Source organism: Triticum urartu, chromosome 7A, assembly GCF_056163025.1.
Source record: "Triticum urartu cultivar PI428250 chromosome 7A, HENAU_Tu73, whole genome shotgun sequence".
Lineage (NCBI taxonomy): Eukaryota > Viridiplantae > Streptophyta > Magnoliopsida > Poales > Poaceae > Triticum > Triticum urartu.
Genome location: NC_141879.1, coordinates 566324636 through 566396724, shown reverse-complemented (window position 1 = coordinate 566396724; position 72089 = coordinate 566324636). Strand labels below are relative to the sequence as shown.

The 72089-nt window shown below is 44.8% G+C and overlaps 3 protein-coding genes and 1 pseudogene across 3 annotated transcripts; 2 read left to right on the top strand and 2 right to left on the bottom strand.

Moving 5' to 3' along the window:
- Nucleotides 1–36857: 36857 nt before the first annotated feature.
- Nucleotides 36858–41912, bottom strand: LOC125521999 (uncharacterized). Its single transcript, XM_048687061.2, has 8 exons — nucleotides 40970–41912; nucleotides 39898–40059; nucleotides 39458–39553; nucleotides 39270–39362; nucleotides 38308–38412; nucleotides 38098–38238; nucleotides 37727–38014; nucleotides 36858–37459 (listed from the first exon to the last, which is right to left on the bottom strand). The coding sequence occupies exons 1-8, from the start codon at nucleotides 41591–41593 to the stop codon at nucleotides 37169–37171; spliced, it is 1800 nt and encodes a 599-aa protein (XP_048543018.1). The 5' UTR covers nucleotides 41594–41912; the 3' UTR covers nucleotides 36858–37168.
- An 8465-nt stretch (nucleotides 41913–50377) lies between these two features.
- Nucleotides 50378–58189, top strand: LOC125519813 (uncharacterized). The gene is made up of 14 exons (XM_048684584.2): nucleotides 50378–50860; nucleotides 51506–51587; nucleotides 51710–51813; nucleotides 52033–52159; nucleotides 52240–52334; nucleotides 52592–52715; nucleotides 53173–53253; nucleotides 56080–56178; nucleotides 56277–56447; nucleotides 56561–56648; nucleotides 56730–56800; nucleotides 56880–56948; nucleotides 57199–57342; nucleotides 57605–58189. Exons 1-14 carry the CDS (start codon nucleotides 50820–50822, stop codon nucleotides 57800–57802), a joined length of 1494 nt encoding a protein of 497 aa, XP_048540541.1. The 5' UTR covers nucleotides 50378–50819; the 3' UTR covers nucleotides 57803–58189.
- Nucleotides 58190–66707: 8518 nt separating this feature from the next.
- LOC125525083 (uncharacterized) lies at nucleotides 66708–70185 on the bottom strand. The gene has a single exon (XM_048690110.2). The coding sequence runs from the start codon at nucleotides 69946–69948 to the stop codon at nucleotides 67210–67212; it is 2739 nt and encodes a 912-aa protein (XP_048546067.1). The 5' UTR covers nucleotides 69949–70185; the 3' UTR covers nucleotides 66708–67209.
- A 1678-nt stretch (nucleotides 70186–71863) lies between these two features.
- LOC125519061 (F-box protein At5g03100-like) overlaps nucleotides 71864–72089 on the top strand; it is a 3309-nt pseudogene continuing 3083 nt past the window's right edge.

Below are 72089 nucleotides of genomic sequence, written 5' to 3'. Positions count from 1 at the left end.
TCAGAAACTTTATGCCCCAAGACAATACCTTCATTAACCATAAAGTGGCACTTTTCCCAATTCAAGACAAGATTAGTTTCTTCACATCTCTGCAAAACTCGATCAAGGTTGCTCAAGCAACCATCAAAATAAGATCCATAGACGGAGAAATCGTCCATGAAAACCTCACAAATCGTTTCACAAAAGTCAGAGAATATAGCCATCATGCATCTTTGAAAGGTAGCAGGTGCATTACATAAACCAAAAGGCATACGTCTATAACCAAAAGTACCAAAAGGGCAAGTAAAAGTAGTCTTTGATTGATCCTTGGCTAACACAGGTATTTGAGAGAAACCAGAATAACCATCTAGAAAGCAAAAATGCGTATGTTTGGATAATCTTTCTAGCATTTGATTGATAAAAGGTAAGGGGTAATGATCCTTATTAGTGGCCTTATTTAATTTGCAGAAATCAATTACCATCCTATAACCTGTAATAATTCTTTAAGGAATTAATTCATCTTTATCATTAGGAACGATAGTAATACCTCCCTTCTTAGGGACACAATGGACAGGACTTACCCACTGACTATCAGCAATGGGATAGATTATACCTGCCTCAAGGAGCTTTAGTATTTCCTTTCTTACCACTTCTTTCATTTTAGGATTCAGCCGTCGTTGATGATCACGAACTGGTTTAGCATCTTCTTCCAAATTTATTTTATGTTGACATAGAGTGGGACTAATGCCCTTAAGATCATCAAGAGTATACCCAATAGCAGCATGGTGCTTTTTCAGAGTTTTCAATAATCTCTCTTCCTCATGCTCTGAAAGGTTAGCACTAATAATAATAGGATATATCTTTTTCTCATCAAGATAAGCATATTTAAGAGTATCAGGCAATGATTTAAGCTCAAACACGGGATCACCCTTGGGTGGAGGAGGATCCCCTAGGATTTCAATAGGCAAATTGTGTTTCAGAATAGGTTCCTGTTTAAAGAATACTTCATCTATTTCCCTTCTTTCATTCATAAACATATCATTTTCATGGTCTAGCAAATATTGTTCTAAAGGATCACTAGGAGGTATGTCAATAGAAGCAAGACCAATAATTTCATCCTTACTAGGTAATTCTTCTTCACGGTGTTGTCTACTAAATTTAGAGAAATTAAATTCATGAGACATATCATCTAAACCTATAGTGACAACATCCTTTTTGCAATCTATCTTAGCATTAACAGTGTTTAAGAAGGGTCTTCCGAATATAATGGGACAAAAGCTATCTTGTGGGGAACCAAGAACAAGAAAATCAGTAGGATATTTAGTTTTCCCACACAAGACTTCAACATCTCTAACAATTCCCATTGGTGAAATAGTATCTCTATTGGCAAGTTTAATTGTGACATCAATATCTTCTAACTCAACAGGTGCAATATCATGCATAATTTCTCTATATAGGTCAATAGGTATTGCACTAGCACTAGCACCCATATCACATAATCCATGATAACAATGATCTCCTATTTTAACAGAAATAACAGGCATGCCTACCACAGGTCTAGGTTTATCTTTAGCACAAGGTTTAGCAATTCTAGCAGTTTCATCACATAAATAAATAACATGCCCATCAATATTATCAGCCAAAAGATCTTTAACAATAGCAATATTAGGTTCAACTTTAACTTGCTCAGGAGGTGTATATGTTCTAATACTGCTTTTACGGACCACAGTTGAAGCTTTAACATGATCCTTTATCCTAACAGGGAAAGGTGGTTTCTCAACATAAGAAGTAGGAACAATAGGATCATTATAAGTGATAGTCTTTTCTTCAACTTTAATAGGTGCAGCTACTTTTACTTCTATGGGAGGATGATATTTAAACCACTTCTCCTTGGGGAGATCAACATAAGTAGAAAAAGATTCATAGAAAGAAGCTACTATCTCAGAGCCAAGTCCATATTTAGTGCTAAATTTACGGAAAACATCGGTATCCATAAAAGATTTAACACAATCAAACTTAGGTGTCATACCTGACTTCTTACCTTCGTCGAGGTCCCAATCTTCAGAGTTGCGTTTAATTCTTTTCAATAAATCCCATTTGAATTCAATAGTCTTCGTCATAAAAGAGCCAGCACAAGAAGTATCGAGCATGGTGCGATTGTTATCAGAAAGCCGAGCATATAATTTTGAATAATCATTTCTCTTGAGATCTCATGATTGGGGCATGAATATAACATTGATTTAAGCCTCTCCCAAGCTTGAGCGATGCTTTCTCCTTCGCGAGGCCAAAAATTATATATATAATTGCGATCACGATGAACAAGATGCATAGGATAAAACTTCTGATGAAATTCCAATTTCAATCGTTTGTAGTTCCATGACCCCGTATCATTACATAGCCTATACCATGTCAATGCATCTTCCTTCAAAGATAAAGTGAAGACCTTCTTCTTAATAACATCTCCGGGTACACCTGCAAGCTTAAATAATCCACAAACTTCATCAACATATATTAGGTGCTCATCAGGATGCATTGTTCCATCTCCTGCAAAAGGATTAGCTAGCAGTTTTTCTATCATACCCGAAGGAATTTCAAAGCAGACATTTTCATTTTCATTTTTATTTTCAGTAGGTTGAGGAGCAACTCTTTGCTCTACTGGTCGGGGTGAAGATACCCCGAACAAGCCCCTCGGAGGATTACTTTCCATAGTAACAAGTGACGGTAAATTTCAGCACACTATATAAATTTTCCTTACCCAATTCCACCTACCAAAGGCGCTTCACTCCCCGGCAACGGCGCCGGAAAAGAGTCTCGATGACCCACAAGTATAGGGGATCTATCGTAGTCCTTTCGATAAGTAAGAGTGTCGAACCCAACGAGGAGCAGAAGGAAATGATAAGCGGTTTCCAGCAAGGTATTCTCTGCAAGTACTGAAATAAGTGGTGACAGATAGTTTCGCGATAGGATAATTTGTAACGAGCAACAAGTAACAAAAGTAAATAAAGTGCAGCAAGGTGGCCCAATCCTTTTTGTAGCAAAGGACAAGCCTGGACAAACTCTTATATAGAGAAAAGCGCTCCTGAGGACACATGGGAATATCGTCAAGCTAGTTTTCATCATGTTCATATGATTCGCGTTCGGTACTTTGATAATTTGGTATGTGGGTGGACCGGTGCTTGGGTGCTGTCCTTACTTGGAAAAACATACCACTTATGATTAACCTCTATTGCAAGCATCCGCAACTACAACAAAAGTATTAAGGTAAACCTAACCATAGCATGAAACATATGGATCCAAATCAGCCCCTTACGAAGAAACACATAAACTAGGGTTTAAGCTTCTGTCACTCTAGCAACCCATCATCTACTTATTACTTCCCAATGCTTTCCTCTAGGCCCAAATAATGGTGAATTGTTATGTAGTCGACGTTCACATAACACCACTAGAGGAGAGACAACATACATCTCATCAAAATATCGAACGAATACCAAATTCACATGACTACTAATAGCAAGACTTCTCCCATGTCCTCAGGAACAAACGTAACTACTCACAAAGCATATTCATATTCATAATCAGAGGGGTATTAATATGCATAAAGGATCTGAACATATGATCTTCCACCAAATAAACCAACTAGCATCAACTACAAGGAGTAATTAACACTACTAGCAACCCACAGGTACCAATCCCAGACTTGGAGACAAGAATTGGATACAAGAGATGAACTAGGGTTTTGAGAGGAGATGGTGCTGGTGAAGATGTTGATGGAGATTGCCCTCTCCCAATGAGAGGACCGTTGGTGATGACGATGGCGATGATTTCCCCCTCCCAAAGGGAAGTTTCCCTGGCAGAACAGCTCTGCCGGAGCCCTAGATTGGATCCACCAAGGTTCCGCCTTGTGGCGGCGGAGTTTCGTCCAAGGAGATGGCTTATGATTTTTTTCTCATCGAAAGACTTCATATAGCAGAAGATGGCCATCGGAGGGCCACCAGGGGGCCCACGAGGTAGGGGGCGCGCCCAGGGGGTAGGGCGCGCCCCCACCCTCGTGGGTAGGGTGTGGCCCCCTGGTGAACTTCTTGTGCTCAGTATTTTTTATATATTCCGAAAACATCTTCCGTGAAGTTTTAGGACTTTTGGAGCTGTGCAGAATAGGTCTCTAATATTTGCTCCTTTTCCAGCCCAGAATCCCAGTTGTCAGCATTATCCCTCTTTATGTAAACCTTGTAAAATAAAAGAGAATAGGCATAAGTATTGTGACATAATGTGCAATAACATCCCATAATGCAATAAATACCTATATAAAAGCATGATGCAAAATGGACGTGTCAGATCTTTTGATCATGTTGCTTTTAACGAAAACTTTAGAAAGAAGGTTCCTACCGATGTTCTTGTTGATAGGATTTCTGAACTTAATGATAATTTTGCTATCCAAAAAAATGGGTTGTGTTTTCCCCTTGAACAAAGGCTCATGACTTTTTGCCAAAATAATTCTTATAATGATGAATTGGTTGTGCAATATGAGGGGCCAAAGGAGGAACCAATACCTCCCGAGCTTGATCTTGGGGACTTTTGTCCCATTAAATTTATCCCTTTTGATTACTTTTGCTTGCCACAAAGAAAGCTTTCTTCTTAACGTAGGGAGTGTGAGATGAGTTTTCGCAATTTACCTTATCATTATCATGACAATACCTAGATCTATTCTTGTTTTTATGCCTAGCTAGGGGCGTTAAACGATAGCGCTTGTTAGGAGGCAACTCAATTTTCTTTTTGTTTCTTACTTTTTGGTTATGTTTAGTAATAAATAATTCATCTAGCTTCTATTTAGATGTGGTTTTATGCTTTTAATTAGTGTTTCTGCCAAGTAGAACCTTTGGGAAGACTTGGGGGAAGTTTTTGCGATCTTGCTGTAAAACAGAAACTTTAGTGCTCACGAGATTTACTGCCATTTTTTACTGGAGAGCGCTATTAGGTTGATTCTGTTTGCAGATGATTAATACACAAATTACGCACGTCCACCAATTTATTTCAGAATTTTTAGAGTTATAAAAATATTCGAAACCTACTGATTACTACAGACTGTTCTGTTTCGACAGATTCTGTTTTTCGTGTGTTGTTTGCTTATTTTGATGAATCTATGGCTAGTATCGGGGGGTATGAACCATATAGAAGTTGGAATACAGTAGGTTTAACACTAATATAAATAAAGAATGAGTTAATTACAGTAACTTGAAGTGGTGGTTTGTTTTCATATACTAACGGAGCTCATGAGATTTTCTGTTGAAGTTTTGTGTTGTGAAGTTTTCAAGTTTTGGGTAAAGATTTGATGAATTTCGGAATAAAGAGTGGCAGGAGCCTAAGCTTGGGGATGCCCAAGGCACCCCAAGGTAAAATTCAAGGACAACCAAAAGCCTAAGCTTGGGGATGCCCTGGAAGGCATCCCCTCTTTCGTCTTCGTCTATCGGTAACTTTACTTGAGGCTATATTTTTATTCACCACATGATATGTATTTTGCTTGGAGCGTCTTGTATGATTTGATTATTTGATTTTTAGTTTACCACAATCATCCTTGCTGTACACACCTTTTGGAGAGACACACATTAATCGGAATTTATTAGAATACTCTATGTGCTTCACTTATATCTTTTTAGAGCATGGTGGTGATTTTATTTTATAGAAACTATTGATCTCTCATGCTTCACTTATATTATTTTGAGAGTATTTTAAAACAACATGGTAATTTTCTTTGGCTATAAAATTAGTCCTAATATGATAGGCATCCAGGATGAGTATAATAAAAACTATCATAAAAAGTGCATTGAATACTATGAGAAGTTTGATACTTGATGATTGTTTTGAGATATGAAGATGGTGATATTAGAGTCATGCTAGTTGAGTAGTTGTGATTTTGATAAATACTTGTGTTAAAGTTTGTGATTCCTGTAGCATGCATGTATGGTGAACCGTTATGTGATGAAGTCGGAGCATGATTTATTTATTGATTGTCTTCCTTATGAGTGGCGGTCGGGGACGAGTGTGAAGGAAATATGCCCTAGAGGCAATAATAAAGTTATTATTTATTTCCTTATATCATGATAAATTTTTATTATTCATGCTAGAATTGTATTAACCGGAAACTTAGTACATGCATGTGTGAATACATAGACAAACAGAGTGTCACTAGTACGCGTCTACTTGACTAGCTCGTTAATCAAAGATGGTTAAGTTTCCTAGCCATGGACAAGAGTTGACATTTGATGAATGGGATCACATCATTAGAGAATGATGTGATTGACTTGACCCATCCATTAGCTTAGCACGATGATTGTTTAGTTTGTTGCTATTGCTTTCTTCATAACTTATACATGTTCCTATGACTATGAGATTATGCAACTCCCGATTACCGGAGGAACACTTTGTGTGCTACCAAATGTCACAACGTAACTGGGTGATTATAAAGGTGCTCTACAGGTGTCTCCGATGGTACTTGTTGAGTTGGCATAGATCGAGATTAGGATTTGTCACTCCGATTGTCGGAGAGGTATCTCTGGGCCCTCTCGGTAATGCACATCACTATAAGCCTTGCAAGCAATGCAACTAATGAGTTAGTTTCGGGATGATGTATTACGGGACGAGTAAAGAGACTTGCCGGTAACGAGATTGACCTAGGTATTGAGATACCGATGATCGAATCTCGGGCAAGTAACATACCGATGACAAAAGGAACAATGCATGTTGTTATGCGGTTTGACCGATAAAGATGTTCGTAGAATATGTAGGAGCCAATATGAGCATCTAGGTTCCGCTATTGGTTATTGACCGGAGACATGTCTCGGCCATGTCTACATAGTTCTTGAACCCGTAGGGTCCGCACGCTTAACGTTCGGTGACGATCGGTAATATGAGTTTATGTGTTTTGATGTACCGAAGGTAGTTCAGAGTCCCGGATGAGATCGGGGACTTGACGAGGAGTCTCGGAATGGTCGAGACGTAAAGATCGATATATTGGACGACTATATTCGGACATCGGAAAGGTTCCGAGTGATTCAGGTATTTTTTGGGGTACCGGAGAGTTATGGGAATTCGCCAGGGAGTATATGGGCCTTATTGGGCTTTTGGAGAAAGAGAGAGGGGAGGCTGCGCCCCCTCCTTCCTTCTCTTCTCTTTTCCCTTTCATTCTCTCCTACTCCTACTACATGGAAGGGGGGAATCCTACTCCCGGTGAGAGTAGGACTCCCAAGGGAGCGCCATACTAGAGGGCCAGCCCTCCCCCTCCTCCACTCCTTTATATACGGAGGAGGGGGCACCCTAGGACACACAAGTTGATTGTTCCAAGCCATGTGCGGTGCCCCCCTCCACCATAATCCACCTCGATCATATCATAGCGGTGCTTAGGCGAAGCCCTGCGTCGGTAGCAACATCATCACCGTCATCACGCTGTCGTGCTGACGGAACTCTCCTGTGAAGCTCTGCTGGAACAGAGTTCGTGGGACGTCACCGAGCTGAACGTGTGCTAAACTCGGAGGTGTCGTGCGTTCGGTACTTGGATCGGTCGGATCGTGAAGACATAAGACTACATCAACCGCGTTCTCATAATGCCTCCGCTTACGGTCTACGAGGGTACGTAGACAATACTCTCCCCTCTCGTTGCTATGCATCACCATGATCTTGCGTGTGCGTATGAATTTTTTTGAAATTACTACGTTTCCCAACAGAGCCATCCAAGCCAGGTCTATGCGTAGATGTTATATGCACGAGTAGAACACAAAGGAGTTGTGGGCATGTGTATATACATATCGCTTGCCGTCACTAGTTGATTCTTGATTCAGCGGTATTGTTGGATGAAGCGGCTCAAACCGACATTGCGTGTACGCTTACGCGAGACTAGTTCTACTGACGTGCTTCGCACACAGGTGGCTAGTGGGTGTCTGTTTCTCCAACTTTAGTTGAATCGGATTCAATGAACATGGTTCTTTCTGAAGATCAAAAAGCAATCACTATACCGCGTTGTGGTTTTTGATGTGTAGGTAAGAACGGTTCTTGCTCAGCCCGTAGCAGCCATGTAAAACTTGCAACAACAAAGTAGAGGACGTCTAACTTGTTTTTGCAGGGCATGTTGTGATGTGATATGGTCAAGACGTGATGAGATATAAATTGTTGTATGAGATGAACATGTTTTGTTAAAGTTATCGGCAACTGGCAGGAGCCTTATGGTTGTCTCTTTATTGCGTAAGATGCAAGTGCCATGTAATTTCTTTACTTTTTCGCTATGCGATAGCAATAGTTGCAAAACCAATAGCTGGTGAGACGACCATGTGACGACACGTTGATAAAAGATCAAGATGATGGAGATCATGGTGTCATGCCGGTAACAATGGAGATCATGACAGTACTTTGGAGAGATCAAAGGCACAAGATGATGATGGCCATATCATGTCACATATTTTTGATTGCATGTGATGTTTATCTTTTATACATCTTATTTTGCTTAGTTCGGCGGTAGCTTTATAAGATGATCCCTTACTATAAATTTCAAGGTACAATTGTTCTCCCTGAGTATGCACCGTTGCCAAAGTTCGTCGTGCCGAGACACCACGTGATGATCGGATGTGATAAGCTCCACGTTCACATACAACGGGTGCAAGCCAGTTTTGCACACGCAGAAATACTTGCGTTAAACTTGACGAGCCTAGCATATGCAGATATGGCCTCGGAACACTGGAGACCGGAAGGTCGAGCGTGAATCATATAGTAGATATGATCAACATAATGATGTTCACCATTGAAAACTACTCCATCTCACGTGATGATCGGACATGGTTTAGTTGATTTGGATCACGTGATCATTTAGATGACTAGAGGTATGTCTATCTAACTGGGAGTTCTTAAGTAATATGATTAATTGAACTTAAATTTATCATGAACTTAGTCCTGATAGTATTTGCATATCTATGTTGTAGATCAATAGCTCGCACATAGCTTCCCCGTTTATTTTTGATATGTTCCTATACAAAAATAAATTGAAAGATGTTAGTAGCAATGATGCGGATTGGTTCTATGATCTGAGGATTATCCTCATTGCTGCACAGAAGAATTATGTCCTTGATGCACCGCTAGGTGACGGACCTATTGCAGGAGTATATGCAGACGTTATGAACGTTTGGCAAAGCTCGGTATGATGACTACCTGATAGTTTAGTGCACCATGCTTTACGGCTTAGAACCGGGACTTCAAAAATGTTTTGAACGCCACGGAGCATATAAGATGTTCCAAGAGTTGAAATTAGTATTTCAGACTCATGCCCATGTCGAAAGGTATGAGACCTTTAACAAGTACTTTGCCTACAAAATGGAGGAGAATAGCTCAGCTAGTGAGCATGTGCTCAGAATGTCTGAGTGCTACAATCACTTGAATCAAGTGGGATTTAATCTTCCAGATAAGATAGTGATTGACAAAATTCTCTAGTCACTATCACCGAGTTATTAGAACTTCGTGATGAACTATAATATGTAAGGGATAACGGAAACGATTCCCAAGCTCTTCGTGATAAGGAAATCAACGAAGGTAGAAATCAAGAAAAGCATCAAGTGTTGATGGTTGACAAGACCACTAGTTTCAAGAAAAGGGCAAAGGGAAGAAGGGGAACTTCAAGAAGAATGGCAAGCAAGTTGCTGCTCAAGTGAAGAAGCCCAAGTCTAGACCTAAGCCTGAGACTAAGTGCTTCTACTGCAAAGGGACTGGTCACTGGAAGCAGAACTGCCCCAAGTATTTGGCGGATAAGAAGGATGGAAAAGTGAACAAAGGTATATTTGATATACATGTTATTGATGTGTACTTTACTAGTGTTTATAGCAACCCCTCAGTATTTGATACTAGTTCAGTTTCTAAGATTAGTAACTCGAAACGGGAGTTGCAGAATGAACAGAGACTAGTTAAGGGTGAAGTGACGATGTGTGTTGTAAGTGGTTCCAAAGTTGATATGATCATCATCGCACACTCCCTATACTTTCAGGATTAGTGTTGAACCTAAAATAAATGTTATTTGGTGTTTGCGTTAAGCATGAATATGATTGGATCATGTTTATTGCAATATGGTTATTCATTTAAGTCAAAGAATAATTGTTGTTCTATTTACATGAATAAAACCTTCTATGGTCATACTCAATATAAATGGTTTATTGAATCTTGATCGTAGTGATACACATATTCATAATATTCAAGCCAAAAGATGCAATGTTAATAATGATAGTGCAATTTATTTGTGGCACTGCCGTTTAGGTCATATTGGTGTAAAGCGCATGAAGAAACTCCATGCTGATGGGTTTTTGGAATCACTTGATTATGAATCACTTGATGCTTGTGAACCATGCCTCATGGGCAAGATGACTAAGACTCCGTTCTCCGGAACAATGAAGCAAGCAACTGATTTATTGGAAATAATGCATACTGATGTATGCGGTCCGATGAGTGTTGAGGCTCGCGGTGGGTATCGTTATTTTCTGACCTTCACAAATGATTTGAGCAGATATGGGTATATCTACTTGATGTAACATAAGTCTGAAATATTTGAAAAGTTCAAAGAATTTCATAGTGAAGTGGAAAATCATCGTAACAAGAAAATAAAGTTTCTGTGATCTGATCGTGGAGGAGAATATTTGAGCTACAAGTTTGGTCTTCATTTGAAACAATGCGGAATAGTTTTGCAACTCATGCCACCCGGAACACCACAGCGCAATGGTGTGTCTGAACGTCATAACCGTACTTTATTAGATATGGTGCGATCTATGATGTCTCTTACTGATTTATCACTATCATGTTGGGGTTATGCATTAGAGACAGCTGCATTCACGTTAAATAGGGCACCATCTAAATCCGTTGAGACGACACCATATGAATTGTGGTTTGGCTAGAAACCTAAGCTGTCGTTTCTTAAAGTTTGGGGTTGCGATGCTTATGTGAAAAAGTTTCAACCTCGGTGAAGCTACTTACATATTGAGCATCAAGATATATAGAGATAGATCAAGACGCTTGATATATTTTCAATGAGTATATACCTTGACAAGATTTTGAAGTAGTTCAAAATGGAACAGTCAAAGAAGGAGTTCTTGCCTGTGTTGCAAGGTGTGAAGTTGAGTAAAGACTCAAAACCCGACCACGGCAGAAAATAGAAAGAGAATGAAAAGCCATTCCCTATGCCTCAGTCATAGGTTCTATAAAGTATGCTATGTTGTTTACCAGTCCTATTGTATACCTTAGCATGTTTCTGGCATGGGAGTACAATAGTGATCTAGGAGTAGATCACTGGACAGTGGTTAAAATTATCCTTAGAGGACTAAGGAAATGTTTCACGGTTATGGAGGTGGGTAATGCAACCAAACTTGTGCACCGAGGCCTAGCAGTATCACGATGGCTCCCACCCCTCTCCCCTCCCTCTCCACCACCACCACCACCGTCGGTGATCTACCTCTCCCACGGCGATCATGATCTCTGTGCTTGAATCATGGAGGGTTTACTCCATTGGGACTTTAACCCCGGCCTCAAGGTCGAGGACCAGGTTCGTAGGCACTTCAGATCCACAGTGCATTTCTCTCCATCCCCTACTTCCAAGTAATTCTTCTTGGTGGTCACCTTTTCCTCAGCTTCTTTCCCCCTCTCTTGTGCTTCGGTTGGATTGGCTTTACAATGTTGTATTGGCGGCCTTGCTTCTGGTTTCAATGTGACCCAGATTGGTGCCAAGAATTTTCATTTCTCAGTGGCCTCAAACAAAGTGGGACATTTTATCTATGCCCTAAGGGATAGAATTTGGCCAGACTTTGTCTGCCATTTTGGGTTATTTAAACAGCCATGGAATGCCCCATATGATGGGTCAGATCGATGGAGCACGTCACAGGAAATCAATGAGTTATGGACTCAGGATCCCAAAGCCATTCGTTCCAACCTGGGTTTTCTTGAGAAAAGTGCTTCAAAGGATTTTTCTTCTAGCAGCAAGTTGGCGAAATTTGGTTTCTCTAAATAGATTTCAACAAATTTTTTGAGTTCTTTTGAAGATGCTGCCAGCCATATTGTGGAGGACTGCCATGATCCTTACTCCGACGAACCACCAGCCAATGCAACGGTGCAATTCGGAAGTTTGGAAATTCCTTTTTCCACGATGGACAATAATTTCCTTTCCAAAAGTTTTATTGGAAAGGATCGCATAGAGAGTAATTGGAGGGACATTCCTTGTGTTGTTTTGGAGAGTATCTTGGATCTGCGGCAGGCTCATTATGAGGAGACGAACATCCAGCAAGTCTGCGATTTAAATGACTTGCCATCTTCGGAAGTCATCCACAATCTTCTGGGATGCTGCTCTAGGTGCTGGGCACCGAACCATAGGGTGGATCAATGTAATGCCAAGTTATGTGACTCTTGTCATAATTTTGAGAGGGCGTGTTTCTGCCTGAAAATACCCCTTGACCAGCCCAACCTGGCCTGCATGCAACAACCCGGCCCACCGTCGGGCTTCTTGCCCTGGACTCTTATGCTACACACGGTGCTCGTTCCTAGGCCATGACCACATTGCTGCTTGGATCGATTTTGCCTCCGTTTATTTTGGCGCAAGAAGAAGCTGGAGCGGCAGCATATCTCCACCACACATCCCAGGCGGAGGACACGTAAGCGGAATCCACACTTCCCAAAAGTTAAACAGATTTGGCGACCGAAAAAGAAACCAGAATCTGGGGCCCTTCCCCCAAATGCCATTGGCTTGACGACTCTGCTTCCGGCTCCTCGCCACTTCCCTATTCTGCCACCCCAGTCGACCAACGAGGAGCAAGGAAACACTTTTCCCTGCTCGTCATCTCCGACGACTGCAGAAGCGAGCGCAGTCGATCTCCCCATCGCCTTGGCCAACTTCCCGGCCTGCCCCTTCCAGTTCATGCCGATGGGAGCCCAGATCGAGCGGGGGCCAGACAACCGTCTTGCACGCAATATGATCGTTGTTGATGATCCGCCGCTCAGGCATGAAAGGTATGCCTTGGTCACTGCTACCCCTCTGGTTCCTGATCATCAGAAGCAGATGGTGCTGAATGAAGTAGTCCGCATCATGACTGAGGATTTTCACCTAGAGGTGCCTGATGCTTTTGTGTATCCCATTGGGGTTGGCTTGGTTGCATTTGCGGATGTAGCGCTCAGGGATCAGTTTATTCAGGAAAGCCCGCACCAGTTAGATCCTATAGATGATGAGATGACCTTCTCTTTTGTGCCCCATGATGAAGGAGAAAATATGCGTCAGTGCCCCTTTCAGTATGTTGCTTGGGTTCTGTTTCTAGCTTTCCCAATGGACTATCAGACGGACCACTACATCAACAAGGTTGTTTCTTTCTTTGGCAAATTAGATCTTTGGCATAGGCCGGGGCAGAATAAGGAGAGGATTCTTGTCAGAGTTCTTATCAGTAATATTGCGCAGGTGCCACACAGTCTGGTTGTCAAGCGTATCGGCACCTTACCGGGCATGGGCAGATCCTGGTCCGTTCTGGTGTATGTCCTCAATGGCAGAAATGTTCTCCCTGAACTGGTTGGTAATGAGGATGAGGCTCCTCCAATGAATGCATCAGCCCATCCATATGAGTTTCCCTATTTGACAACAGCACAGCAATGGCTGCTTGATCACCAGCAAATAATGTAGCAGCAGATCGATGTGGCGTGGGAACAGCAAGCTCCTCTTCAACAACAGCAAAATGATGGCTGGGGAGTTTGGCCTGTGGCACCCCTGCCGTACAGAGGATTTAGCTTTAGAACCTTGTTCCAATACACTGGCCCCTCGCTAATGGATGGAGTGGAGCAGGAAAGCAACATATCTGATGATCCACAGGATGAATGGTCTGTCTATTCTGAGGTTGAGGAAGCTGCTGATGCTCTCATTAATGGCAAGGAAGTGCCTGGAGCACATTTCTTCCGAGCTATGGGCACCTCTCACACGATGAGGGTGGGAGTTGAGAAAGATTTCTCTTTTCTGCAGTTTCTCTGGGTGTTTCTCTGGGCAGATTCACTCGCTGCATTGAGGGGCCTGAAGATTACTCTGCTTCATCACTGTGCCATGGGTGCCTGCCGTTAAACCCTCTCACTTTCTGTATTGTTGTTACTCAGGCAGTCACCAGAGGAAGATGTGATGTGAGCATTGCCCTTGGCTGCCCCTTGACTGTTAGTTTTGACATGCCTATAATCATCCCGCTGGAGATCTGGGAAAGGTATGCTACACAGCTCTCTCCTGCAACTGTTGGAGACGGCTTGGTGTCTGAAACATCTGTTGCAGCTCCTGATACTTTAGTGTTGGAATTACCTGCTGCCAAGCTAACCAATCAGTATCTTCGGAAGATGGTCGCGGCGGAAAAGGTCCCTATTGACACTGCTTCTCTGCGCTGCAGCTCTCGTTCCACAAAATACGACGGTTTCAGAGTTCCCCAGGTCACTGACATGAAGAAAGGGTAGTCCAGAGTCAAGCAGCGGGGTGCACCCTCTGTTGTATGTTCTTCCAAGGCAACGACTCCATGCACCAACCTGCTGATCAGTGTCCCTCCCGTGACAGACGACCAGGTGCCTCCCCCGATTCCTATCCAACAGCTTCAATTTGTTGGCACTACTCTCTGTGGGATTCCACCTGATGATCTGAGTTCCCAGAAGCTCCTAGAGGGCGATCACGGAGAGGCCGACCCGAAGCAGTACTAGGGGGGGTGTCGTAGAATAAGCAGTGGAACGTTCTCTACTGGAACGTTCGCGGGATCAACTCTGAAAAGAAGCAGTTGGCGATCCGTAATACTATCGATATTAGTGGATGTTCAGTGGTTTGTTTACAAGAAACTAAGAGCAATTCTTTTGATGCTTCGTTTGTTAAGCAGTTTTGTCCGAAGAAATTTGATATGTTTGAATATGTACCCTCTGTTGGGAATTCAGGTGGTCTTATTACTATATGGATGAGTTCAGTTTTCACTGGTGTTCCAATTTTCTCTGAAACCTTTGCGCTCGGCGTTAGGCTCACTTCGATGCAGTCTAACGATTCGTGGACGTTAGTTAATATTTATGGGCCATGTGTCGATCCTAATCGGACGATTTTCACCACTTGGTTGTTTGACCTCGATATCCCCAACAGTGAAGATTGGCTCGTTCTCAGTGATTTTAATTTTATTCGTGCACCAGACAACCGAAACAGGGGAGGGGGAGACGTTAACGATATGTTACTCTTTAATGAGTTCATTAGAAGGCAGTCACTAGTTGAATTGCCGATCAAGGGGCATGCAAATGGATCCATTGCTGGAGCAACTCGATTGGCATTTTACTTCTGTTAATTGGGCCGCGAAGTATCCTAACACTGTTGTTATGCCGTTGGGTAAACCCACGTCCGATCATGTACTCTGCTATGTCAGCATCCAATCCAAAATTCCCAAGTCCAAAATCTTTCGCTTTGAAGATTATTGGATCAAACTACCGGGTTTTTTTTATGTTGTCAAACGATCATGGGCCAAACGCTGCTATGCCTCGAACGCAGCCGCGGTGCTTTGCAAGAAGCTTAAAACACTTCGATATGACCTCAAGCAGTGGAGCAAGCGAAACTCTAAGCTCTCGATGCTCATTGATAATTGTAACAAGACCCTCTTGGAGATTGACGGCCTAGAGGACAGAAGAAGATTGTCTGTTCCTGAGACCAACTTCAGATTGATCCTGAGACAACATCTCCTTCATTTGTTGGACTACAAGAAAGCTTATGGAAGAAGCGTTGCACGGTCAGATATTTCAAATTTGGAGACGGCAACACGAAATTCTTTCACAGAGTGGCCATTGAGCGGTACCGTAGAAACAGTATTGCATCTCTCAGATTGCCCGATGACTCGGTCATACATGATCATGTAGGCAAGGAGGTTGTGCTTTTTCAGGCGTTTAAGGAAAGACTAGGGTGCTCCAACCAGACCGACATGAAATTTGACTTGCCTCGGATCATCAAAAATGTAGAAGGGCTACAATCTCTATCTGGTCCTTTCACCCACAAGGAAATTGGCGAGGTGATCAAAGAGATGCCGGCCGATCGTGCTCCAGGCCTAGATGGTTTCAGTGGTAGTTTCATCAAGTCGTGCTGGCACATCATTAAGGGAGATTTCTATTGACTTTGCTTAGAGTTTCATGCATGTACTCTGGACCTTGAGAGCCTGAACACGGGATTTATAACTCTTATCCCTAAAATCCAATCACCAGAAACTGCTAATGACTATCGACCAATCACCCTGCTGAACTGTTGCCTTAAGATTCTGACCAAGCTACTCGCTAACTGTTTACAATGGGTCGTCCTCAAGATTATACATCGAAATCAGTATGGATTTCTGAAAGGCCAATCGATTCAAGACTGTGTTGCGTGGGCGTATGAATTTATTCATCAGTGTCAAGCCTTGGGGCGTGAGATCGCGATCTTGAAGCTAGATTTCGCTAAAGCCTTCGACACGATCGAACATGCTCCGATGATGGAAATTATGAAGTGCATGGGATTTGAGGATCGGTGGCTTGGGTGGATCAATTACTTATTTTTGAAGGCCAAATCCTAGGTTCTACTCAATGGGACCCCAGGCAGACAATTCTTCTGCTTGCCTGGAGTGCGCCAAGGAGACCCGTTGTCTCCTCTAATTTTTGTGCTCGCAGCAGATCTGTTACAAGCTGCCATCAATGATGCTTATAGAGCGGGTAATCTCCAGCTGCCCATCCCCGCCCGGGAGGATGACTATACTGTGATACAGTATGCTGATGACACAATTCTTGTGTTGCCCGCAGAGGAGAGCCAAGCTGAAACCATCAAGTCCATGCTACAAGACTATGCATCGTCTGTGGGGCTGCACATAAATTTTCAGAAATCAACTCTGATTACAGTCAACACAGCCGCGGACACTACCTCTCGTTTGGCACAGGTTTTTGGCTGCTCCATTGGGTCCATGTCATTTACATACCTAGGGTTACCCATGGGAACGGCCAGGCCGACGGTCACAGACCTCATGCCGCTGGTGTCGTCTGTTGAGCGCAAACTCTCTACGGCAGCCTCTCTGCTCGACCTTGGTTCGAAACTTACTCTGGTGAACTCGGTGATTACCTCACTTGCAATCTATGTGATGTGTTCCATCAGGCTCCCACCGAAAATACTAGATCATCTGGATAAACTGCGGCGATATTGCCTTTGGGCAAAGAACACGGATGATGGTTTGAAAGCCGTCTCCATGGCAGCCTAGGAGTTGGTTTGCAGGCCCAAGCACAAGGGAGGACTCGGGGTGCTTGACCTGAAGATCCAAAACCAGGGCCTACTGCTCAAACAGCTACACAAATTCTATAACCGCATGGACATTTCGTGGGTTGATCTTGTTTGGAGCAAATACTATGAAGGCTTGGTCCTGCATGCTTCTGGTCCGTGTGGGTCGTTCTGGTGGAAGGACGTCATGAATCTGGCGCCAGCCTATAGAGCAATCACTTCGGTTGAAGTGGGGGATGGGGGTTCAACCTTGTTCTGGAAAGATGACTGGCATGGTGATATTCTGGCTGATAGTCACCCCCGTCTCTTCTCCTTCACCAAACACGAAGACATATCTATCAAAGTACTCCTGACGTCGCCTACGCTCGGCCAAAACTTCTACTTGTCGCTTTCGGTTCAAGCTAGAGAAGAGCTCGATGATCTACAAACCTCTCTGGCTTCCATGGAGCTCACAGAGGTGAATGATGCCTGGCGCCCGATCTGGGGATCGGAGGAGCTTGCCTCCAGCAAATTCTATCTGCACTGTTTTCGGGGCGTGGAAGCGGACGATGCGTTTAAGTGGATCTGGAAATCAAAATGCACCAACAAATAGAAGGTTTTTGCATGGCTGCTTCTTGCGGATAGGCTGAACACTCGAGGGCTGCTCAAGAGGAAGCACATGAAGCTGAGGGATAACAATTATGCATGCTTGCTGTGTCACCATCCACCCGACGAAATGGTGGAATATTTGTTCTTTCACTGTGAATTTAGTAAAACATGTTGGGGGAAGCTGGGGATCGCGTGGCCACTGCATGGAAACCGGGTGCATTTTTTTCATGCAGCTAAAACCACGTGGGGCAGGCCAATGTTCATGGATGTCTTCATCATAGCCTCCTCAAGCATATGGAAGGAACATAACAATAAACTGTTCAGAAGTGTGGCGCCGACCGTCGAGGGGTGGACCCCGATATTCAAAATGGACTTTGGCATGATGAGACACAGGATCAAACAGGCCTTGGTGCCATTTGTTGATCAGGTAGTTGACCTGATCTAGTTGCATAACCCTATACCTTTGATGTATAGGGATACCCCAACTCCTCCTGCCCCTATGTAATTTCCTTCCCATGTAATCTTGTGTCCTCAAATGTAATACAAAAGTCAGTGGGGGTTGCCCTCACTGTCCTAAGCTTTCAAAAAACGGTTATGGAGGTGATAAAAGAGTTCGTCGTAAAGAGTTACGTCGATGCAAGCTTTTTACAATCGATCTAGATGACTCTAAGTCTTGATCTGGATACATATTGAAAGTGGGAGCAATTAGCCAGAGTAGCTCCGTGCAGAGCATTGTAGACATAGAAATTTGCGAAATACATACGGATCTGAATGTTGCAGACCCATAGACTAAACTTCTCTCACAAGCAAAACATGATCACTCTTTGGGTATTAATCACATAGCGATGTGAACTAGATTATTGACTCTAGTAAACCCTTTGGGTATTAGTCACATGGAGATGTGAACTAATCACATAAAGATGTGAACTAGATTATTGACTCTAGTGCAAGTGGGAGACTGAAGGAAATATGCCCTAGAGGCAATAATAAAGTTATTATTTATTTCCTTATATCATGATAAATGTTTATTATTCATGCTAGAATTGTATTAACCGGAAACTTAGTGCATGTGTGAATACATAGACAAACAGAGTGTCACTAGTATGCCTCTACTTGACTAGCCCGTTAATCAAAGATGGTTAAGTTTCCTAGCCATGGACAAGAGTTGTCATTTGATGAACGGGATCACATCATTAGAGAATGATGTGATTGACTTGACCCATCCGTTAGCTTAGCATGATGATTGTTTAGTTAGTTGTTATTGCTTTCTTCATAACTTATACATCTTCCTATGACTATGAGATTATGCAACTCCCGATTACCGGAGGAACACTTTGTGTGCTACCAAACATCACAACGTAACTGGGTGATTATAAAGATGCTCTACAGGTGTCTCCGATGGTACTTGTTGAGTTGGCATAGATCGAGATGAGGATTTGTCACTCCGATTGTCGGAGAGGTATCTCTGGGCCCTCTCGATAATGCACATCACTATAAGCCTTGCAAGCAATGCAACTAATGAGTTAGTTGCGGGATGATGTATTACGGAAAGAGTAAAGAGACTTGACGGTAATGAGATTGAGCTAGGTATTGAGAAACCGACGATCGAATCTCGGGCAAGTAACATACCGATGACAAAAGGAACAACGTATGTTGTTATGCGGTTTGACCGATAAAGATCTTCATAGAATATGTAGGAGCCAATATGAGCATCCAGGTTCCGCTATTGTTTATTGACCGGAGACATGTCTCGGTCATGTCTACATAGTTCTCGAACCTGTAGGGTCCACACGCTTAACGCGGTGACGATCGGTAATATGAGTTTATGTGTTTTGATGTACCGAAGGTAGTTCGGAGTCCCGGATGAGATCGGGAACATGACGAGGAGTCTCTAAATGGTCGAGACGTAAAGATCGATATATTGGACGACTATATTCGGACATCGGAAAGGTTCCGAGTGATTCAGGTATTTTTCGGGGTACCGGAGAGTTACAGGAATTCGCCGGGGATTACATGGGCCTTATTGGGATTTAGGGGAAAGAGAGGGGGAGGCTGCGCGCACCCCCAAGGCTTAGTCTGAATTGGACTAGGGGGAGGGGCTGCGCCCCTCCTTCCTTCTCTTCTCTTTTCCCTTTCCTTCTCTCCTACTCCTACTACATGGAAGGAGGGGAATCCTACTCCCGGTGGGAGTAGGACTCCCCAGGGCGCGCCATAGTAGAGGGCCGGCCCTCCCCCTCCTCCACTCCTTTATATACGGGGGAGGGGGCGCCCTAGGACACACAAGTTGATTGTTCCAAGCCATGTGCGGTGCCCCCCTCCACCATAATCCACCTCGATCATATCGTAGCGGTGCTTAGGCGAAGCCCTGCGTCGGTAGCAACATCATCACTGTCATCACGCCGTCGTGCTGACGGAACTCTCCTGTGAAGCTCTGCTGGATCGGAGTTCGTGGCACGTCACCGAGCTGAACGTGTGCTGAACTCGGAGGTGCCGTGCGTTCGGTACTTGGATCGGTTGGATCGTGAAGACGTACGACTACATCAACCGCGTTCTCATAACGCTTCCGCTTACGGTCTACGAGGGTATGTAGACAATACTCTCCCCTCTCGTTGCTATGCATCACCATGATCTTGCGTGTGCGTAGGATTTTTTTTTGAAATTACTAAGTTTCCCAACAGAGCGATGGTCTTTTTCTACCAATCTATCCCCCTAGGAGCATGCGCGTAGTACTTTGTTTCGATAACTAATAGATTTTTGCAATAAGTATGTGAGTTCTTTAGGACTAATGTTGAGTCCATGGATTATACGCACTCTCACCCTTCCACCATTTCTAGCCTCTCTAGTACCGCGCAACTTTCGCCGGTACCATAAACACACCATATAATTTCCTCAAAACAGCTGCCATACCTACCTATTATGGCATTTCCATAGCCATTCCGAGATATATTGCCATGCAACTTACCACTGTTCTGTTTATTATGACACGCTTCATCATTGCCATATTGCTTTGCGTGATCATGTAGTTGACATTGTATTTGTGGCAAAGCTACCATTCATAATTCTTTCATACATGTCACTCATGAGTCATTGCACATCCCAGTACACCGCCGGAGGCATTCACATAGAGTTATATTTTGTTCTAAGTATCGAGTTGTAATTTTTCAAGTTATAAGTAAATAAAAGTGTGATGATCATCATTATTAGAGCATTGTCCCATGTGAGGAAAGGATGATGGGGACTATGATTCCCCCACAAGTCGGGATGAGACTCCGGACGAAAAAAAAGAGAAAGGCCATAAAAAAAGAAGGCCCAAAAAATGAGAGAAAAAGAGAGAAGGGACAATGCTACTATCCTTTTACCACACTTGTGCTTCAGAGTAGCACCATGATCTTCATGATAGAGAGTCTACTATGTTGTCACTTTCATATCCTAGTGGGAATTTTACATTATAGAACTTGGCTTGTATACTCCAATGATGGGCTTCCTCAAATTTCCCTAGGTCTTCGTGAGCAAGCAAGTTGGATGCACACCCACTTAGTTTCTTTTTGAGCTTTCATACACTTATAGATCTAGTGTATCCGTTGCATGACAATCCCTACTCACTCACATTGATATCTATTGATGAGCATATCCATAGCCCGTTGATACGCCTAGTTGATGTGAGACTATCTTCTCCTTTTTGTCTTCTCCACAACCACCATTATATTCCACCTATAGTGCTATTTCCATGGCTCACGCTCATATATTGCGTGAAGATTGAAAAAGTTTGAGAACACCAAAAGTATTAAACAATTGCTTGTCTTGTCATCGGGGTTGTGCATGATTTAAATACTTTGTGTGGTGAAGATAGAGCATATCCAGACTATATGATTTTGTAGGGATAACTTTCTTTGGCCAAGTTATTTTGAGAAGACATGATTGCTTTGTTAGTATGCTTGAAGTATTATTATTATTATTATTATTATTATTATGTCAATATTAAACTTTTATCTTGAATCTTTCGGATCTGAACATTCATGCCACAATAAAGAAAATTACATTGAGAATTATGCTAGGTAGCATTCCACATCAAAAATTTTGTTTTTATCATTTACCTACTCGAGGACGAGCAGGAATTAAGCTTGGGCATGCTTGATACGTCTCCAACGTATCTATAATTTTTGATTGTTCCATGCTCTTATATTATCTGTTTTGGATGTTTAATGGGCTTTAATTTACACTTTTATATTATTTTTGGGACTAACCTACTAACCAAAGGCCCAGTGCAAATTGCTGTTTTTTTGCCTATTTCAGTGTTCCGCAGAAAAGGAATATCAAACGGAATGAAACCTTCGGGTAGGGATGGCGGTTTTGCCCATGGGTATGGGTAACCGCAGGTACCCTACCTGAAAACAATGGGTATGGGCATGACTTTAAAAGATTTTGTACCCACGGGTAATGGGTATACATACCCACAAAATCTATGGGTAGGGCATGGGTATTAACTTCCACCCATGTGTAACCCAATGGATACCCAAATATTTAATAAATCAGAATTATTCCTATGACATGTGGGGTAAGCATCTAACTCATATGACCCAACCCTAAATCTTGTATTCCCTAAACCGGCCATAGGTCATAGGCCCACAATCGCCTTCTCAACACTCCTCTGACGTCCTATTTGACTTCTTGAAATGATGAAATCTTGACTCATCGCCATCGGACTCCTCTGAACTATCGATCCAATGACCCTCAGTTCCAACTGCTCATTCCCACTACGCCGGGCTTCCACCAATCGTTGCTCATACTCCCTTGATACCTCCAAGAACCCACCCATCGGAAGAGGCTATGTTGGTGCTATAATGCTTGCCCATATGGCCATATCACTTAAATTTTAGACTCATTTCTCTATTTTTTTCAAATTTAAATGCTATATATGTTATCCAACGGATACCCATTGGGTATAGGATACCTGATGGGTATGGGTATGGGTATCAATTTATGCCCATGGGTATTAAAGTGGGTGGGTATATAAAGTTCCTGTGGGTATGGGTTTGGGCAGAAGGAGGTTGTACCCGCCCATACCCTACCCATTGCCATCCCTACCTTCGGGAGAGTTATTTTTGGAACAAACGTGATCCAGGAGACTTGGAGTGGCCGTCAAGAAAGAAGAGAGGAGGCCACGAGGCAGGGGGTGCGCCCACGGGGGCAGGCGCCCCCCCCCCCCCACCCTTGTGGGCCCCTCGCAACTCCACCGACGTACTTCTTCCTCCTATATATACCCATATACCCGGAAAACATCCAGGAGCACCATGAAACCCTATTTCCACCGCCGCAACCTTCTGTACCCAAGAGATCCCATCTTGGGGGCCTTTTCCGGAGCTCTGCCGGAGGGGGAATCGATCATGGAGGGCTTCTACATAAACACCATAGCATCTCCGATGATGTGTGAGTAGTTTACCACAGACCTTCGGGTCCATAGTTATTAGCTAGATGGCTTCTTCTCTCTCTTAGGATCTCAATACAAAGTTCTCCTCGATTCTCTTGGAGATCTATTTGATGTAATTCTTTTTGCGGTGTGTTTGTCGAGATCCGATGAATTGTGGGTTTATGATCAAGATTATCTATGAACAATATTTGATTCTTCTCTGAATTCTTTTATGCATGATTTAAATATCTTTGCAAGTCTCTTCGAATTATCAGTTTGGTTTGGCCTACTAGATTGATCGTTCTTCCAATGGGAGAAGTGCTTGGCTTTGGGTTCAATCTTGTGGTGTCCTTTCCCAGTGACAGCAGGGGCAGTAAGGCACGTATTGTATTGTTGCCATCGAGGATAAAAAGACGGGGTTTATATCATATTGCTTGAGTTTATCCCTCTACATCATGTCATCTTGCCTAATGCGTTACTCTGTTCTTATGAACTTAATACTCTAGACGCATGCTGGATAATGGTCGATGTGTGGAGTAATAGTAGTAAATGCAGAATCGTTTCGGTCTACTTGTCGCGGACGTGATGCCTATATACATGATCATGCCTAGATATTCTCATAATTATGCACTTTTCTATCAATTGCTCGACAGTAATTTGTTCACCCACCGTAATACTTATGCTATCTAAAGGAAATATGCCCTAGAGGCAATAATAAGTTGTTATTTAATTTCCTTATCATGATAAATTCTTATTATTCATGCTAGATTTGTATTAACCGGAAACTTAGTACATGTGTGAATACATAGACAAACAGAGTGTCACTAGTTTGCCTCTACTTGACTAGCTCGTTGAATCAATGATGGTTATGTTTTCTAACCATAGACATGAGTTGTCATTTGATTAACAGGATCACATCATTAGAGAATGATGTGATTGACTTGACCCATTCCGTTGTCTTAGCACGATAATCGTTTAGTTTGTTGCTATTTCTTTCTTCATGACTTATACATGTTCCTATGACTATGAGATTATGCAAGTCCCGAATACCGGAGGAACACTTTGTGTGCTACCAAACGTCACAACGTAACTGGGTGATTATAAAGGTGCTCTACAGGTGTCTCCGATGGTACTTGTTGAGTTGGCATAGATCGATATTAGGATTTGTAACTCCGATTGTCGGAGAGGTATCTCTGGGCCCTCTCGGTAATGCACATCACTATAAGCCTTGCAAGCAATGTGACTAATGAGTTAGTTATGGGATGATGCATTACGGAACGAGTAAAGAGACTTGCCGGTAACGAGATTGAACTAGGTATTGAGATACCGACGATCGAATCTCGGGCAAGTAACATACCGATGACAAAGGGAACAACGTATACCGTTATGCGGTTTGACTGATTAAGATCTTCGTAGAATATGTAGGAGCCAATATTAGCATCCAGGTTCCGCTATTGGTTATTGACCGGAGACATGTATTGGTCATGTCTACATAGTTCTCGAACCCGTAGGGTCCGCACGCTTAACGTTCGGTGACGATTGGTATTATGAGTTTATGTGATTTGATGTACCGAAGGTTGTTCGGAGTCCCGGATGAGATCACGGACATGACGAGGAGTCTTGAAATGATCAAGCCATAAAGATCTATATATTGGAAGGCTATATTCGGACATCAGAAAGGTTCCGAGTGATCCGGGTATTTTTTCGGAGTACCGGGGGAGTTACGGGAATACAGGAGTACATATGTGCCTTACTGGGCTTTAAGGGAAAAAGAGGGGATGTGCCCCCTCTTTTTGAGAACCAAGGTATCAATGCAGTAGGAGGTAACACACAAGTCACCTAGTACCTGCACAAACAAACAAGAACCTCGCAACCAACACGATAAAGGGGTTGTCAATCCCTTCAAGGTCACTTACGAAAGTGAGATCTGATAGAGATAATAAGATAAATATTTTTGGTATTTTTATGATATAGATTGGAAAATAAAGATTGCAAAATAAACGGTAATAGAAATAGGGAGTTGATATGAAAATAATATGATGGAAGATAGACCCAGGGGCCATAGGTTTCACTAGTGGCTTCTCTCAAGATAGTGTTAGGGAACGCAGTAATTTCAAAAAAATTCCTACGCACACGCAAGATCATGGTGATGCATAGAAACGATAGGAGAGAGTGTTGTCCACGTACCCTCATAGACCATAAGTGGGAGCGTTATGACAATGTGGTTGATGTAGTCATACGTCTTCACGATCGACCGATCTTAGTACCGAAAGTACGGCACCTCCGCGATCTGCACACGTTCGGCTCGGTGACGTCCCACGAACTCACGATATAGCAGAGTGTCGAGGGAGAGCTTCATCATCACGACGACATGTTGACGGTGATGATGAAGCTACCGGCGCAGGGCTTCGCCTAAGCACTGCAACGATATGACCGAGGTGGATTATGGTGGAGGGGGCACCGCACACGGCTAAGAGATCAATGTCTGTTGTGTGTTCTAGGGTGCCCCTGCCCCCGTATATAAAGGAGCAAGGGGGAGGCCAGCCGGCCTTGGGGCGCGCCAAGGAGGGGAGAAGTCCTCCTCCTAGTAGGAGTAGGACTCCCCCTTTCCTAGTCCAACTAGGAAGAGGGAGGGGAAGGAAGGAGAGGGAGGGAAAGAGGGGGCGCCGCCCCCTCCTTGTCCAATTCGGACTCCCAAGGGGGGGCGGCCAGCCCTATGGCCCCTCCTCTCTCTCACACAAGGCCCATGTTGGCCCATTAGTTCCCCCGGGGGTTCCGATAACCCCCGGCACTCCGATAATTATCCGGTGACCCCCGGAACTCATCCGATGTCCGAATATAGTCATCCAATATATCAATCTTTTTGTCTCGACCATTTCAAGACTCCTCGTCATGTCCGTGATCACATCCGGGACTCTGAACTATCTTCGGTACATCAAAACACATAAACTCATAATACCGATCATCACCGAACATTAAGCGTGCGGACCCTATGGGTTCGAGAACTATGTAGACATGACTGAGACACGTTTCCGATCAACAACCAATAGCGGAACATGGATGTTCATATTGGCTCCTACATATTCTATGAAGATCTTTATCGGTCAAACCGCATAACAACATACGTTGTTCCCTTTGTCATTGGTATGTTACTTGCCCGAGATTTGATCGTCGGTATCTCAATACCTAGTTCAATCTCGTTACCGGCAAGTCTATTTACTCGTTCTGTAATGCATCATCCCGCAACTAACTCATTAGTCACATTGCTTGCAAGGCTTATAGTGATGTGCATTACCGAGAGGGCCCAGAGATACCTCTCCGACAATCAGAGTGACAAATCCTAATCTCGATCTATGCCAACTCAACAAACACCATCGGAGACACCTGTAGAGAACCTTTATAATCACTCAGTTACATTGTGACGTTTGGTAGCACACAAAGTGCTCCTCCGGTATTCGGGAGTTGCATGATCTCATAGTCATAGGAACATGTATAAGTTATGGAGAAAGCAATAGCAACAAACTAAATGATCATTGTGCTAAGCTAACGGATGGGTCAAGTCAATCACATCATTCTCTAATGATGTGATCCCATTAATCAAATGACAACTCATGTCTATGGTTAGGAAACATAACCATCATTGATTCAACGAGCTAGTCTATGTATTCACACATGTATCAAGTTTCCGGTTAATACAATTCTAGCATGAATAATAAACATTAATCATGATATAAGGAAATATAAATAACAACTTTATTATTGCCTCTAGGGCATATTTCCTTCAATTACGACATATATTTTGTTTCTTGTTTGGGTCTTAGGATGTATTCCTTGTTGTTTCTTAGATATAATGAAATACTAGCATGGATGTTGCAACACCATAGAGTAGGAATGGACGGGTGGCCTCGTGATGTGGGAAGCGGCCGGATCTGGCCTCCCAATGTCCGACGGCTATAGCGTCTGTTGGGCGTCATGGCTGCGGTCAGGTGCTCTCCAACTTAGGTTCGTGTGGTGGCAGGCAACGAATGAGTGTCGGTTTGAGGCCTCCAGATTAATTTTGGCCTGTGGCGGCGCCTTTCATGTGGCTGTCGAGTGAGTTGCAGTCCATGGTCGGCGGCTTGACACAGAGGGTATGGTCGTGCAGCGGTAGCGACGAGATTTCTAACCCAACGCATGCAACTTTTGTTAACGTGGAAAAGCAATGGCAACAACACATGATTGACTTTGAATTGGTGGTGCTTCTCGAGTACCACCGGTCTTGAGTTTTGGGGTGAAAATCCTAGGTCTGACCTAGTTGGTTATACTTGGCAATGGCGATGACTTGCGTCATTACCTTGTGAAGGAAATATGCCCTAGAGGCAATAATAAAGTTATTATTTATTCCCTTATATCATGATAAATGTTTATTATTCATGCTAGAATTGTATTAACCGGAAACATAATACATGTGTGAGTACATAGACAAACAGAGTGTCACTAGTATGCCTCTACTTGACTAGCTCGTTGATCAAAGATGGTTATGTTTCCTAACCATAGACATGAGTTGTCATTTGATTAACGGGATCACATCATTAGGAGAATGATGTGATTGACTTGACCCATTCCGTTAGCTTAGCACTTGATCGTTTAGTTTGTTGCTATTGCTTTCTTCATGACTTATACATGTTCCTATGACTATGAGATTATGCAACTCCCGTTTACCGGAGGAACACTGTGTGTGCTACCAAACGTCACAACGTAACTGGGTGATTATAAAGGTGCTCTACAAGTGTCTCCAAAGGTACTTATTGGGTTGGCGTATTTCGAGATTAGGATTTGTCACTCCGATTGTCGGAGAGGTATCTCTGGGCCCACTCGGTAATGCACATCACTATAAGCCTTGCAGGCGTTGCAACTAATGAGTTAGTTGCAGGATGATGTGTTACGGAACAAGTAAAGAGACTTGCCGGTAACGAGATTGAACTAGGTATTGAGATACCGATGATCGAATCTCGGGCAAGTAACATACCGATGACAAAGCGAACAACGTATGTTGTTATGCGGTTTGACCGATAAAGATCTTCGTAGAATATGTAGGAGCCAATATGAGCATCCAGGTTCCGCTATTGGTTATTGACCGGAGACGTGTCTCGATCATGTCTACATAGTTCTCGAACCCATAGGGTCCGCATGCTTAAAGTTCGATGATGGTTATATTATGAGTTTATGTGTTTTGATGTACCGAAGGAGTTCGGAATCCCGGATGAGATCGGGGACATGACGAGGAGTCTCGAAATGGTCGAGACGTAAAAATTGATATACTGGTTCGGGTGTTTTCGGGAGTACCGGGGAGTTACGGGAATTCGTATTGGGCCTTAATGGGCCATACGGGAAAGGAGAGAAAGGCCTCAAAGGGTGGCCGCACCCCTCCCCATGGGCTGGTCCGAATTGGACTAGGGAGGGGCCGCCCCCTTCCTTCCTTCTCCTTTTCCCTTCCCTTTCCTTCCCTCCTACTCCTACTACTTGGAAGGGCTCCTAGTTCTACTAGGAAAGGGGGAATCCTACTCCCGGTGGGAGTAGGACTCCCCTAGGGTGCGTCATAGAGAGGGCCGGCCCTCCCCCTCCTCCACTCCTTTATATACAGGGGCAGGGGGCACCCCAAAGACACAACAATTGATCATTTGGATCTCTTAGCCGCGTGTGGTGCCCCCCTCCACCATAATCCACCTCGGTCATATCGTAGCGGTGCTTAGGCGAAGCCCTGCATCGGTAGAACATCATCATCGTCACCACGCCGTCGTGCTGATGGAACTCTCCCTCAAAGCTCGGCTGGATCGGAGTTCGAGGGACGTCATCGAGTTGAACGTGTGCAGAACTCGGAGGTGCCGTGCGTTCGGTACTTGATCGGTCGGATCGTGAAGACGTACGACTACATCAACCGTGTTGATATAACGCTTCTGCGAACGGTCTACGAGGGTACGTAGACAACACTCTCCCCTCTCGTTGCTATGCATCACCATGATCTTGCGTGTGCGTGGGAATTTTTTTGAAATTACTGCGTTCCCCAACAGTGGCATCCGAGCCAGGTTTTATGCGTTGATGTAATATGCACGAGTAGAACACAAGTGAGTTGTGGTCGATATATGTCATACTGCTTACCAGCATGTCACACTTTGGTTCGGCGGTATTGTTGGATGAAGCGGCCCGGACCGACATTACGTGTACGCTTACGCGAGACTGGTTTTACCGCCGTGCTATGCACACAGGTGACTAGCGGGTGTCAGTTTCTCCAACTTTAGTTGAATCGAGTGTGGCTACGCCCGGTCCTTGAGAAGATTAAAACAACACTAACTTGACAAACTATCGTTGTGGTTTTGATGCGTAGGTAAGAACGGTTCTTGCTCAGCCCGTAGTAGCCACGTAAAACTTGCGACAACAAAGTAGAGGACGTCTAACTTGTTTTTGCAGGGCATGTTGTGATGTGATATGGTCAAGACATGATGAGATATAAGTTTTTGTATGAGATGATCATGTTTTGTTGAAGTTACCGGCAATTGGCAGAAGCCTTATGGTTGTCTCTTTATTGCATAAGATGCAAGTGCCAAATAATTGCTTTACTTTATCGCTATGCGATAGCAATAGTTGCAAGAGCAATAGTTGGCGAGACGACCATGTGACGACACATTGATATAGATTAAGATGATGGAGATCATGGTGTCATGCTGGTGACGATGGAGATCATGACGATGCTTTGGAGATAGAGATCAAAGGCACAAGATGATGATGGCCATATCATGTCACATTTTTTGATTGCATGTGATGTTTATCTTTTATACGTCTTACTTTGCTTAGTTATGACGGTAGCATTATAAGATGATCTCTCACTAAATTTCAAGATAAAAGTGTTCTCCCTGAGTATGTACCGTTGCCAAAGTTTGTCGTGCCCAGACACCACGTGATGATCGGGTGTGATAAGCTCTACGTCCATCTACAATGGGTGCAAGCCAGTTTTGCACACGCAGAATACTCAGGTTAAACTTGATGAGCCTAGCATATGCAGATATGGCCTCGGAACACTGAGACCGAAAGGTCGAGCGTGAATCATATAGTAGATATGATCAACATAATGGTGTTCACCATTGAAAGCTATTCCATTTCACGTTATGATCGGTTATGGTTTAGTTGATTTGGATCACATCATCACTTAGATGATTAGAGGGATGTCTATCTAAGTGGGAGTTCTTAAGTAATATGATTAATTGAACTTTAATTTCTCATGAACTTAGTCCTGGTAGTATTAGCATATCTATGTTGTAGATCAATAGCTCGTGTTTAGCTCCCCTGTTTTATTTTGATATGTTCCTAGAGAAAACTAAGTTGAAAGATGTTAGTAGCAATGATGCGGATTGGATCCGTGATCTGAGGTTTATCCTCATTGCTGCACAGAAGAATTATGTCTTTGATGCACCGCTAGGTGACAAACCTATTGCAGGAAGCAGATGCAGATGTTATGAACATTTGGCTAGCTCAATATGATGACTACTTGATAGTTTAGTGCACCATGCTTAAACGGCTTAGAATCGGGACTTCAAAGACGTTTTGAACGTCATGGACCATATGAGATGTTCCAGGAGTTGAAGTTAATATTTCAAGCAAATACCCGAGTTGAGAGATATGAAGTCTCCAACAAGTTCTATAGCTAAAAGATGGAGGAGAATAGCTCAAGCAGTGAGCATGTGCTCAGATTTTCTGGGTACTAAAATCGCTTGAATCAAGTGGGAGTTAATCTTCCAGATAAAATAGTGATTGATAGAATTCTCTAGTCACCATAACCAAGTTAGTAGAACTTCATGATGAACTATGATATGCAAGGGATAACGGAAACGATTCCCAAGCTCTTCGTAATGCTGAAATCGACAAAGGTAGAAATCAAGAAAAATATCAAGTGTTGATGGTGGACAAGACCACTAGTTTCAAGAAAGGGGCAAAGGGAAGAAGGGGAACTTCAAGAAGAACGGCAAGAAAGTTGCTGCTCAAGTGAAGAAGCCCAAGTCTGGTCCTAAGCCTGAGACTAAGTGCTTCTACTGCAAAGGGACTGGTCACTGGAAGCGGAACTGCCCCAAGTATTTGGCGGATAAGAAGGATGGCAAAGTGAACAAAGGTATATTTGATATACAGATTATTGATGTGTATTTTACTAGTGTTCGTAGCAACCCCTCGGTATTTGATACTGGTTCAGTTGCTAAGAGTAGTAACTCGAAACGGGAGTTGCAGAATGAACATAGACTAGTTAAGGGTGAAGTGATGATGTGTGTTGGAAGTGGTTCCAAGATTGATATGATCATCATCGCACACTCCCTATACTTTTGGGATTAGTGTTGAACCTAAATAAGTGTTATTTGGTGTTTGCGTTGAGCATGAATATGATTTGATCATGTTTATTGCAATACGGTTATTCATTTAAGTAAGAGAATAAATTGTTGTTCTGTTTACATGAATAAAACCTTATATGGTTACACACCCAATAAAAATGGTTCGTTGGATCTCGATCGTAGTGATACACATATTCATAATATTGAAACCAAAAGATGCAAAGTTAATAATGATAGTGCAACTTATTTTTGGCACTGCCGTTTAGGTCATATTGGTGTAAAGCGCATGAAGAAAATCCATGCTGATGGGCTTTTGGAATCACATGATTATGAATCAGTTGATGCTTGCGAACCATGCCTCATGGGCAAGATGACTAAGACTCCGTTCTCCGGAACAATGGAGCGAGCAACAAATTTGTTGGAAATCATACATACTGATGTATGTGGTCCGGTGAATATTGAGGCTCGCGGCAGGTATCATTATTTTCTGATCTTCACAGATGATTTGAGCATATATGAGTATATCTACTTGATGAAACACAAGTCTGAAACATTTGAAAAGTTCAAAGAATTTCAGAGTGAAGTGGAGAATCATCGTAACAAAAATAAAAATTTCTACGATATAATCGCAGAAGTAAAATATTTGAGTTACGAGTTTGGCCTTTAGTTAAAAACAATGTGAAATAGTTTCACTACTCACGCCACCTGGAACACCACAGTGTAATGGTGTGTCCGAACGTCATAACCGTACTTTATTAGATATGGTGAGATCTATGATGTCTCTTACCGATCTACCACTATCGTTTTGGGGTTATGCATTAGAGACAGCTGCATTCACGTTAAATAGGGCACCATCTAAATCCGTTGAGACGACACCGTATGAACTATGGTTTGGCAAGAAACCTAAGCTGTCGTTTCTTAAAGTTTGAGGTTGCAATGCTTATGTGAAAAAGTTTCAACCTGATAAGCTCAAACCCAAATCGGAGAAATGCGTCTTCATAGGATACCCAAAAGAAAATGTTGGGTACACCTTCTATCACAGATCCGAAGGCAAGATATTCGTTGCTTTGAATGAATCCTTTCTAGAGAAGGAGTTTCTCTCGAAAGAAGTGAGTGGAAGGAAAGTAGAACTTGATGAGGTAACTGTACCTGCTCCCTTATTGGAAAGTAGTTCATCACAGAAATCTGTTCCTGTGACTACTACACCAATTAGTGAGGAAGCTAATGATGATGATCATGTAACTTCAGATCAAGTTACTACCGAACCTCGTAGGTAAATCAGAGTGAGATCCGCACCAGAGTGGTACGGTAATCCTGTTCTGGAGGTCGTGTTACTTGACCATGACGGGCCTACGAACTATGAGGAAGCGATGATGAGCCCAGATTCCGCGAAATGGCTTGAGGCCATGAAATCTGAGATGAGATCCATGTATGAGAATAAAGTATGGACTTTGATTGACTTGCCCAAAGATCGGCGAGCCATTGAGATTAAATGGATCTTCAAGAGGAAGACGGACGTTGATAGTAGTGTTACTATCTACAAAGCTAGAATTGTCGCAAAAGGTTTTCAACAAGTTCAAGGCGTTGACTACGATGAGAGTTTCTCACTCGTATCTATGCTTAAGTCTGTCCGAATCATGTTAGCAATTGCCACATTTTATGAAATCTGGCAAATGGATCAACAAAACTGCATTCCTTAATGGATTTATTAAAGAACAGTTGTATATGATGCAACCAGAAGGTTTTGTCAGTCCTAAAGGTGCTAACAAAATATGCAAGCTCCAGCGATCCATCTATGGACTGGTGCAAGCATCTCGGAGTTGGAATATACGCTTTGATAAGTTGATCAAAGCATATAGTTTTATACAGACTTGCGGTGAAGCCTGTATTTACAAGAAAGTGAGTGGGAGCACTACATCATTTCTGATAAGTATATGTGAATGACATATTGTTGATCGGAGATAATATAGAATTATTCTGCAAAGCATAAAGGAGTGTTTGAAAGGAGTTTTTCAAAGAAAGACCTCGGTGAAGCTGCTTACATATTGAGCATCAAGATCTATAGAGATAGATCAAGACGCTTGATAAGTTTTTCAATGAGTACATACCTTGACAAGATTTTGAAGTAGTTCAAAATGGAACAGTCAAAGAAAGAGTTCTTGCCTGTGTTACAAGGTGTGAAACTGAGTAAGACTCAAAGCCCGACCACGGCAGAAGATAGAAAGAGAATGAAACTCATTCCCTATGCCTTGGCCATAGGTTCTATAAAATATGCCATGCTGTGTACCAGATCTATTGTATACCCTACACTGTTTTTGGCAAGGGAGTACAATAGTGATCTAGGAGTAGATCACTGGAGAGCGGTCAAAATTATCCTTAGTGGAATAAGGATATGTTTCTCGATTATGGAGGTGACAAAAAGGTTCGTCGTAAAGGGTTACATCGATGCAAATTTTGACACTGATCCAAATGACTCTAAATCTCAATCTGGATACATATTGAAAGTGGGAGCTATTGGCTAGAGTAGCTCCGTGCAGAGCATTGTTGACATAGAAATTTGCAAAATACTTACGGATCTGAATGTGTCAGACCCGTTGACTAAACTTCTCTCACAAGAAAAACATGATCACACCTATGTACCCTTTGGGTGTTAATCACATAGCGATGTGAACTAGATTATTGACTCTAGTAAATCCTTTGGGTGTTGGTCACATGTCGATGTGAACTATGGGTGTTAATCACATGGTGATGTGAACTATTGGTATTAAATCACATGGCGATGTGAACTAGATTATTGACTCTAGTGCAAGTGGGAGGCTGAAGGAAATATGCCCTAGAGGCAATAATAAAGTTATTATTTATTTCCTTATATCATGATAAATGTTTATTATTCATGCTAGAATTGTATTAACCGGAAACATAATACATGTGTGAGTACATAGACAAACAGAGTGTCACTAGTATGCCTCTACTTGACTAGCTCGTTGAATCAATGATGGTTATGTTTCCTAACCATAGACATGAGTTGTCATTTGATTAACGGGATCACATCATTAGGAGAATGATGTGATTGACTTGACCCATTCCGTTAGCTTAGCACTTGATCGTTTAGTTTGTTGCTATTGCTTTCTTCATGACTTATACATGTTCGTATGACTATGAGATTATGCAACTCCCGTTTACCGGAGGAACACTTTGTGTGCTATCAAACGTCACAACGTAACTGGGTGATTATAAAGGTTCTCTACAGGTGTCTCCAAAGGTACTTGTTGGGTTGGCGTATTTCGAGATTAGGATTTGTCACTCCGATTGTCGGAGAGGTATCTCTGGGCCCACTCGGTAATGCACATCACTATAAGCATTGCAACTAATGAGTTAGTTGCAGGATGATGTGTTACGGAACAAGTAAAGAGACTTGCCGGTAACGAGATTGAATTAGGTATTGAGATACCGACGATCGAATCTCGGGCAAGTAACATACTGATGACAAAGGGAACAACATATGTTGTTATGCGGTTTGATCGATAAAGATCTTCGTAGAATATGTAGGAGCCAATATGAGCATCCAGGTTCCGCTATTGGTTATTGACCGGAGACGTGTCTCGATCATGTCTACATAGTTCTCGAACCCGTAGGGTCCGCACGCTTAAAGTTCGATGACGGTTATATTATGAGTTTATGTGTTTTGATGTACCGAAGGAGTTCGGAGTCCCGGATGAGATCGGGGACATGACGAGGAGTCTCGAAATGGTCGAGACGTAAAAATCGATATATTGGACGACTATATTCGGACATCGGAAAGGTTCCGAGTGATTCGGGTGTTTTCGGGAGTACCGGGGAGTTACGGGAATTCGTATTGGACCTTAATGGGCCATACGGGAAAGGAGAGAAAGGCCTCAAAGGGTGGCCGCACCCCTCCCCATGGGCTGGTCCGAATTGGACTAGGGAGGGGGGGGTGCCCCCTTCCTTCCTTCTCCTTTTCCCTTCCCTTTCCTTCCCTCCTACTCCTACTACTTGGAAGGGCTCCTAGTTCTACTAGGAAAGGGGAAATCCTACTCCCGGTGGGAGTAGGACTCCCCTAGGGCGTGCCATAGAGAGGGCCGGCCCTCCCCCTCCTCCACTCCTTTATATATAGGGGCAGGGGGCACCCCAAAGACACAACAATTGATCATTTGGATCTCTTAGCCGTGTGCGGTGCCCCCCTCCACCATAATTCACCTCGGTCATATCGTAGCGGTGCTTAGGCGAAGCCCTGCGTCGGTAGAACATCATCATCGTCACCACGCCGCCGTGCTGATGGAACTCTCCCTCAAAACTCGGCTGGATCGGAGTTCGAGGGACGTCATCGAGTTGAACGTGTGCAGAACTCGGAGGTGCCGTGCGTTCGGTACTTGATCGGTCGGATCGTGAAGACGTACGACTACATCAACCGCGTTGATATAACGCTTCCGCGAACGGTCTATGAGGGTGCGTAGACAACACTCCCCCCTCTCGTTGCTATGCATCACCATGATCTTGCGTGTGCGTAGGAAATTTTTTGAAATTACTGCGTTCCCCAACACCTTGTTGAAGATATTGGTCGGATAGGCCCAGACTTGTTTTCAGAATGAAAACCTATATTCTACCTTTGGTGATTGGATCTGGTAACAGTGGCGCTTGAGCATCGTTTCCTTCATACAGGCATTGTTGTCGAAGAACCTCAATGTCCTTGTGGTGTCAAATGATGGTTTGGTGCGGATACGGTTGTTGATGTAGTTCGTTGATCGCTTCGTGTTTTTTTTTCGTTTTCCTCGCTTGGGCATAGCATTGGTTTTGTATGACTTTGCTGGGCATAGCATTGGTCTTGTATGACTTTGCTCTTCCCCGGCATTTTTTGTGTATGTGCGTTGGTGTTGGATGTGTGCGTCCTAGCTATGCATAAGCGGGTGTGTGCTCATCATGTTTGTATTCGCTTGATGCTTTTTTATTTTGAGTCAATAAAATCCACACTTTGTTGAAAAACTACCATGGATGTTTCTTCTGGAGAAAAATACACATTCCACGTTTCATCTTCCATCAGTTTCTTTTCGCCCACCGGTTTTCTCTAAATACCTTTTCCATCTTGGTTTTTATTCCCGCCACATGACATGCCTCCCAAATTTCCCAGTACTGATTTTCACCGAACACCAAACATGGGGTTAGGCACTAATAATCAACTTCTCAAGCCTAGGTTAGGTGAATGTTTGATTCCACGTGTAAACTCTCGTTCCCTTTCCCCAAAGTAGGCAAACACAAGTAAACAAATTTGACCAACTTAGGTGAATGTTCGGTTCTAGTCATACATTTGGCAAGATATTTCCTTTTTTACAACCATGCCTCATGCATCTTTCACTCAAAAGCTGTGACAGGATTCTATTAACCAAGCCAAAGGGTAGGTCAATTTCTGAAAGAAAAAACACAACTATGCCAAAGTTAGCTCCCAACTAAACAGGCCCTAAATCTACACACTTATTAGCCTAACTTAAGCCAATCAATCAATTAATCAATTGGGCACACTAGATGTGTTCGCCGCCTGAACCCAACATGAGAATCCTATGCCATAATAATCTACATTATTGTCGACCTCCTGCATACGGTTAGACCGCCATAGTCGATTCTTTGCTTCTGACTCAATCGCTCAAAGAGGAAATCCTCGCCCCTCCGCAGATGCAGATAGTCGTCCATATGGAACGATGTGCCTCGCTTACTATCGGGGCAGCTGCTTAGGCGAGTCGCGGCCTCGTCGAACCTGGAAAGTAGTCCATCTTTCGAGCCAGCTGAGCTATCATGGTCTCCAGGGCTCCAGCTCCCACGGCTGCTCATGGTGTGACTGCTGGTGCTGCATGCAGTGCTTGCGTCCTGAAAGGAATGGTCCATCAGGGACTTGAAACAAGATTGTATGCTATAGCATACAGGACAGACAAGATTAATATAAGCTTGTCCATTTGTATAGTAGAACCCAATGGATTGTTGTCTGAAGGTTTACTTTAGAACAAGATAAATATAAGCTTGTCCATTTCCTTGTGTAAAATGAATTGTTGAAAACAACTACACAAGCGGTGCAACATAGTAGAAACTAACAGATTGATTTGCTATTTCCACAAGAAATAGTTTAGACCATTTTACCTGTGTCTTGATTGTGGTTGGGGAGGCATGTAGATCGTTGCTAGTTTCCCATTGCAACCAGGGAAGGACAACACCATCTGACACAACAGGTGGTGCAACTTTCGGAAGGACTACATGAGTTTCCGCCATAGCACGAAGTACCACATCTCTTCTAGTTGAACTCGTGTCACTTCTTTCACCATCAAACGATGAAAAATCGGTATCTTCAACATTTGACAGGAAATCTTCAAAGTATAGCTCGGCCTCTTTGGTAAGGCATTTCGACATCCTTGCTCTATCATTGCTCCTCTGAAACAAATATACATGAAAAATTGAATTGTAGATTCTCAATAATAGAAGGGAGTATACAGCAAACGACCAAGAAAGCATACTCTTCTGCGTGGTGGCGGCCTCTCCGGTTTAACGTTCTTCTTAGTAGTAGGCAGTAATTCTTTAACTTTTTTTGTGAGTTCATGACCACGTTGTTCTTCTGCCGCCAATTGAGCTAGTAATTCCTGCTTCCTCTTCTCTGACTGCAAGACATTGAAAGAATTGAGCCTAAACACAGAAAGGAAAAACTTCTGGGTTCCATCAAATCATACCTCTTCCAACTTGCTAGTGTAGTTCCTATGGAGCTCACCAATAACCTGGGTTGGTTGCGCATTATCACTTCTTGCCTTTTCTGAAGGTTCAGATTTTGTCACGGCCTGGACAATGTATGGTCAAAGAAAAGATAATCGGAGTTACTGAATCGTATAATTAAATATGTATGAGTAACACTGAATATAATTACTGTAGGCAGCAGATGAGCAAGATAAGAGCTTTCAGTGTGGACAAACAGAAGGCATGAGTGATGACTATTCAACAGCTAAACTTTTTAGAATCCAGCTCCAAAGTATACTACAAACAGATTAGATTAAAGTTCATATTGATCAAAAGAGATGCTTTTGAAGCATCAATGTCATTAGTTAGTCCTCAACATTGCTTACCATGAGTAATATATACAGGTGGGGATCCTCCCCCCCCCCCCCCCCCCCCCCCGGTGATTCCTCAAAAAAAGCTGTGTTGTCTCAACTTTTTGTTAAGTTTTCTGCTTATTTGTCAGTAGAAAAAAAAAGACATTTTCAGTTCTAAGATATAGACTTTAGGACAACCACACCGAGCAGGTTGACTGATGATTTGTTTTTACACTTTTTACTGATGATTTTGAGAAGTCAGTGTAGCAACATAAGCATGTTGTAACCCTATTCTCTTCAGTCATTTCTGAAAGCACTACAATCAAGGTGGAAACAAAGACAATTTTGATGATATTTCATCGTCCTACCACCTCAGCATAACCAATGTAATCCTAGCCATCAACCAGTAATATCATCCATGCTCAACATGGTAGCACTAATGTGAAATATTTGAAAATCTATAAAAGGAGGAGGGGCCATTGTTGCACCTTGAATTCATCCCATTCATTGTAACAATCAAACCATAGAAAATATAAGCTGCTTGAAAGAACTGGTGCAGCACAAGAAAATAAACAAAGGTTTCTAGAAAAGTTAACGTCAAAAGGTACCTTTTCAAGCTGAGTTCTGATTTCTTCAACAGCTTGCCTCACTTCTTTACGCATCACATCATACAGCACATTTGAATCATTATTTTCAATTGGCTGCTCCAATGATAACAAAAAACACATATCTATTAAATGCTAGGTCTTCCAAAAACTCTAGCTGTGGGAATTTCAAATAATATTGTGAAAGCAACCTTCTCCTGGGAATAAACGGCCTGATTTCCACTGTGACTTCTGCTATGAAAAGAATGAGCATCCCTAGATTCATCATCAGTTAACGAAGAATGGCTCTGCGAAAATAAACATGGAGATATTCAATGTCGAATTTCAACCACAAAAAACAAATAAATTAAGCCCACAACACATGACGGTGTCAATTGTTATTATGCACCAAGAAACAGACTGCACAAATTTCCTCCCCCCAAAAAAGCACAGCACAAATAGAACTATTACGCACCATGTTACATCACTGCAACAGAAAATAATTGCGCTGTGCACCAGCTACATTGCAACTTTTCGTGTAGATGCTAACGCTCAATAGATGATTCAATTTTCACATCCATAAATAGCAAGGGCATTATCAGTGACCAATAGTTTCTAGCACCGCAGAAAACACAAGATGAGAGGTACTCACTGAGCCGCTATCTCGTAAATGTACAAAATCATTTTGACTTGTACACCTTGTCAGAGTTTGATTCACTTTAGACTTATTAAATGAATTCTGCAGACTCTGGCCACTGCTAGATTTGGTATTTGTCCCCCTAGAACCAGACCGGCAAGAAAAGTCCATATCATTCTGCAACCAGAAATGCAAAAGAAAATTAGAAGCAGAATTGAACATACTAGATGCAATGAATACAGGTTAAGTATTCTAGGTTGTTCAAGCAGAATAAGCCGGAAGGTGATGATGGGAACAACAAAGTGCAGGATGAAAAGGCAAAATAAGGAATCAGGTGATTACTAACTTTGATGAAAATTAAACAAGTTAAAATTAAAAGGCACATTGGCAATGATAAAGCAGAGTATTAGCCTGGTTTTGAACTCATGTATTCAAAAACTCATAGATAACATCAGGGCATTCTTAATTTCATTCTACTCAATTTCAAGCTATCAATGGCATTATGTTTATCTACGTGTGAAGTAGCAGAGAATCAAACAGAGTGACTTCACAGTGATTCCAGTCACTTGTTTTGTCACAAGAAGAATTGACATTGTATAGGAATTCTGCTGTTGAATTTGAAGTAATAAACTGTCTTCTTTCCAAGGAAAACATCCAATTGTCAGACATACAATTGACAACGTACATCTGTTGTATAACACAATTCCCCCCTTCCTAAAATCTTATATTAATTTCAGATTGTCCATAAATAGACTTAAACAAGAACACAAATAATACCAAGAAAAAACAGCAAGGCATGTGAATGTCAATTGCAAAGAATGCACCAAGAAACACAAAATAATGGCAGAAATACTTGATCATTATTTCAAAATACGAAATATCAGTGTTTATTCCTAGTGTATCTGATACTGCGTCTACATACTCCATCTCATGTATTCAATCTAGTCAAATAGACTTGGGTACGAAATTAATAACACTGATAAATTCAAACACCAAATAGACTCAGATAATAAAACTTAAATGAGATTGCTATTTTGGGTTAAGAAAATACTTCTAGATTCAAACGTCAAATGGTACTGGAACTTACATCCGATTCACACCACCGCTGCCGGTCCGTGGAGGCACGGCGGTCCACCGAGGCATACCGTTGCCGACCAATCGAGGCCCGCCGATCCACCGAGGCATACCTCTGCCTCCTGGCGGCGGCAGCGCCATTTTCAGCCGCGGCAGCTCCGCCACGCCGCTCCGGCGGGGGCCGCGACACCGAGCGCTCGCGCTGCCTGGACGACGCCGTCTCCCTGGCGTACCGCGCGGTGGAGCTCCGCCGGCCCCCGCGGCCCTTCTCCGCGGGCGCCGGGAACCTGAGCCGCCCGCGCGAGTCGTCCTCCCCGCGCTGCACCACCACCTCCTCGTCGTCGTCCTCGGACTCCACCCTGGCCCGGAAGAACTCGTCCGCCAGGTCGTCGAGGCTGATCTCCGGGAACCCGCCCGACGGCCCCCCGCCCCGCACCTTGGTCACGAACCTCGAGGAGGGCGTCGGCGCGTCCTCCGGGGACGGCGACGGCGGCGGGAACCGGCTCAGGCTCCTCGACCGGCGGAGGCTGCTGCCCCCGCCGCCCGCGCCGTCGGGCGTCCGGCCGCGCGCGGCCGAGCCGCCGTCGCCCTCCGAATCCCTCCTCGCCGCCGACCGGAACGCCGTCATCGTCGCCATCGAGCCCAGCGGCTAGGGTTTTGGAGCTGCCGCCGCTAATCCCCAGCGAAGACGGTCGCAGCAGAGCGCTACGGTACCAGATAACGAACGGGAATGGCGAGGCGAGCGAGCCTCGAGCGCACCGAGCGAAATCTACACGAAAATTCGTTTCCCCCACTTCGGACTTCGGCAGCACCGCCGCGCCCCCGGGCCCGCCTGTCATCGTGCGTTCGGTGGGCCGGGCGCGTGGGACCCGGGCGATGGCGTGCGTGCGGGTCGGGCGGTTTCGGAATTTGAAACCCGGCCGGGGTTTGAGGGGGGATTCAAACGATCCTCCGTCGTCGGCACATGAATGAAATCGTAACTGTGCTGTGCCGCTGCTGCAGGAAAGGAGATGATTGTCCAGCCGTGCAAGCATTTACGCCGAGGGGGGAAACGTTGCGGGCACGGGGGACGGGGTGTGGGTCGTTGGACGTTGCTGTTGTGCCGGCACGTCGGCGTCGGTCGGTCGGTCGCCCGTGGGCTGGCCTCGTGTGCTCCGCCCGCCAACCACCGCCACTCGACGAGCCACGCACACCGCCTGCGGTACGGAGTTCAGTGGGCCGAGCCGGGGGGGAAACTAGCGGGAAAATTTGAAGTTGCCGGGCACAGCACAGCTCGTAGCTCGACTTCTCTCCGTGGATCAGTGGGCCGGTCAGCTTTCCGAAGGCAGCTGCAGCCTGCAGGGGGGAGAATAGTTGCGCCTCGGGACCTCCTGCCCTGCTGTCCCCCCGCCTGCGCCTCGTCCTGATCATTTTGCTTTGGCACGCACGAACCGCGACTCCTGGCACCGCAGTGAAAATAAACAAAACTGGTACTTATCTGAAACTTCAACACAAAATAACATCAATCTAAAAATATTTTATGAAATAGTTCTTTTTTACATGACATCAATCTAAAGAGCATGACGCTCCGGGCTAGGGCGTCATAGTAGCGACATGTAGCATGACGCCCCGGCCTAGGGCGTCATGCCAAATAGTATGACGCCCTCATGCTATCTCGCATGGCGCCCTAGCCCCGGGCGTCATGTAAAAGGTGTCATTTCGTGAAATATTTTTAGATTGAGGCCATTTTATGTTAAAGTTTCAAATAAGGGCTATTTTTGTTCATTTTCACGGCATTGGAGGAGTAGCATGGAAACATGTTATGTGTTTTTTTGCTTATAGTAATACATATGAGGTACTCAGAGCATGGCCAATGCATAGTCTTGGGGCGTGTTTGGTTGTCGTGTGCTACAGTATCCGCGTTGCATACACATCTCAACCCAGCCTGGCTCTGGAAAAACAGTCTCATATGCGACATCTGCGAGTTGTTTGGTTGCCTGCATATGGACTTCCTGCATTAGGGAATCAACTTTGGCATGTTGTTTGGTTGTCTGCATTGTCTCAGCGCATACAACTACACGCTGTTTGGTTGACCGCATGGGGTATGATTAAGAGCTAACACTTGCACTTAGTACACAGGGTTAAGAGCTGGTTGAGGAAGGAGGAGAAGAAATGCAGTGTGCGCTGGACCATGGCGACTGTGGTGGACAGTGACCGTGGAGCCGTGTCTGACATGACGAGCACGGAGTTATGGGCGAGCGACCCTGTCGGCGAACTAGTTGGAGTGCTCGCGCAAAGACAGTGGGCAGAGGAGGAGAAATGCAGTGCTCACGCCATGGCATCGTCAGTGTAGTAGGACGAGAGAGAGGAGCTGAGATGGTCGACGCCGAAAATGACTCCAGTGTAGTAGGACGACGGGAGGAGGCCAATATGATCGACCCCATCGGTGGCAGAGAACAGAGGAGAAGAACCCCGTCAGTGTGCGCGCCATGGTGGCTTAACTGTAGTAGGATCATGGAGAGAAGTCCGAGATGAACGACGGCGACGCTGACGCTACCACAGCAAGACGCGAGAGAGGAGATCAAGAGAAACCACACCGGCTAGAGGAATAATTAAGCAGTGTCTTAAATCATAGCACGCATATTCATATGTACATCCATGAGAAATATGTAGATCTCCTTGTCTACCATCGTCGAAACAGGAAACTTGCAACACGAAGGTTGTGCAGAACTGCGAGATTAGGCTGCTGGTCAAAGGAAATTTCAAAACAATCAATCGTGCGCGACAAATCTGACAAAATTCGTCCAAAACAGTTTCAAACGGGGAACAAGAAATTAAGCATGTACGGTCGAGAAACTAAAACCGATCGCCTGAATGGAACCGTAGCATCTATGTGCATCTTTTTCATGTAGAGCCCACCACAAATCGAAGCATCGTTCTGTAGATTAGAAGTGCATGGAAGAGAGGAGATTAGAGTGGAGCTTACTCGAGGTTGAAGAAGACACCAGGTAAACACCTCGCATCCCTCATGTTTCTCCTCGTGCAGGGGCTCGCTCGCTGCGCTTCCTTTCGGCCTGACTCGAGAGAAACTGCCGATCTTAGCATTTTCAACGAGTCAGGCCCATAGGTGCTTTAAGAAACGTGCGATGCAGGCCCAATAATGTATGCGGGCTACCACACTGAATCCTTCCGGCACGAACCTGGTCGAGATGTATGCAAGCAACCAAACACATCTTCGGTGTGCTGTTCAAGGCGGCCAATGCAGAGCCTCACGGTGTTGCCTTGTAGGCCATGTATGATAAGATGTCAAAATAAATCGCATCGGATGGTGTATGAGGATCTTAGGAGGCAGGGGCTCGAGGGAGAGAGTGTGTGGTCAGATAGTCCCTTTATTTTAAAATATAGTGCGCCATTAAATGAAGAAAATAGATGATGAAGTATCATATCATGATACCGTATCATAATAAATACTATGCTATTTTGTGTCATGCACGACAATAAATAGAGTACTATATGATACTAATATATAATATTATGCATTAGAGAGGTAGTATTATACACTAGTATCATATGCATGATACTACTTTATGATACTCACCATTACAACCAGCCTAAAAAATGACTAGAGGGAAAACACATGGAGCCGCTTCGACCAATTTTTTTCATCAGGCAGCTGCATGGCGATGCTTTCATATTTTATGCCCTTCGACCAACTCCAATGCAGAATGTAGACGGACATGTTTTGTCCGTTTGGTTCACCAGTTTGGCCCGTGTTTGTTATTGTCCGTGCTAATTTGGGTGGTGCACCCAAACAACCGACCTATTTGGTTCGTTTGGCTAGTGCGCCCATCTACTTGGCCGTCTCGAGCGGTTTTCAACTTGCATATACTGAGAACCAAACATAACAAATAGATAGCATTTTTTCCTAATGCCATATATCATGCCGACATACAACATGGCACCAAAAGAATCGCCATGGCCATATTCCATCCATCTCGTCCCTAGTTCAAAGTAGCGTATGTCATGCCGGCACACAACAAACACATAACAAGATGATCATGTCTGATGCCTACGCCTGAAATGTTGCGACCGCGACGACCGCGAGGGCAGCGTCTTCGTCCTCCTTGCCCCGCTTCCTCCGCCCACCTTGCTTCAACGACTTGACAACCGTCTCCACCACGGTGAGCACCTTCTTCCGCTTCTTCGAGGCCCCGACGCGGATGACCGCATCGGGGACGGGGGCGGTGGGATTTGGCGTGTTCGGCATGATGGGAGGGCGGGAGGGTCTTGGTAAAGAGAGGAGGGAATGGGGTGGGTGTCCCATGAACGGGGTCCAGGAGAGGACAAGGGGCGTGTCCGCGGCGTGTTAGCGCGGACACAAATCTGGCCCAAATTTGCGCTGTGGGTCGCAGCGGACAGAAAAAAGAACAACAATTCGTTTGACAGGGGCAAAGGTTGGGCTAATCCAACTAGAACAAAATCGGGTCACTCCCACCTTTAACAATTACATGGGTTGATATTTTCTGGTGCCCATTAACTTGAACATTTACCCCTAAAAAATAACTTTTTCCCCTTCTTTACGCATCCAAAAACAATGAATTAATTACACACCCAACAGTTTAATAATTACAAAATGTTCATGTGTTGTAGAAACCAAGAAGGAAATGTCCACGCATACCAAAGCGAATGTACATGAATTACATGAAAAATGTTCTTGTATTGAAAAAGTGTCTACCTAAAAAGACGTGTTAAAAAAATGCACCTATCATAAATTAAAACGTAAAGTTTAATGAATTTCAAATAATATCTTTTTTGCAGTAATTTCAAATAGTATTTATGTATAATAAAATAAATTTTGTATGTTAGAAGATGTTCACATTTTTTATTTTTAATAGTATACTCATATATTTCATGTATTTTGTGTCTAGCGAAAAATCCTTCAATGTTTTAAGTAGTATAATTATAGAAAATCATGTAAAATACACAAAAAACTGAATTTGTAAAAAAACATCTATATGGAAATGTTGATTAGTGTATTTATAAAAATAAAATTTATATTGAAATTAAATAAATACAGATGTACAATTTAAAAGTAAAAGTGGAGATTAGAAAAAGAATAGGAAAAAATCTGCAATAAAAGAGAAGAGCGCACCTGATTTTATCTGGTTGGCCCATTGCAAAGTTCCCTATGGAGCGAACATTGTGCACACAATGTGCAACGGAATATCTCTTCATGTCATCTTCTCAAAAAAAAAAATCTCTTCATGTCAGGGCTGATGAGCATTCAATGGAAAAAAAGCTTGTACCCCCTCTATAAACAAATATAAGAGCGTTTGAATCATTGATTTATTGATCTAAACACTATTATATTTCTTTATAGAGGGAGTATATTTTTCTAAAAATTATTCCTCCATATATTTAGCAAAGCTTGACAAGTTATTTGAGAAACCTGATTCAGATATTGCTTTGCCTGCATTTTATTTTTCCATCTACTCCCTCCATCTTACACTTCAGAACGGAGGGAGTACCTGTTATTTGAGAAACGTCTTACATTTAGAGACGGAGGGTGTACATGCTATTTTTTTCTTTTGAACGACATTCATAACCGTTTCTCATTTGTGATCAAGGCACATGAAAGGTGCGAGTTGGACGACGAAGACTCATGAAAAAATAAACACGCCCAGGCCACGCCACACCACAGGACCACTCGCCGTTGTTCACAGGCGCACCGGTCACCTTCAGAAAAGTCCAAGCTACCAATCATCCAAAAAAAAAAGTCCAAGCTACCAACGAATAGACACTGCCGAAACTACCCCTCACAGTACACTCTCTCGTCCACAAGGAAGTCGTAGTTTTTTTTTTTTGAGTGGTAGGGAAGTCATAGTTGCGCGTCCGGCAGGTCGTCACTCGTAAGGCCCACTCGATGGCATCCGGGCCCTTAGTCAGAGCATCTCCTCGGAGAGAGGTGGACAGGCCAGCAGCTCGGGGCCCGGGAGCAGGTGAATATTCGGGCTTTATAGTAGCTGTAGCAATTTTTGCTTCCAGTGGCTTGGTGGGGGCCCATACTGAACTGCTACCGGATTCAAGTCCCTTTCCAGTTGTTAGGAGTTACTCCAAAAAAAAAAGTTGTTAGGATGTTTGGGGCGACAACCCTGGAGAGATGCACAATTACTAAGTAAGGGCTTTTTCAAGAAAAGACCGATTAGTGTCCAATGTTTTCAGGCCAGGGGCGGATCCAGAACAAAAATGTCCCGGTGTCCACATGTATACAAGGATAGACACCAAACAATAATATGCACTCCATTCCTTTATATATGAGTTTTTAGAAAAATATATCAATATCCACATTACGAAATTCATATCATTTGATCCTTCAAGAAGATAGTTTCGTATTTTATCTATTAGGTTTTGTAGATGTTGTTATTTTATTCTATAATTTGGTCAAACATTCAAATGGTTGATTTGCACGGAAATAGATACACCTTATATTCTGGAACGAAGAATAACACACCCAACAACACAAATTATATGGCAGTGAGATTTCTTACAAAAATGAACTGGTTCATGTGATGGGCAAGCTATATCATCTTGTGCCGAGGACTTTATTTTTTTTAAGAAACATTTCCATAAATTCTCATGTTAATAATTATTATTGTGTTAGAAAAAATGTATGAGTTACATTATTTGTGTTTGCATATGCAAGAATAGAAACAATAAACAAAACATTTTTTTTGTCAGAAATAAACAGAACATATTGATTGAACAATACGATTAGGGAGTTAAACTTACTCAACATTGTGATTTGTCGTTCTTGCTGAAATAATCCTCCCATGGTTAGATGTGAATCGCAGCAAGTTGTTCTCAATTATAATACCTTTAAATTTTAAAACCCTAGCCATACAATTAAAAAACAGAAATTTGAGAAATTAAATTCCTACACACAGTTGAGATTTCAGATTTGAGAGAGATCGGCAATTACCAAATGCAGAGTTGAGAGGTACCTAAAATTTTCAACAATCTCTCGGTGGGCGAGGTAGAGGTAGCCAGCTAGCGATGCTTGAACGCTTCAATGGACAACCAGGACGAACCAGCGACTGGCAGCGCGACTGGCAGCGCGGCGGCGGAAAAGGGCCGAGGACGGAGAAGCCGAACGGATGAGCAACAGAATAGGCGCACGCACAGGCGTATTGGGGATTAATTAATTAGATCGATAGCTTTTTCTCAACAGACGCACGTACAGGGATCGATTAATCGATCGATCTGGAGTAGGCATTTACCTAGATGGGCCGATATGCCTGGCTTGTGTTCGTGTATCGGTGGGCTGGCCGGTGTTCAGATCAAAAAGTTACCGATGTCCAGCCCAAAAATCTGTACCATGCATAAGGTGAATACGAGTTTTACCCGGTGTCAGTGACACCGGAAGAGACAACGTGCCTCCGCCCCTGTTTCAGGCGATGCATAAGTGGAAGAAAGACAATAAACACGTTATAAAGCCCGAGTGTATTTCACATCATTTTGATGTATTAATGAACTTTTTTTTTGCGGGGTGATGTATTAATGAGCTATGCTGACGGAGCTCATATATACAAACACATCAACTACTTTGCACCCATTGGTCTACATACCGAGTGCGGATTTAAATAGCTAAGCATCCGCGACCGAGCAGAATATTAGTTAGGCGTCTCATTTAGGACAAACCCTTCTATATGCAATGTTCAGATGCAAAATATATATAAAAAACCAAAAAAAGAACACACGCCGATGAGATGCCCTTAAGAATGAATTCTTGTATATTCTCAAACACAAAAATTTAGAAAGCATGTAATCTTGGATTGTCCACTCAAAATAATAAACGCACACTTTTTATAGCAATAGACAGAGGGCCTTGATCTTCGTGATGTTTAAGCTCACATTAAGTTTCCTACAAACTCAATGACAGAAGAATGTGTTTCAAAGAAAATTGGCAGCTCCAAATTTTATAGCCGAAAAGACCACCGTAGGATAGTATAAATTCTGTAGAATATGTTGTGGTAATTTAAAGTCAAATATATGTTAATGTGCCTTGCAGCACTGCAAAAGTATGTTTAAGCTAACCCGGAGCACTATCATATGGCAGTCTTTTTCCATGGATGGATGCATAATCATGTTGGGCTAACTTTTTTTTTTATAATTTATATATCTTCCTCACTTCAGTATTTATCCTACGTGAGATCATCTCCAACGTTGACTTCTAAAATGGACTCAGGGCATGTTTGGTTGGAGTCCACACCATTGCAAGCCTGGCCTGGCCAGTGCCTGGTTCCTGCCTGGCCTTTGTTTGGTTAGTTGCCTGCGCAAAAAATGATTGCTTGCCTGGCCGTCCCTGGTAGCCTGGTTAGCCTGGCCTGATTAAAAAATTCAAATAAAATAATATATCCAACCCAGGCAGTGTCATCAGCCTGGCCCAGGCGTTCGATTTTTCACGCCTGGCTCTGTGCCTGCCACTAAGCAAAGGACGGCAGTAGCATTAGATATCTTTTAAACACAAAAGGACAAATCAACAGGCAAGGAAGGAAACCAAAGGCGCATGCGCCAGGCTAGCCTGGCCAGGCAAAAACATGCGTCATCCCAGGCTTCATCCAGGCACATTGTCCAGGCTTTCATCCAGACAGGCCCTCAATCTTTGTCCGCAAATACTGATATGGGAGCTGACTATCCAACAATGTTCTCTAAATGTCCATCTATACATGTGCCTATCGCGATCGAAGAGAGAGAAAAAGAAAGAGAGGATGTCCGACGTGTTGGTTTTTGATTGGCCAGACGTATGTCCGCACTCCCCCCAAGCCCCCAAGTTTTTTATAGTTTGCCAGAATTTAGACATTTGAACTAGTTCATATAGTCCTGCAGAGGACATATATGTGCTATATGAGGGCCCGCGTTGAAAATTCCTTGACTCTTCTACGTAAAACTATTGCACATGCCCTAACACAAGTGAGAGGCGAAGAAGAAGGCCTAGTCATTATTCTGCTCAGGGTGGCTCCACAAAATTGCTCCCTCCTTGCTTCACGAATCACGACTACTCTCTACGTTTTAAAATAAGTGTCTCAACTTTATATTAACTCTAGTATAAAATTATACTAAGTTTGAAACACTTATTTTAAGACGGAGAAAATACTATATATCCATCTTTTTTTTGCAGAGCTATATATCCATCTCTTTACAACTCGGATTTACACCCTAACCGGAAAAGAGAAGCAGTGCCGGTACATGGGTCATGCAAAAGCAGACCCAATCAGCGCACAACTGCCACCGCCTTTCGGGCCGCACCGCTGCCACGCCCCATGCACGGCGCATGTGCCGCCCCACATGCGCCCCGGAAAACCTCGGGGGCTAAAGTACAAAAGCGCGAATAAACAGCAGCAAAGCAAACCCCCATTTTAAACCCAGTTCTATATTTTTTTCCTCGTCACATCCTCCTCTTTAACGTTCACATTTCCCACGCGGCCCATCCCTCCCAACTCCGTCCGTCCGTCCGATCCCCCGCCGCAGCGACCCGGCCCCACTCGCTCCCCGCCCCCGTCGCCGGCGCCCCGCGAAACCCCGCCTCGCCACGCCGCCTGCCGGGCCTCGCGGCTCGCGGCGGGCATTTCGAGCTCCGGCTCGCCGGATCCGGCGGGGCAGGCTCGGCGGCGCCGCGAGCTGCCGCCGCGGTCGGCGCAGATCCGTGCCTGCGCGCTGGGAATTTGAGGGGGCTGGCTCCCGGTTGGACTCGGCTCGAGTTGATTTCCGCGGGTTGGTGGAGGTAGGTTGGTGCGCGGGGAAGCTGGTGGGCGGCCGCGGTACATGAGAGCCAGAAGCCTGCGCCGCCGCCTCTGCGTCTGTGGTCGGGGAGCTCTCGCGGCGCCATGATCGAGCAGTTCGTTAACTTCGTCATCCGCCCGCCACGGTAACCAACCGCCTTGCTGGCTTTATTCTCACTGCTTTGCCAAGTTTCAGCTGCACTAGGTCGAACGTGCTACTTTTGACTTTTGTTGTCATAATATAATGATAGCTAGGTGCTTTAGATGGTCATACTTTGCCCTGTAAGTACGAGTGTACTGTGATTCCCCCATCAAGGCATTATCCAAGCTCGTGGAAAATTGCAGTAGTTTTTGGCATCTCATAGTAATGTTACCAATGCTCGAACTGTAAGCCCTAACTCGACACGGTGTAGGTTCTGTGTTCAAAGTACAAAAGGTTAAGCAAGCGTAGGAGCCAAACCTTGTTGGTGAAGCCTTGCTAGTATTGAGCATCGTCTACTAGTTTTCGAGGTGGACAAGTAGCACTTCTTAATCACTAGTTCTGCAGTGGCAAAGACGCAAAGTTAAACTGATCTTAGAGACTAAACTGTAACTGCAACAAACTTTTGCATTCTTTTAACACGTGTAGTTTCAACTCAGCCGCGCTTCTCTTAAATTTAATTTATGCCTTTTCTTAAGACGTATGAAAGTGGAAGTCAAAGCTCCCAGAACTTTGGTATTCATAAAGTGATATCCTCTGTGTGTGTGTGTGTGTACTGCTGTCAGCTGGTTAACTAGATGTATATTTACAGTGCAGAGTACAACCCAGATCAGTATTTATGGGAGCCAGAGTTTACTCTTGCAGGAAGAAAGTACAAACGAATAGATTTGGAGGCAAGTAAGGGGAGCAGTTATTGAGGCTTTTTGCTGTGTTCCATTTGCCAATGAAAAGACTTTATGCTGATTATCAAATTATTGTATATTGGACTTATTCTTGTACCTGTATGTTGTGGCAGCTTTCCAATGAAAGAAACCAGACCTTAAAATGCAGCCACTATGTTCCTGCCGTCATCCCAGAAAACACTGCCCTTCCATGTGTGATCTACTGCCATGGGAATAGGTATTCGTGGTTTCTCGCTCATGGGTTCTCTTTATCCTATACATGTTATATAGGTATCCACGACAAGTAATTTGGAACGGAGGGAGTACCATTTAACAATTAACACATAGTGATTTATCGGCATTAATCATGGCATCTGTTTCTTTTCACATTTGGTGCATACCTTAATTAATCACCAATAATGCTGGCCAATTGATTGTTTCTTTAAACCTAATGCAGTGGGTGCAGAGCAGATGCAAACGAAGCTGCTGTCATACTTTTGCCTTCAAACATTACACTTTTTGCACTTGATTTCGCTGGATCAGGGCTATCAGGGGGAGAGTATGTCAGCCTTGGTTGGCACGAGGTGCATATTCACTATTTATTTCAAACAACATTTTTATAATTTAGTAATTGCACTGTTCTGAAAAAGGATACAACTATCAGAAACAGGATCTCAAGTCCGTGGTGTCCTTTTTGCGGAAGAATAAGGAAGTCTCTTGCATAGGTCTTTGGGGGCGTTCGATGGGTGCTGTTACAAGGTATTTTGGATACAGTGTTTGCGCTTTCTACTATTTCGCAAATTTCAGTGTCCTATTTCTCTTAATGCTATATTGTCTTTTGTAAGTGTTCAGATAGTACAACATAATAAATTTATGTACCTTAAGAGTTTCTCTGTATTATTGAAATATCCTGATATTTGGCGGTGCTTTTGTCCTCAAAATATCTTAAAGATTTAGGTTTTAATGCGTGGAATTGTATTTTGATAGTTCATCACTTTGTCCAAACTTTGATGCAGCCTGCTGTATGGAGCAGAAGACCCCTCAATTGCTGGCATGGTTTTGGACAGTGCTTTCTCTAACTTGTATGAGCTAATGCTAGAGCTTGTTGATGTTTACAAAATCAGAGTTCCAAAGTTCACGGTATGCTTATCTCTGCATAATATTTTGCTTCACCGTTATGATTGAGCTGATTTTAAGAGAAGTGCACTTTCTGTAGTTGATAAAACGTAGACTTTGACGAAACATAGTTTACATGCTAATTGGTGATTTATTATGCAAAAGTGTCATTGTAGCTGTGCTCAAACTATCTGCTGTATGTATCACAAAAAGTGTTGTATGTGCGAAAAGAAATGTACCGTGTTTACGTCCAGGAAAAATACGAACCTTACAATGAAAATTTCCAATTCTAGAAGTCTTCCAGCACTTGTTGGTTTGGTTTGCATGGCCCTAGTGTATCCTATGCCATCTCTATTCTTAAATCTAAGTTGCTAGGGAAGCAAACTTCGAATAAGCTATAGATGAATTTGTGTACTAACTTACTTGCAGGCAATACATAACATGAACATTTTACTGCCGCTCATGTTCTATGTGTTTTCAGGTTAAGATGGCTGTACACTACATGCGCCGTGTCATTCAAAGAAGAGCTAAATTTGACATAATGGATCTTAATGTTGTTCAGGTTTGCCTTCTAAAACAGTATATTCTTCTTGCTAATAACTAATGAAAAGTGATAGCAAGTGTTTGTTCCTGTTGCAACAATATGATGTTCCATATCGGTAATTAGTAATGTACTAATGTGCACCAGATATGAACTATGCAACAGAGTACAGTTAGAAAGGAATAGCTTAGCCTATTTATGCTTATATGTCTCCAAAGGATTGTAATGCAAAAAGAACGTTTTGTTGTATACTTATTGCATGTGGAAGGTGGAATGTATTGGGTTCTTGGGGAAAAAACGGCTACACTTTGCCACCGTTGACCCAATTCTAGCAGTTACATGAGTCGCAGCTTGAATATTGGGCCGATGCTTCAAGTGGTTTCCACACATGAAATATCTCTCCAGGGAAAATTGCGGTTTTGTAAGCAAGCAATTGTGCATGTAAAACTGGATACTGTTTTATGCAACTGGGTAATTCTTATGTTATGAGCCTAGCAGTTAGACTCGTTTCCCAGCAGGTTTCTCTGGCAATGCCATGGTAACTTGGTCTCCCAAAGTCCATTGCAAGAAACACGTACCACGGATCTGCTGTGGGTACAATGCCTGTCTTGGACCCAAGATGACAACATTGAATTGGTTTCCACCTTTTTTGTATTGCTTGGTTTAAGAAACATGTAGATGTAGCTAAAATGCAGAGAAGTGCTAGCTTAAGTAATTCGATTGATCCTATGGACGGGAGCAACAAGAATGTGGAAATATTCTGGACCAATGTTTACTGAATGAATACAACAACAACAAAACAACTGATCAATCAAAGGGAACTAAGAAAATTTTCAAAGGAATATGGGTAAAGACCAACGAAAAGCTTGCATGTTCGAGTGTCATTTTCTGTAGCCAAAAGGTGTATGTTACTGGGTAGTTGACAATCAGCTCATGTACAGAGTTCATAAATTTACAAGAAGGAATGAAACCAATTCTTTATTCTTCACACTTCTGGTTGGGAGGTATCCGCCTAAGTGGACTATGAAGGACACAGAGGTCAAGGTGATGCGGTGCAGATGCAGCTCGTAGAAGAAACTTATCCACCAGGAACCAAGGGCTAAAAGGCAAAAAGGCAAAAAGGAGGAAAAATCACAAATGACCATTATTTGGTAGTCTGTCACATGATGATACTTTATTACGGGAGTAGATGGAATTTCTTGAAGCAGCACATGCAAGGGGAGAATGGGCGATTGCAAAGGACTAAGAACTCTTAATGGCTGACACCACTTCTTTGAATAATTTTCAGAGGGTAGTGCCGGTCATTAATAGTTCTTTGTTATTACCTCTTCTATCTTGCATGTGCTGCTCTAAACTTCTGTCACGTATGCATCGTATTTATTATTCAAGTTCGAAAGGCCTGCATTTCACAGCAAAGTTGAACCATCATGTGAGACTACCAAAGATGAGCCCTCTATGGTTTTTCCTTTCTTCTTTTTCTTTTGCAGCTTTGTTACTTGGTGGATGAGTTTCTTTCGCAATCTGCCTCTAGATGTATCATTCCTTTTTATCATGTTCTTGACCTTTTGTAGCTCCTAGTCTGGTAGGCTGGTTCCATAATCTATCCGCTAGTAGACAAGTGTGAAGCAACTACTTTATTTCCTTGCACGTTTCGTGAGCCCTGTCCATGTCTCAGTGAAGGTCGCAAACTGCCCACTGACATACACCTCTTAGATTTGCACTAAATACACTAAAACAGACAAATATATAACCTTTTGTTGGGCTTTTCTAAGTGTTCCTTACAATGTTTGGTTTGTCTTCTTCGATTGGGTAGACTGTTGTATTTTTCACATCTTTTACCAAAACACTTCTACTTTCTTGATGTTCTCATCGATAGGATCAGTTGTATTATTTAACCAAGCATTTAATTGCATCCATAGTACAGCTACACCGTTACATGCTTCTTCAACCAAAAAATAGCAGCAAGAAAAAATATGCATAAGTGCCAACCTGTCTGATGTTGTCCTCTTGGGTGCAAGCCAAGAGTCACCTGCTGGCTTTCCTTGTTATCCTTTTCATCTTCTTTCCTATCGCAACTCGTAAATTTTTGAATGTTTCCATTTTTTTTTTTGGAATGGACTCTTGTGTAACCAACACAATAAGAAATCTTGTGATAATTGATTGGCTTAGGATACATATGGCTGTTAGAAGTTCATCAGATACTATGAATATGGGCTTTCATTTAGCAAAGAATCCACTTAGAACGCTTATCATGGAAGGTTGTGACTCTGTATCACACATAATTATTGTGAATATATGGGAGACAAGTGAAATAGCTTCTCAGTGGCAGTACCTGCTGAACTAATCACGAATGTATTAGTTAGTTACATGCAGGACGCCATCACCTGCTTAAGACTGTCAAAATCAATTAGCTAGTTGCATTGGAAAACTGTCCCTAGATTCAGGCAGTGATTCTGAGCGTGGGAACCTCTTCAAGTTACAGCTACGACACAATTGCTAGTCTACTACTCCCTCCGTCCCATAATATAAGAACGTTTTTTAAACTACACTAGTGTCAAAAACGTTCTTATATTATGGGACAGAGGAAGTAGTTCCTACGATGGTGAAGTGAACACATTTTCACCCAATATATACCTGCCGACCTTAGTTGGAGATGGCATAGTTGTCTTAGCTGTGATCACTGACATTAAGCCACTAGTAGTACTCTTTCAGTTTTATTCGTAACATTTTTTTTACATAGAATTAGTTGACTCATTGTGATTTCTTGTTATACTGAATTAGATTTATTTGTTTTATTACCACCTTTTTTCTGGATGAATGACAAGCTTTACCCTTTTTCTTCACCAGTTTGCCCCCAAGACGTTTATTCCGGCATTATTTGGACATGCATCGAGTGACGTGTTTATTCAGTCCCATCACACTGATCGTATTCATCAGGCGTATGCGGTATCGTGCTTGCTTTACATTGGCTGATCAAAAGTAATAATTTGTGGTGATCGATCCTACTGCGCATATTTTATTCATATATTTGTATGTCTCTGCAGGGTGATAAAAATTTAATCAAATTTGATGGCGATCACAACTCTGCTAGGCCCCAGTTTTATTATGATTCCGTTTCAATATTCTTCTATAATGTTCTGAATCCACCTCAATTTCCGTCTGCATGCTCAAATAAGCTAGAGAAGTACTATAACCGTGGGGCTGGAACTAATGAGGTAATTTTTCTCTTCACTCCTATTAAATCCTACATCAGACCTTCTGCTTGCTGTTATGGGAACCCTGAAACCTTCCCAAGGAAATTACCTGTCAATTAACTTGACTTTTTCAGAGCTTACTGTATGAGATCATAAATGGTCTAAGGGCTGCTGGTACTGATGCAGGAAGTTCATCCGCAGCTGCAGCTAGTTTCACCAATGGTGCGGCCCAGCCCCCTTAGTAGCTGCTGGTACTCACGAGTTACCTCTTGCTGTTCACTCACTCTTATTTCATTGTTTCAGCGACAAAATCAGTAGTTGAATTGCTGACGGAGAGGGTAAATCAACTGTCCGTTAAAAATGACAGTGACTTGGTAAGTTGACCAGACCATCAGTGGTAGATTAGCCTCTTGCACCAGAAATCTGAGGTGATATATCCTCATTTGAATGCAGGATTTCCTTTTGGACGAAAATCATAACCTCACTGAAATGGAAGAGAACACTGCAGAGTCTCATACACAGGTAAAATTTGACGAGGCTTTGTTTTATTTCAAGCTGGTTGATTGTTTTGCCACTGTTAAATGCAGCACTGCACTCTATAAAAAATCTATCACTGCATATGACATGATGCAGCCCGCCCATCTCTGTGATACTAAATTTCTTGTGTCACTATACAAGGATGATGACAAATTTCATTGGTTTCCTACATTTAGACTACTTTCTGAGAAAGGATCTTGTAATCTTACTGACGAGAGGTTATATTCCATTTTAGGATAAGGCGAACAGGCAAAATGAGGAGTGCTGCTCATACACAAGTTCAAACCGAGAGAGCTGGGGAAGATGTTCTTCCTTGGGCGCAGCGAGTGATGTATCATCCTCCGGCGAGCGTCCCAGGGTTTCCGATCATAAGCATAAGGTACATGTATTTTTCAATTTACATGTCTTTCAGACACACATAATTGCTGTAAACTAAATATCAAGGAGGCACATCATAATATATATATGCCAACTTGACAAGGGTTTACTAGCATACAGATTTTCTTTACAAACCTTTAAGGGAAAGCTTATGATCGGCTCAATACTAAGCTGGCAAAATTTTATAGAGTATTGGCAAAATTTTATTCCCAAGAGCACAACTTCTCACAGTTCAGATCTCCTCATTTGTTCCCAAACTGCAGAGCATGACACTAAGAGCTCTGGCAACACCGTTGAGACGGATACGACGGAAACCACTCACCATACCAAAGGAGAGGAAGAACAGGTCTCTATGGAAGAGGCTTAACCAGGAGAGGCATGATATGGGGGAGAGCTTAACCCAGCGTTTCAGGCTGTGCCTCCAGGGCCAATCCCAGCACAAGAGAACAAAGTCGTCCTGACAACTGTGAATACTCAGCTTAACCCAGACAAAACTGCTAGGAACACGATGATTCATCGACGAAATGCGCCTCGATTCTGACCTCTCGGCACCAACCCTGCTGCATAGTTACCAGTTACCACTGAATCTGTGAAGCCGGCCACGTAACTGTCAGTATTTGCTCCGTCAGATTGTTCCGCGTTGCTCTTGTAGATCCCGAGTTTGTAGAATTGTAGTGTGACCCCTCCTGGTGTGGGGAAGGACCCGTGCATTAGTATCAATAGGCTTTCGAGTTCAAATATTGTATTTTTTACATAACACGCCATTTGTTTGTTGTTTGGGAACCTTATTTTGTACTATCTGGTTAAGGGGCAGATTGCCCATGAACAGTAACAAGTCTCTTGCTTGAGTGTCTGGTGCAAAGTCGCTTTCGGGCGAAGTAAGAGCAACTCCAATAGACGGTCCAAATGTAAAAATACCTAACTTTTCGACCGTCTGGGGCAAAAAACGCTGCTCTAACGGACGGTTTATATGCAAAAAAAATTTGGACCACGGCCTCCTCGTAATGTAAAAAAATTTGGACCGCGGCCTCCTTGTAATGTAAAATCCAACATCTCGCGATGCAAATATACATCACGAGATGCATCTGGTCCAAAACCAGCCACCGCCCGTGACCCGCCGGCCGGAATCCGCCGCCGCGACCGCCCAAAACCTCGTCGTCGCCCGCGTCACCACCCCACATCCCCGCCGTCGTCCCCCTCACCTCCCCGCCGCCGCCCGGACATCGCCGAATTGGGAGGCAGCCGGCGCGGGATTCGGCCCCTCCGGCGGTCTAGCTGCCGCGGTAGGCCTCCGCAGGGTCTCGGGCTGCCGCCGACCTGCTCCTGTCGGCCGTGAGCTTGTCCACGGACGTTGCACCGGCCGCACGACGACCGCCGCACCAATCCCTCCGCCCGACTGCCGAATTTGTCTTTGCCGCCCGCCGAGCTCCTCTTGGCCGGCCTCCAACCTCTTTTGTTATCACCGCCGCCGTCCGGAGCCGTCCACTGCCGTAAAGCAGCAGCAAATCCAACTGGCGGCCATCTTCCTCCACCGCGCGCACAAGGTGTTCGGCGGAATTCCTCAAGGTAAAAAAATGGCAAAACTTGATGATTTAACTCGGGATTGGATAGTATGTTTGACGGTGGTCGTGTGCATTGTAGATGAGCTCGGTTGACTCCTCTTTCGTGGATGATTCATCGTCGGACGAGGAATTTGATTTCCATGAAGAAGAGGAGATTGCTATGCTAGTGGCCATGCACAAGAGGAAGAAACCGAAGCACGATGGTTCCGTTTATGGTCGTGCGTTCATTCGGAGAGAACGGATTGACGCGCACAAACGGTTGGTGCGCAACTACTTTGCATCATCACCTGTCTTTCCGGAGAATTACTTTCGACGCCGTTTCAGAATGTCGAAGGACTTGTTCTTTCGCATTTGCAATGAAGTGAAGCAACATAACCCAGTCTTTGAGCAGAGAAGGAACTGTGCAGGGTTGCTTGGCCATAGCATTAAGCAGAAGGTCACTGCCGCTTTGCGCATTATGGCATATGGTGTTCCGGCAGATTACATTGATGACAACTTGGCGATGGCAGAGAGCACTTCTATCTTCTATGTCAAGCAATTTGCAATAACTATGATAGAAGTGTTCGGTCCACAGTACTTGAGAGCACCCAATGCTCAGGACACTCAGAGGCTTTTGGAGATGAACAAAGCTCGAGGGTTTCCAGGTATGCTCGGGTCTGTAGATTGCATGCATTGGAAATGGAAGAATTGTCCAAAAGCATGGCATGGATAATTCAAGGGTCGTGGGAAGGATGCCACTATCATTCTTGAGGCAGTTGCTGATTATGAAACATGGATTTGGCATGCATATTTTGGTATGCCCGGTTCTTGCAACGACATCAACGTGCTCGACCGATCACCTCTCTTTGCCAACTTAGCAAATGGAGAAGCACCATCGGTGACCTTCGAAGCAAATGGCCGCACCTACAACTATGGGTACTATCTTGCAGATGGGATCTACCCGAGGTGGAGTACATTCGTCAAGCCGGTTGCAACACCTCAAGGTAAGAAAGAACTTGTCTTTCATAATGCACAAGCGGCGGCTAGAAAAGATGTCGAGAGGGCATTTCAGATTTTGCAATCCCAATTTGCTATTGTGCGAGGACCAGCTAGATTTTGGGATCAAAAGATCCTTTGGTACATCATGACCGCTTGCGTGATCATGCATAACATGATCATTGAGAACGAGCGTGGAAAAGATTTAGATTACAACTTCTATCACTTGATGGGCATTCCTGTTAACCCCATGCGAAAAGAACAACGCATCAGATGTTTCATGAAGGTGTACAACGAGATTAGAGAAAGCGACGTGCATGACCAACTTCAGAAAGATTTGATGGAAGAGCATTGGAAATGGCATGGCGAAAGATCCGCATAGATTTATTATTTGTTTGTTCAAAACTATGTTGTATTATGCAAACTATGTTGTATTTGTGTTGCATTTCATCTCCTGGATTTGAAGAACTATGTAATAATTTGATGTTGTGGACATGATTTTTTTATGTTGTTTTAAAACATGTTTTATGCAATATGTGCGGCTGTACAGTGGCTGAACAGCAGCCGCGCGGCTGCTGACCGGTTTTGGACCATGAATTTAGACCATCTGTTGGAGTTGGCCTTTTTTCGGAGCACCAAAACACATTTTTTGGCGGTTCAAATTTTACATCTATGGTTTTGGACCATCTATTGGAGATGTTCTAACAATGGTCATTTTGATCTGCTTGGGAGATGAATTTTTTTAATCTATTCCGTTCTTATTCGTGTAAGTGATGATACATTTCTATTGTTAGAACATGATGGGAGTGTTCTAGCTGTCATGGCAGATGACACCATTCTATTGTCAGAACATGTTTCTCTTAATTATATGGCTATAGGGTTATGTTAATTAAAAGTCCGAAAAAATCTAGCCAATCTAGTAAGCTCATGAGCAAGCAACCATACAAGCTCAAGAGAAATATTTGGTATTTGACGGACTGCCGAACGGACGCTAAGAGCATCTCCAACAGGCGCCGAACGCGGAGCGCGCAAAAAACAGCTTTAGCGCGCGCCCATCACCTGGTTTGGCGCGGCGCGCAGCGACCGTTCCAGCAGCCACGCTAAAATGCTCCAGCAGCAGCGCTAGGAGAACTACTGCGATTATGCCCCGGCTCTGCTGGGCCAAGCACCTCAGTAGAGAAAGCTAAAACTGACTGTCATGATAAGGCGAGAGACTGGTCGCTGTTCGGCGAGGTTTTCGTGTCCCTAAAGACTTATGCCGCTTAGTGCGAGGGGCCGGCCCTGTCCGGCTTAAAGACGTGTATCGCGCTCCGAATTCGGCCTTCCGAATACCAGGGGCTTCGCCGAAATTTAAAATTATAGAATTCTATGGCTAAGTGAGAGTGATAAAGCATTATTAGTTCGGTTGCCTGGTTCGTTGTGCTGAGCACCTCCCTCGAAGGACCCAAACATGGGAATAAGAGTGCTCATGTTTATCCCGAACACCCCAGCACTAGTGACATGGGGGCAGAAGCCGAGGACTAGGCATCTCTCAGATTGGATAAACAGCCAAACAGAAGGTAATATTTAAAATTCACACAAGTGTTGCATAGCGCATATGAAACAAGTTTTCATCATACAGGATCACACGAGCAAGTTTACTCAAATATTACATCCTTTGAACATTCGTCCGCTACAAGACGGGTACCCTTCAGGACACTCTCATAATAAATTTCGGGGGTGCGATGCTCCTTGCCCTGCGGCGGCCCTTCCTTGATCAGCTTCACATCGTCTAGCTTGGCCCACTGCACCTTCACACGGGCGAAATCCCGACGTGCACCTTCGATGCAGACAGACCGCTTGAGGACCTCCAGCCGTGGGCAGGCATCCACAAGCCGCCTCACCAGGCCGAAGTAGCTGTTCGGAAGGGCGTCGCCAGGCCACAGCCGGACTATAAGGCCCTTCATGGCCTGTTCGGCCGCCTTGTGCAGCTCGACCAGCTGCTTTAGCTGGTCGCTCAAAGGCATCGGGTGTTCGGTCTCAGTATACTGAGACCAGAATAACTTCTCCGTTGAGCTTTCCTTCTCGGCCTGATAAAATTGTGCGGCATCCAACACGCTGCGGGGCAAATCTGCGAATGCTCCTGGAGAGCTCCGAATTCGGGTAAGTAATCGGTAATTTACTTTCACATGCTTGCTTTGCATATAGAATGCCTTACCTGCCGTTATTTTCTTCATCGCGTCAATCTCCTGGAGGGCCTTTTGGGCCTCGGCCTTGGCACTCTTTGCGCTCTCGAGGGCCGTGGCAAGCTCAGACTCTCGCGTCTTCGAGTCAAGCTCCAACGCCTCGTACTTCGTCACGAGAGTCTGGAGCTCTTGCTGCACCTCGCCCACACGAGCCTCTTGCTTTTCCCGCTCGGTGCGCTCCTTGTTCGCTTTATCTTCGGCCTTGGTTAGCGCTTGCTTCAGGGTTGCCACCTCAGTCGTGGCCCCTGGCAGATATACGATGATCCTGTCATTTTGCAATCGCGTCTTCTTTTATAAATACATATCTATAGACAGGGTATTACTTACCCTTATTCTCCTCGAGCTGCCTCTTGGCAAGGCCGAGCTCTTTCTTGGATCCCTCGAGGTCCTGCTTCAGTGAGGCGACCTCCGCAGTCAGTGCGGCTGAGGCCAGCAGGGAAGCCTGCATACGCATATTGACATACTTAAATTAGACTCCTGCGATATTGTTCGATCCTCTGTTCGGCTTTTCTTGTGAACACCGAACAGAGCATCAGGGGCTACTGTCTATGCGGTAATATTTTTCCTATATTTTAACACTTACCTCAAAGCCTGTTAGAAGGCTGGCACAGGCTTCAGTCAATCCGCTCTTGGCGGACTGAACCTTCTGGTTCACCGCACTCATAATAGTACGGTGCTCCTCGTCGATGGAAGCGCTGCGAAGCGCTTCCAGCAGATTGTCCGGCACCTCTGGATGGACAGAGGTCACCGGTACAGGCGTCTCGCCCCTCTTAGAAGGAGGCCGCCTGCCCAAGCCCGGAACCACTGGAGGTTCCGGCGCGGTGTTCGGTTGAGGGCCGAACTCGGAGCTCTCAGGGGCCTTGTCCCCTCGGCTCCCGGAGTCCGGGAGGCCGCCTTGAGGCGCCTCCGGGACTGTCTCCCCTCGACCCGGTGCCCCGTGAGACAGCACCTCGGCGTCGTCGGCAGGATGAGGGGAGGTGGCGGTCGGGACTGGATCGCTATCCATGTCCGACGAGCCCAGGGAGCCGTCCGATGATACATCGATACTGGCTCGTGGCGGCCTGCATAATCATGTTCGGCATTAGGGAAAGCAGTGACAAAGGAATGCTATGAGTTACTCAGGTATCTGAATACTTACGATCTCCCCAGGGGCTTGGCCCTGGGCAACTACTCGTCTTCGCCTTCGTCGGTGGCGGTGGAACTGTCTGGAAGGTGAGTCCTTCCCTTCTTGGACCCTTCGCCCCCCCAGTTGGGGCGGCCTTCCTTTTCTTATCTTCCCCAACTGGAGGGGGAGCATCTTCTTCTTCTTCCTCGTCTTCGGGGGAGGAGTGCGCCGCAGAGTCATCGGACGGTGAGTCCAACGTCGCCTGGCGTCGGGAACTCTTTCGGGTTTCCTTGGCCTTCTTGGTCTTCTCCGGCACCTTGTAAGGAGTCGGAGTCAGCATCTTCGTCAGGAGAGCGCCCGCAGTGTCTTCGGGCAAAGGGGCTGGACAGTTGATCTGCCCCGACGTCTCCACCCAGTCCTGTCAAAGGCATGGAGATTAGACCCCGCACATGATTAAGCTAGGGGAAATAAATGTCCTACGGGACGTATTGAACTCACCGAACGCGCTAGGCTCTTTGCGCTTAGTCCACGGTCCTCGGCGAGAGAAGGAGGGACCTCGGCGCCCTTGAACAGCACCTTCTAGATGTCCTTGTGCGTCGCATCGAAGAGCTCGCTCAGAGTCTGGTGCTGGGCCGGGTCGAACTCCCACAAGTTAAAATCCCGTTGTTGACACGGGAGGATCCGGTGGATGAGCATAACCTGGACTATATTGACAATCTTGAGCTTCTTGCTTGCCATACTCCGGATACATTTCTGGAGTCCATCCAGCTCCACCGATGAACCCCACGACAAGCCCTTCTCTTTCCAGGAAGTGAGCCGTATAGGGAATCCGGATCGAAACTCGGGGGCCGCCGCCCATTTGGCGTCGCGCGGCTTGGTGATGTAGAACCACGCCGATTGCCATCCCTTTATTGTCTCCACAAAGGAGCCTTCAAGCCATATAACGTTGGGTATCTTGCCCACCATGACTCCGCCGCATGCTGCTTGTTGGCCTCCTACCACCTTCGGCTTGATATTGAAGGTCTTTAACCACAGGCCGAAGTGGGGCCGGATGCGGAGGAAAGCCTCACACACGACGATGAACGCCGAAATGTTGAGGACGAAGTTCGGGGCTAGATCATGAAAGTCCAGCCCGTAGTAGAACATGAGACCACGGACGAATGGATGGAGAGGAAACCCCAGTCCGTGGAGGAAGTGGTGAAGGAAAACTACCCTCTCGTGAGGTTCTGGGGTAGGGACGATCTGCCCCACAGCGGGCAGCCGATGCGTGATATTCACGGCTAAGTATCCGGCTCCGTGCAGCTTCTTGATATGTCCCTCCGTAACGAAGGAAGCCATCCATTTGCCTCCCGCTCCGGACATGTTTGGAGAATTGAGGGAAGGGATGTGGACTTGGGTGTTGGAGCTCGAGTGTGCGAAAACGGATGAGCAAATGAGGAAGAAGGCGTGGATGAAAAGGTGAATCCTTATCCCTTTATATGGGCAGACGAAACTAAGCGTCCCCACTAGCCTGGTAAAACTCGCTTATCCCCCAAGCGCCGTAATCGATGGCGCGGTTGGGTTACCCACGCCCGTATTGATGAGAATCCCGTGATAAGGGGACACGATTTCTGCTTCCACAAGACGTGTCAAAAAATTGCCTCGCGTTATGTGCGGGGCTAGTTAAAGGAAACGGTTTGAATAATCATCGGGCTCTGACATAATGTCGTGTTGCCAAAACAAGTCAGCAAATTGGATTTGTGGAAATATTATTCTCTCTACGGTGGTATGTGGAACTTATTTTGCAGGGTCGGACGCTATCCTTATGTTCAAATTCTTCCATGGTATATTCGGAGGAGGAACCCGCCTTGCAATGCCGAAGACAATACTACGCGCCGGACTCATCGTCATTGAAAGCCTGGTTCAGGGGCTACTGTGGGAGTCCTGGATTAGGGGGTCTCCGGACAACCGGACTATATTCTTTGGCCGGACTGTTAGACTATGAAGATACAAGATTGAATACTTCGTCTCGTGTCCGGATGGGACTCTACTTGGCGTGGAAGGCAAGCTAGGCAATACGGATATGGATATCTCCTCCTTTTGTAACCGACCTTGTGTAACCCTAACCCTCCCCGGTGTCTATATAAACCGAAGGGTTTTAGTCTGTAGGACACAACAACTACAACATACAATCATACCATAGGCTAGCTTATAGGGTTTAGCCTCTCCGATCTCGTGGTAGATCTCCTCTTGTACTACCCATATCATCAATATTAATCAAGCAGGACGTAGGGTTTTACCTCCATCAAGAGGGTCCGAACCTGGGTAAAACATTGTGTTCTCTGCCTCCTGTTACCATCCGCCTTAGACGCACAGTTCGGGACCCCCTACCCGAGATCCGCCGGTTTTGACACCGACAGCAGGCTTGCAATTGAAAAAATAAATCTAGTTGCATATTGATTTAATACATTCATGGTATTACGCATGGCGTGCAGAATTATGGTCAGGTTCCATTACGTCCATTAAGTCCAGTTGCAAGCCACAAAGGACAGACAAAGAAAATAGAATCATACAAACCAAAATGACCAAAAAATTGCCCCATGCGAGGCAAAATGAGCACCTTCAGTCTTGTTGATGACATGTAGTTGTATGACAGAAGTGATATTTACATTTCCGTGTTTGATGATGGACAAGCAACTGACATCAGCAAAAAAATCATGATTTTAAAAGAATTCATAAATTTAAAATAAAGAAATTAAAAAAAACTAAAATAAAAAACAATAAAATAGAAATAAATAGGAAAAAAAACCTGACAAATAAAGAAATAGAAAGAGTGAGAAGAGACATCACAAAATGGATGTGAAAAACATTTAAACAAAGAGTTAGCCCCGACTCTTGCAATTGAACGTACAACCCATATGAAAAAAAAGCCCAGACAAAAAGGAACACGAAACACAACACAGTCCACCGCAAGACAATCAACGTACGAGAAAACCAGTACGAGTGCTACGATCAAAATTGCACAAATATTATAACACCTTTAATCGTGTGGCGTAGGACTTAGTTGTGACATAGCTATGTCGCATCAAGATGTGAATTAGCAAAAAGGCACGAAGGGGTATTATACTAATTTGTTTTGTGCATATATCACAAAAACCAATTGAAAGTATTGTGTTCAAGTGAAAAGGGCAAATTCTCCAAATTTCAGTGTAAGTAGTGGCCAAAAAAAAACATTGACAAAGAGTGGCCGGTCCAAAGTAAGTTGGGGCAAACAATATCAAATTTCCCCTCAAAGTAAGATGGCACATACTCTCTCCATCCTAAAATGTAAGATCACACTATTATATCATTTTTCATATTATCATAGAGTTAAACATGATCTTACATTTTTGGGGCGGAGTGGTACATAGTTACCCAATCCACCACAAACCAAACACATATACTCCCTCCGTTTCTTTTTGCTCCGCATATAAGATTTGGTCAAAGTCAAATTGCACAAAGTTTGACCAAATTTAAATAATAAAATATGAACATCTACAATACTAAAACTATATAGTATGAACATACGTTTCATGGTGCATCTGATAATATTGATTTCATATTGTGAATGTTTATATTTTTTAATATAAAGTTAGTCAAACTCTACAAAGCTTTACTTTGATCAAACCTTATATGCAGACTAAAAAGAAAGGGAGGGAGTACTACTTAAGTTACATGCGGGAGACCATCTCACAAAATTGCCACAACGGACAGGAGCTACGGAAATTTACTTACAGACAAACGTGCCCGCTGCTTGTTAATCTCTTCCCCTGAATTGCAGGGGGTGGGCCCCTATAATCCCTAATTAAGTGTTGCCACTTCATCCCGTAAGCTTCAGTCTGTAATTCCTATCCGTAAGTGTAGCATTGTTCGACCATCTCATACCCACTTGATCTCCTCCTCTGCCAAGGAAAGAGCTTTGCTACATCTACAGGCGATTTGTCACGGAAGGGGAGTTACGGACTGACATGACCCAGTTAGAATCAAGGGGTGGGGCCAGCTAAAATCAAGGAGGAGTAAATTCGTGGTGGATAGGAGGACACATCTCCCCGTGAAATCAGCATGTAGCACTCTTTCCGTAAGTGTAGGATTTTCGGCCAAGGAAGCGACAAGGCGCCGGCTCCAAGCCGTTGCTGGAAGAACAAGAGCGCCGCCAGCAACGCTGCTCCGCACAATACAACCACATCCCACGCGACACCAAAGAGGTCGCCGCGAGGACTCGCGTAGATGTCAGAGGGGCTCATGCTCGGCACGTAGACCTGCCTCCTGACCACATCATACACGTGAGGCGCCACCCGGATCATGGTGCCGCCCATGTAAAACCACGGCGAAATCGCTCGGACTCTGGAGCCCGACAAGGACGCGTTCAGGATGACCTGAGGGAGCAGGAAGCCGTCCAGCATCAGCCCCGCGTACGACACGATGCCGTCCCGGAGCGTGGCCGCCTCTCCACCGACGCTACCGGCCGGCGAGCCGCCGCGGACACTGATCGCGTGGACGGTCGCGGTGATGACTCCTCCGAGCAGGTACAGCGGCAGGCATACCTTGAACACGGCCCTCTCCGAGACGGACGTCGTCGCGGGTTCGCTCCGACCGGCGGCCGGTCTCAGCCGGCCGACCAGCGCCAGCTGAAGAAGGCGGAGATGCAGCACGAAGACGACCAGCGCAGGCACACTCATCATCACCTGGTTCAGCTCGAGCCACCCGCTCGTCGAGCCAAGAGAGTACTGGCTCCTCCTGCTCATGAAGATGACCTCGAAGCTGAGCGCCAGAGGGGCGAGGTGCCCCAGGGCGAGGACGGCGAGCATGGTGATCGACGTCGCCGCGGCCGCCCCGGGGCTCTTCCTGGCGTGGAGGATCTGCAGGGCGGCGAAGACGCACGACAGCGTCGTGGAGGCTACGAGCGCGACGCTCTCCAGGTCCATCCTCGACACCGCCTCGGACACTTGCTCCGTGTACATCCCGTACAAGGTGATGTTCATCGTCTCGAAGAAGAGACGGTCGGACCTGTCCCTGAGGCTGCTGATCGCTCCGCCGCCCCCGAGCCCCTCGAGGGAGGCAAGCTGCACGGTGATCAGTATCCGGCAGTCCGTCGAGCCGTTGCGCCGTTGACAGCCGGCCATGCTCAGGATGCCCCTCCTGGGATCATACACACCCTCTGCCGAGGTCGAGATTCGCCGTTCTTCCTCTGGCCTATGGGAGTAGGACACATTCTTGGTTGGGCGCAGCCACTCGTTGTCCGGTGGAGCATACCAGTGTATATCGTAGCTGATTCTCAGCAGATCGTGCTCCGTGTCACCCGCCGCAGATCCGGGGAGGGAATCGTCGGCGGACCACCCATCCTCGTTTACCATCACCGAACCAATGGCGACCGGGTGAGCCTCGCCCCGCCTCGGGCTGTTTGCCACGAAGAAATGGAGCTTGAAGTCATGGTAAGCAGAGTTGCCCGGGACCGGGAACGATCCTCTGATCTTCTCCTTGTTGATCTTCAGGTCATGCTCCTTGGCCACGTCGAGCATCGTGTCGTTGTAGGTGTACCTCACGTCCGAGAGGTTTCTTCTGTGGTCGTGGATGCTGAAGGCCGACATCACGCCGCCGGTCCTCCCATGAGCCGGGTTCCAGAGCGCGCCGGCCACGACGCTCCGCTCGAAGATCGTCCACTCGGACGGGAGCCAGAAGCTCAGCTCGATCCCGCACTCCCGCACCGCCAGAGTTGACGGCATCGGCACGGAGCGCACCACCCGGCATGCTCTGAGGCAGAGCATGTCCCGGGCCGAGTCCCAGTGCCCGTCGGCCACGACCGCCTCCTCGTCCACCAGGAATTCAGACCGACGCCCCGCGTCCCCGGTGTCGTCGGAGAACACCACGTACGCGCGCACGGCGCCGTCCGGCGTGCACTGCATCCGGTTGACGTGCATCCGCGGAAGCTTGGCCGGGGAGCCGCCGTGGTGATCCTGCAGCCTGTACGTGGTCACGAGCCGCTCTTTCAGGTCGTCGCACACGAAGCTGCCGCCGTCGAGCTCCCGGGGCGAGCCCCTGGCCGGCTGCACCGGTGGGCTGCAGGTGGCGCGCTCGCCGTACTCGTAGTCGTCGCCTTCGGCGTACGCGAGCAGCTGGATGGCCCCGAAGCCGGCGGAGCCATCTAGACTGCCGTTCACGAAGGGATCGGCGAGGCTGGAAGGACCGGGGACGCGGAGGCGGAGGGCGACGTCCGCGTACCGCTTCACAGATCCGTCGGCGGCGGGCTCGGTGCCCGTCCCGACCATGCAGAGCTGGAGAGAGGCGGAGGAGTAGTAACCGTCGAGGACGAAAGAGATGTACGCGGGGACGGTGTAGTTACCGCGGTTTCCATGGCGCCGGTGGTACTCTCCGAAGCGGGGCCCGGCGAGGGTGAGGGTGGCGGTGAGGTGGACGAGAGCCGGGTCGGTGGTGCGGACGGCGCGGTCGGGGAAGAGGGAAAACGAGCGGTAGCTGCCGTGGAGGTGATCGTCGGGGGAGAAGAGGCTGCCCTCGCCTCCGGAGAAGTAGCCGTCGTATATCTGGAAGGAGCGGGCTAGCGAAAGGGCGTCGGTGTGGCGGTCGGGAGCGGGTGCGGGAGCGGGGCAGACGGAGGAGTGGGAGCGGGTGGAAACAGCGGCGGAGAAGGTGGCGGTGGACGCAAGGAGAAGCAAGATGAGGTGGCGAGTGGGCTGGCAAGGGTTCTTCAGTGGTGGCGGCGCCATTTTTGGTAGACGCCTAGACGGAGCTGGACGGCTGGTTAGCCGGGGAGGAAGGAGGTCATATTCACTCCAGTGTTACTAGTGGTTGCTGCTGCTGCGAGATGGGGCGTGGAATGGCTTGACTTTCCGATCTGAATCCTTTGATGGATGTCCGATGATCCGATCTCATCTGATCGTGTCCTGAATCCTGATGAGTTCCCATGCTGGCGGTCAACCCTCTCCGTCTTCGTTGACCGAACATGTGGACTATTTTATTTTATTTTGATTGAAAAGGAAGGACAAACCACTATTAGTGTGGAGTGATGGAGCCAACGAACAACGCGTCCCAACTCCCACGTCAGACATAGTACATTTGTGGACGAGATGACTAGATGCCCTGTCACTGGGTGATCCTGGACAAGCTTTGTCAGCACTCAGCAACGCCTTCCGTCGGAGTTGCAGCCGCGGGTCAGTCGTCGCGTCGGAGCAACAAATCGGCGTGGACGGCGACCTACAGCCTCCCTGATAACTTGTCCCAACCGTTTTGCCCCTGCGATGACCCACAGCATCGCCTCCGTCTTGATGTTTTGAACGAGGATTGTCGGAGGTGTGGACTTGTCGCGGAAGACCCTAACATTTCTTTCTCTCTAAATGACCCGACTTACCAGCATGGTTATAGACGGCAAAGGGACATGTTGATCCATCACTCCTTGATTGACCACTCCAACTGCCAAGTTGTGGTGTTAAGGTGCATAAGTTGTAGCCGCTCCCTTCGTCAATCTCCAAACTCTCAATGTGTATCGTCAATTCATAATTGTAAAGCAAATGAGAGGTTGTTTCTTGCTCCATTTAGCACAAACGGCACATACCGCAATTTGGCCAACCATGTTTGGCCAATCTATCCGACGTCCAAATCCTATTTTGAATGGCTAACCATGCAAAAAAAATTGACCTTCAGGGGGCCCATGCTTTTCAAACCATGCACTCCATAGAGGTGTGGGTTGCGCCCAAGAATTGCGCCTTGTAGCATGCGGAGGCCGTCGAGTAGTAGCAATTTCTACCGATGATTTTGTTAGTTTTCCTCGTCTTTGTTGAAGACGAAGCTCGTATTTGAGAGAGGTTGCAAACTTGCCCAACTTGACAAGCCTCGTGCTGGGTGATTGGTGCATGGCTGCTGACTTTTGTCCACTATTCTGCATTCTGCACCGGTCGCCCAAACTGAAGGAGCTAAGTTTGAAGCTTGACATGTTACTAATGCTTACTCCTCCTAGATATGTATGTCTAGTTGCCATTTATTTGCTGCAATAACTTCGGTATCGTTTCGGCACTCTGCAGGCGCACTGTGAAACATGCAAGAAGGTTGAATCTGTAGCGTTACCAGCAAGGGGAGCACCGCTAGTCAGGAGCTATCAAGATATACGAGAGATGCTGCAATTACAGAAATTTTCTAGTACGAAAAGCTCCACCATGGCACGCTGGATATACGTAGTTCTCACAAAAACAAAACAAAAAAGTTAATACTCCATCCATTCGAAAATAATTGAAGTTCTAGGAATTTTCTAAGTCAAAATGTTAAAGTTTGATCAAGTCTATATAAAAATCCGTAAATATCTGCGATATCAAATATATATAATAGAAAAATTCATTTCATAATGAATCTAGTGAAGTAAAATTTGGTTTCATAGATGTTGATAAATTTTGTTATAGACTTGGTCAAACATAATGAAGTTTGACTCAGGACAATCCAAAAACTTTAATTATGTTGAAGCAGAGAGATTACATATACTTAGTTTAAACTCTGGTGTTGTTATTATCCTTCCAGCGTCTTGAATATTACCTTTTGAGGGTGGGGATGCCCTAACACAAATTTTCTTATTGGGCTAGATTTTTTATTATGCTCTTCGTCGGCCAGACCATATTGGGCCCAATTATTGTCGCTGACCAGTTGCTCAGTGGAAAGGCGGCCCATTGCCGTAGCACGCGAATGGAGTGAGTGAGAGCGAGACACCAGTTGCTTCTCGCGGCCGCGCCGCGCCGCCGCCCCCATCGCCAGCTCGCTGCGCCGCATCGCCGACGCCTCGACCGAGTCATCGGGCACCACCACCGCTGTAGCACCTCCCCGACTGTTAGGTCAGTACACCTTCAGTTTCTACCAGCGGAAATCG

Coding starts and splice junctions, on each gene's coding strand:
- LOC125521999 (XM_048687061.2), bottom strand. CDS start 41,593: ATGGCGACGATGACGGCGTTCCGGTCGGCGGCGAGGAGGGATTCGGAG. Junction 40,060..40,969: donor AGCGGTGGTGTGAATCGGAT/GTAAGTTCCAGT, acceptor TTCTGGTTGCAG/AATGATATGGACTTTTCTTG. Junction 37,460..37,726: donor CAACCACAATCAAGACACAG/GTAAAATGGTCT, acceptor CATTCCTTTCAG/GACGCAAGCACTGCATGCAG.
- LOC125525083 (XM_048690110.2), bottom strand. CDS start 69,948: ATGGCGCCGCCACCACTGAAGAACCCTTGCCAGCCCACTCGCCACCTC.
- LOC125519813 (XM_048684584.2), top strand. CDS start 50,820: ATGATCGAGCAGTTCGTTAACTTCGTCATCCGCCCGCCACG. Junction 50,861..51,505: donor TTCGTCATCCGCCCGCCACG/GTAACCAACCGC, acceptor GTATATTTACAG/TGCAGAGTACAACCCAGATC. Junction 51,814..52,032: donor ATCTACTGCCATGGGAATAG/GTATTCGTGGTT, acceptor AACCTAATGCAG/TGGGTGCAGAGCAGATGCAA.